The sequence below is a fragment of the Eretmochelys imbricata genome, chromosome 4 (genome assembly GCF_965152235.1).
Source record: "Eretmochelys imbricata isolate rEreImb1 chromosome 4, rEreImb1.hap1, whole genome shotgun sequence".
NCBI lineage: Eukaryota > Metazoa > Chordata > Testudines > Cheloniidae > Eretmochelys > Eretmochelys imbricata.
Genome location: NC_135575.1, coordinates 83,870,816 through 83,929,720, shown reverse-complemented (window position 1 = coordinate 83,929,720; position 58,905 = coordinate 83,870,816). Strand labels below are relative to the sequence as shown.

The following is a 58,905-nucleotide window of genomic DNA, read 5'->3' as shown; positions in this document are numbered from 1 at the left end:
TAATACTTTTCAAGAGTTTTTTACCTACCTCTATAGTAAGTTATGTAATAGATTAACCTAACATAACTGAAAGACAAATATATAGAAATTAACATTGAGATATTCTAGTTCTCATAGTACCATTTCTTAGAGAATTGCTTAATAGCTTCCTTACATAATTTTAAAAAGTGTGAGAGAGAGTTAATTCTCTGAGCAGACAAAGACATTATTCTGATCTGTTGCCCAGGCACAAGCCCTTGCTAGTTTTATTCCAAATTAACTCTTCTGGAATGAGCCTGCTCAGTCTCCAGTGCCAGAATGGGCTTTAACTTTAAACCAAATAAGGCAGCAGCTTGCCAAACTTGGAGGTGACGTTTGATTCTAGCTATTAACATGGAGCTGAGCCACAGATGAATGAATGACAAACGATTCCTTACTTCCAGCAAGCGTTACAGTCCTAACCTAACAGTTTCTATCAAATTTGCTGTCAGAACATAAAAACAAAACCTCTAGATACATTTCAATACAGTAATTAGATAAAGAATGTAATTTCCATTCAGAAAACCTACACCTTGTAGAAACACATCTCCCCTTTAAATCGAAAATATAGAAATACTTTGTGATTTAGTTATTAAATACAAAAAACACATTTAAATGATGCCAGGTTTGAAACACAATCTAACAACAGAAAGGAAACTCCCATGTAACGTGATAACTATATCCTTAACTCATGCTAGAGTGATAAAGGCACAACAGAGATATTGTCAAGGTTAGAAGATTCAAAATTTCAGGCAGTCAATACTATGATAATGGGAGGGATGGATGGATGGATGGATTTGTCGTATTTTTATATCTGTTTGCAAACACAAGGTAGGCTTGGGTTTTCAAAGGAGTCTAAGAATATTAAGTGCTTAAATTCCAATGAACTTCAAGGTGAGTGAGGCATCTAATTCCCTTAGGGACCTTTAAAAATCCCAGCCATATTTTATATGTGCCTCTTTCCCTTCCTTCACCATACACTTCAGTGTTCTTTTTAAAAAGATATTTTAAAAAATCAGAGTCAAAATCTCAGACAACGTGAAAGCCCTACAAAAAAACAGTGTGCCCAGAGAGGCAACATTGGGTTTATTTTAATAATTCAGTTTCCAGCTTCTTAGTTGTTTAGAAAAAAATCACTTAGAAATAAGAAATTTCACAAATTTACAAAAAATGTCATGTCAGCAAAATGTTATTTTTGTATTTAATGTTTCTTTGTTAATTTATGACAGACCTTTAATGCAGGCCTTAAAAAACTCCAAGATGCCTACTCACCACTGCAAAGCGGCAAGCTTTCCATGGCAAGTAAGAGAGGGGTTAAGTCTTCAACTTCTGCAGGATTTTAAGAAAAAGTTCTAGCCCCTATGGTTGCAAAGGTGAGCCAGATATAAACCAATATAGTGCTGTCTTCCTACAGACTGCTCCAGTGAATTCCAGCATTAGAATGAAATTAATAAGAATCTGATCAGTTTCAGTCTTGCTATTCAGAATCTCTGGGCAGCAGGAGCAAGCACTGCAGCTATGCACAAGGGAGGAAGACTGGAAAAATAGAGATTGAGGCCTGGTCTACACTACAGAGTTGGGTCGACATAAGGCAGCTTATGTCGACCTAATTATGTCTGTGTACACACTACAGCCTTGTCCCGCCAATGTAAGTGCTCTCCTACACGGACATAATAATCCATCTCCACCTCCACAAGAGGCATATGTCGGTTTTTTTAGGGTGATGCAGGATAGGTCTATACTCTGGGGCTCAGCAATTTCAGCTACGTGAATAAAGTAGCGGGAGTCGACATAGCTTAGGTCGACCTTTTGCAGTGTCTACACCGCACTGGGTCGACGGGAGAAACCCACCCATTGACTTACCTTATGCTTTTTGTTCTGGAGGAGTACCGGAATCGACAGGAGAGCAATTGATGATTGATTTAGTGGGTCTTCACTAGATCCACTAAATCAACGCCTGATGGATCAATCACCATGCATCAATCCCCCAGTAAGTGGAGATAAGCCCACAGTGTCTGTGTAGACACTGTGTTATTTACATTGGCTGTCTTGTCAATTTCACAGCTGCTGCCAGGAGGCTCCCAGCTCAGGGAGCCGAGAAGCCTCGGCAGCTGGCCCCCACTCCCAGCCAGAACTCAGGTGGGCTACTGCCAGGGAGCTGTGCCGCATCACTTCCCGCAGCTCCCATTGGCCAGGAACGGTGAATCGCGGCCACTGGGAGCTGCAGGCAGTTGTGCAAATGTAAACAAAATGTCTGGTGGCTTGCCAGTGGATTACCCTGATGGGCCACAAATTGCCCACCACTGCACTAGGGCATAACGTTTTGTGAAAGTATGGCCAGAGGCCCATAGTGCTGCTTAAAGATGTCAATGACTGGCACTTCATGAAGTGAGGCTACTGAAGCTGCTTTGGCTCTGGTAGAGTAAGCCCTCACATCTTGAGGAGCTGAAGTATCCACTGACTCATAACAGAGCAGGATACAGCCTGAAATCCATTTAGAAAGTCTGAGAAGAAATTGCTTGTCCCTTCATCCATTCTGCCATGAAACAGTCTTAGCAACCTCCCAAATGATTTTGTTTTCTATAGGTAAAGTGCCAACACCTGGCATACATCCAAGGAATGGAGTCTCCTATCCTCCACAGGATTAGAAGGGCATCTCCCCTGGAATCCTGACCTTCGGACCTTTGAAGCAATATATCTTGTATACTATGATATAGTATTCCTGTCTTCTTGTGATGCAAACAGTTCCCAAAAGGAGATCCCCATTGTCTGAATGTGCTTTTCACCATGGAATCACATGCCTTATATTTGGGATTGATTGAGAAGTGTCTGCTGAGGCTGTCTGCTAATATATTGTGTAGTCTCAGGAGGGGTGCTCTTGACAGAGTAATCTGGTGGCAACTACATCAGTTCCAGAGGTTAGCTGCCTATATGTAAAGACTGTTAGATCTCACTCCCCCTTGCTTGTTGAGGTATACAGCGTTGTCATGTTGCCTGATATCACGTGAATATGATGGGATTGTATGACTGGTAAGAATTGTTTGCAGGCCTCTTGGACAACTCTCAGCTCCAGGATGTTTATGTGCATCTGGGACTTGTGAGGAGTTCATATTCCTTGTGATGTGAATTTGTACAAATGGACGTCCCACCCTAAAAGGGAAACATCTATAATCATGTTTTCTGGGGTGGGGATAAAATGAAGGGAATTCCCACACACAAATGTTCTCTGTTCTCCCACCAAGCTAGAGAGTCCCACACTCCTGGATAGGTGCAGGGGAGAGGGAGCATGACTAACTCATCCATATTGGACAATCATTATCATTAAGCCAAATCCTTAAATCTTTACCCAGTTTTCTCTCTGTCTTTACTCCGGCAAAACTCCCACTGATTTTAGCTGATGTTTTGCCTAATTAAATACAATGGAAAAGTGGAAATTCTATCTAAGTACAAGGACTAAGCCCTTAGCAGCAATAACAGACAAGTGATGTGGAGTCAAGGTTGTCAGTGGAGAACTGGAACAACAGGAACACTTGCAGACTAACTTTGCTAGTATAAGATACTCATGGGGAACTATACCAGCACAATAGGAAAGGAAACATCTAAGAACAGCACCACTGGAAAATCCTGTCTCTCTTTTACAATCAGATACAAAAGAAATGTGAGTCAGGATGAAGCAGAAAGATGGAAAGAAAACATCAGCTGATGCAACAGAACCAACTGGGAGCCAGAGTGAGCTGCACAAACTGAACATACCTGCATAAGAACTAGAGTCCAAGACAATGCCAAAAGAAAGAGAAGTGGTTATCTATTACACTAGTTGCATTTTTGTTTCCAAGTCTATGTATAGGAAATATCTATGACATTGGTAAACATTTTCAAGCCAGCACAAACATTTTATATGTGTACATTGTACAAAACATTATAGCCGAAAACTTCCAATGAAGGGCTAGAAAGACTCTGTGGTCAAGTAAATGACTGTATCACAAGCTGACTGACATGCAAAATGATCATTCAGGAGGGACAAAGCTCAATATTAATATTTCTTGTTAGGTGCGATGTTAATGATGCTGTGGTATGGTTAAAGCAAAGACAGTACAGTAATACAATCACAACATCAAAAGTGAGACCACGTTGCTTTAAGAGAGAAACAGGAAGTTGTAACCTGAAACTTACTGAATGCTGGGCTGGGCGGTATACTGTGAAACAGCAAATAAAGTAAATCTATTTGCCGTAAACTTTACAGAGCATCCAGACTTTGTTTTACCAAAGTTGGTACTCCCCCTGTGGGTGGAGGAGACAAGAGACGGGTGACATCATACAGGAGCAGGGATAAAGTGCTGTTTCTGCAGCTGTGGGATGAAAAAAAACTTCTCAGGCTTATAAAGGATCTGCTGCCCTGTCCAGCAAAGACACTGCTGACAGGACCTTTATTCCTACAGCTCAGCCTTCAGCTCCCTTTACCAAGCTAGGGAAAAAAGAAAAATAATCCAGTAATAGTATCGGTCAGAAAATTGTTGTACAATGCCACAGAACGTCATTCTCCCAGGATCTGCTCCTTGGGGATTCAGACTGACAGGAGGGATAGATTTTAACCAGCCTTTGATCATAACCAGGGTATGTGTTCTTTTCTATTTCCCTTTTATTTATTATTTTTAACATTGTTTTAGTTTTTGCTCTTTGACTTTTCTTGAATGAGGCAATAAACGAGTGAACTAGCTGCAGGTTGCGTTTATTACTGTTGTTCAAATTTAGAGTTGCTGAAAGTTGACAATTTTGAAATGATTTGTGTGTGTATGAATTTTAAAGAGACTGTTTTATCAGGCAAAATTTATTCATTCGACTCCTGCTCATTCCTCCACTGAAATTTGAGTGTCAAGGGGACACTGGCAAGGTAAGAGGACAGTGTGATTTCGCAAAGCGTTCAGATTTTCACTTTCCAGTTTCGGACCCCCAGGGAGCCAGAGACCAGCCTAAGATACTGACCATACTGCAGCTCTCACCAGCCCCAGTAACTGGCCCATGTGATCTTTGGGAGAGAGGGGGACTTGGCAGCTGTTCCTTGTGTCTGGATATTTGTATACTAATCTTCACATCAGCTTGAGTTAAGAAGAGTTTGTAATACAAATCTTTAACCAATTCAAGATCTATGTGTTGTGAGCAAAGGCAGTGGGACCATGTTCCTACAAATGTACAGTTCTGTGTTTTCATTTAGTTTACATCAGTGATTTATTACAAAGTTATTCTATCATGAACAAGCAAGAAAAAAAATCCTATGCATTAACTAGTGGCTTTTAGTGATACTCAATATTAATCTCTTATAGTACTTCACATTTAAAGAGGATTAAGAACACAATCCCTCCTCTTTTTTATGTATTTTAAGATAGTATCCTGAAAACTGGCATTTATTTCAGAGGTTGTCACTTAATGACTGCAACACACAAAAATCTATTTTCCATTCTTAAAGCAATAGCAAAACATATTTCCTGTCCATTAGGTAAACTTAGTTTAAGTACATATTGTTGAATAGGGCTTTATGTGACATACATCAAATACCAGAATCAGTATTCTTTATTTTCTACTGGTTTATAGTACTTGCACATACTGAAAGCATGTTTCATTAGTCTCTTCCACCTCATTAACATAGTTTTGGAAGTACTGCACTGAGACTCAGAATTTAGACAATATCTTAGTGCAGTATTACATAAGTATCAGAACTTGTAAAATAAATACCTTTGATGATGCCATGCAGTAAAAGTACGTCAAACAGGAGTTTATAGAAATGGTAAGCACCAAAATTCTACAGTAAATTACCCTAGTGTAAATCTGAAGTAACTCTGTGTAAGTCAATAGAGTTACTCCACATTTATACCAGCATAACTGTGATCCCATTTTGCCCTTAAAATGTAATGCTCTTAATATATAAACTTATATGCTAAATGTTTGTTGTATGAGACATGAAAACTTTGGAGGGAAAAAAACCCATGTTGAGTAAAAAGAGTGAAAAATGTCTAGATGTATTGGGACTTTCATTGCCTTTTATGGACTTACAAGGGGGAAATAGTTTCCATTATCTCTAATGAAAAATATTTTAGCAGAGTCTGGTTTATATTTTCCCTTTGTTTAGATTATGTGCAATGAGGTTTAAAATTATACTAACAAAAGATAAATTACATTTATTCTAACTTTCTGAGGAATAAATAATTTTGCCATTGACTCATCATCATATCAGACAAAAAGCTGCTGGTTTGTAGCAAGATGTCAATGCTCATTAATCATGTGTTTCAAGTGGAAGAACTGTTGATATTATGCTAGCTGCATGGAAACTTTTTCAAGACACCATAATAGAGGCTCAACTTAAATGTATACCCCAAATTAAAAAACATAGTAAGAGAACCAAAAAAGAGCCACCATGGCTAAACAGCAAAGTAAAATAAGCAGTAAGAGGCAAAAAAGCATCTTTTAAAAAGTGGAAGTTAAATCCTAGTGAGAAAAATAGAAAAGAGCATAAATTCTGGCAAATGAAGTTTAAAAATATAATTAGGAAGGCCAAAAAAGAATTTGAAGAACAGCTAGCCAAAGACTCAAAAAGTAATAGCAAAAGTTGTTTTATGTACATCAGAAGCAGGAAGCCTGCTAAACAACCAGTGGGGCCACTCAAGGACGATAAGGCCATTGTGGAGAAACAAAATGAATTCTTTGCATCAGTCTCCACAGTTGAGGATGTGAGGGAGATTCCCAAACCTGAGCCATTCTTTTTAGGTGACGAATCTGAGGAACTGTCCCAGATTGAGGTGTCATTAGAGGAGGTTTGGAACAAACTGATAAACTAAACAGTAGTAAGTCACCAGGACCAGATTGTATTCAACCAAGAGTTCTGACGGAACTCAAATGTGAAATTGCAGGACTACTAACTGTAGTCTGTAACCTATCATTTAAATCAGGTTCTGTACCAAGTGACTGGAGGATAGCTAATGTGACGCCAATTTTTAAAAAGGGCTCCAGAGGTGACCCTGGCAATTTCAGGCTGGTAAGCCTGACTTCAGTACCGGGAAAACTGGTTGAAACTATAGTAAAGAACAAAATTGTCAGACACATAGATGAAAGTAATTTGTTGGGGAATAGTCAACATGTTTTTTGTAAAGGGAAATCATGCCTCACTCATCTACTAGAATTCTTTGAGGGTGGCAAAAAGCATATGGACAAGGGGGATCCTGTGGATATAGTGTATTTAGATTTTCAGAAAGTCTTTGACAAGGTCTCTTACCAAAAGCTATTAAGCAAAGTAAGAGGTCATGGGATAAGAGGGATGGTCCTCTCATGGATTGGTAATTGGTTAAAAGATAGGAAACAAAGTGTAGGAATGAATGGTCAGTTTTCAGAATGGAGAGAAGTAAATAGTGGTGTCCCAAGAGGTCTGTACTAGGTCCAGTCCAATTCAACATATTCATAAATGATCTGGAAAAACGGGTAAACAGTGAGGTGGCAAAATTTGCAGATGATATAAAACTACTCAAGACAGTAAAGTCCAAGGCTGACTGCGAAGAGCTACAAAAGGATCTCTCAAAACTGGGTGACTGGGCCACAAAATGGCAGATGAAATTCAATGTTGATAAATGCAAAGTAATGCACATTGGAAAACATAATCCCAACTATACATATAAAATGCTGGGGACTAAATTAGCTATTACCAATCAAGAAAGAGATCTCGGAGTCATTGTGGGTAGTTCTCTGAAAACATCTGTCATAAATATAAAGGGAAGGGTAAACCCCTTTGAAATCCCTCCTGGCCAGGGGAAAGCTCCTCTCACCTGTAAAGGGTTAAGAAGCTAAAGGTAACCTCGCTGGCACCTGACCAAAATGACCAATGAGGAGACAAGATACTTTCAAAAGCTGGGAGGAGGGAGAGAAACAAAGGGTCTGTGTATCTGTCTATAGTCTGTCTTTGCCGGGGATAGACCAGGAATGGAGTCTTAGAACTTTTAGTAAGTAATCTAGCTAGGTACGTGTTAGATTATGATTTCTTTAAATGGCTGAGAAAAGAACTGTGCTGAATAGAATAACTATTTCTGTCTGTGTATCTTTTTTGTAACTTAAGGTTTTGCCTAGAGGGGTTCTCTATGTTTTTGAATCTAATTACCCTGTAAGGTATCTACCATCCTGATTTTACGGGGGGATTTCTTTATTTCTATTTACTACTATTTTTATTAAAAGTCTTCTTGTAAGAAAACTGAATGCTTTTTCATTGTTCTCAGATCCAAGGGTTTGGGTCTGTGGTCACCTAGGCAAATTGGTGAGGCTTTTTATCCAACATTTCCCAGGAAAGGGGGGGGGTGCAAGTGTTGGGAGGATTGTTCATTGTTCTTAAGATCCAAGGGTCTGGGTCTGTAGTCACCTAGGCAAATTGGTGAGGCTTTTTACCAAACCTTGTCCAGGAAGTGGGGTGCAAGGTTTTGGGAAGTATTTTGGGGGGAAAGACGCATCCAAACAGCTCTTCCCCAGTAACCAGTATTAATTTGGTGGTGGTAGCAGCCAATCCAAGGACAAAGGGTGGAATATTTTGTACCTTGGGGAAGTTTTGACCTAAGCTGGTAAAGATAAGCTTAGGAGGTTTTTCATGCAGGTCCCCACATATGTACCCTAGAGTTCAGAGTGGGGGAGGAACCTTGACAACATCCATTCAATGTGCAGTGGCAGTCAAAAAAGCTAACAGAATGTTGGGAATCATTAAGAAAGGGATAGATAATAAGACATAAAATATCATATATAAATCCATGCCTCTATATAAATCCATGGTGTGACCACATCTTGGATACTACATGCAGATGTGGTCGCCCCATCTCAAAAAAGATATATTGGAATTGGTAAAGGTTCAGAAAAGGGCAACAAAAATGATTAAGGGTATGGAGCATCTGCCATATGAGGAGAGATTAATAAGACTGGGACTTTTCACCTTGGAAAAAAACCAACTACATTTGATATGATAGAGGCCTATAAAATCATGACTAGTGTGGAGAAAGTAAATAAGGAAGTGTTATTTACTACTTTTCATAACACAAGAACTAGGGGTCACCAAATGAAATTAATAGGTAGCAGGTTTAAAACAAACAAAAGGAAGTATTTTTTCAAGCAATGCACAGTCAACCTGTGGAACTCCTTGCCAGAGGAAATTGTGAAGGCCAAGACTATAACAGGGTTCAAAAAAGAACTAGATAAATTCCATCAATGGCTATTAGCCAGGATAGACAGGGTGGTGTCCGTAGCCGCTGTTTGCCAGAAGCTGGGAATGGATGACAGGGGATAGATCATCTGATGATCATCTGTTCTATTCATTCCCTCTGGGGCACCTGGCATTGGCCACTGTCAGAAGACTGGATACTGAGCTAGATGTACCTTTGGTCTGACCCAGTATGGCCATTCTTATGTGGCTTCACTCTGCTCTTGCTCCTGCTCTTGTGGGAGAGAGGTTTATGTTGAAGGGGGCAATTGAGTATTTGACTACTAAAAACCCATTTTTCTAACCCAGAGGATCACACTTACTGACTTAAGAATTTAAGGTTGGTTCAGAAATGTAGAAGCTCTGTCTCTCCTTTCCTTCCCCAATCCTGATGCATTTTTCAAATGACTGAGCAGAAAAATACCACAGTGAAGAACTGAACCTGTGCTGCTACGAACATTAATTCCACATGCTGTGTACTTGACAGTTATCTCTGACAGAGACTGCTATGTGACAGAGAATAGATTTAATGCTTTGAACTTGTTATACCAGAATGGGGAAATTAATCCATTTAATCTGATATCCTCTCTTTAGCAGCGGCCTTTACCTGACACTTTAGAGGAAGATGAAATCTTCCCAAATGCACTAGTTGTTCGTTACTATAATGTGATGGGAGGGGATTCTTTCTTGAACACAACTGGAAGTCAGCTTTTTTGCTTAGATTCTGAAGCATAATAATAGCCCTTACATTTTTAATCCTAACTAGTGTAACTGCAGATTTTATCCTTATTTATGAGTCTAATCAGTTTGAATCTTATTTAGCTATTGATCTCAATAATATCCTGCAGTTTTGAGTTCCACAGCTTAATTATAAAGTATGTATAAAATATTTCTTGCAATGCATGGAAATGTAGCAGTGCAATACTCATAGAGACAATACAAGAGACAGTTTCATTAGCATTGATACAGTGGTGATGGTACATTCCATGCTTTTAATGGAATCTTTCTTTCTTCAAGAATACAAGATTTTGTTAATCTGTCATTTCCTGGGAAAATGTATTTAAGAAAGTACAATCTCAGTGAGCAATTTTATATGTGATGTAATACTTAAGAACTAAGAGAGAGAGTGCAGTGTTTTTCTGGCCAGTTACAGAATGCTTCCAAACACCATAGAGGCATAAATGTCTTAAGTACTAGGAAGTGCAGTAATCTCCCATAAATACACTGCCTGGCAGTGGAAGCGAGGGATATTTGGAAATGGATAGGCAAAAATTACATATAAATGGTCTGTTCAGAGCACACTAGAGAGACTATTCTGTATCTGAAGGAAGTAATAATTCTGGATCTGATTTCACCTGCCTGATGAGTCATCAGTGCTGGCTGCAATGACAGGAAATGGAATTAAGAAGCCAACGATTCTACACTTCATAATTAATTATTAATAATTATTATTATTATTCCAGTAGTGCCCATAATATGCTAAGGAAGAGAGATTTATCAAAGGACAAAGCAGTGGTCTTAAGGATCAGTTCAAGAGGACGTTCCATGAAAGAGCTGATAAGGGAAACTCTTCAAAGGGGACTAGGAGAGAAGAAGATAAATGAGCAGCCTAGGCTGTGACATAATAAGAGACAAAACCAGGTGCAGGAAAGGCTGAGTTCTGAAGGGCCTTGAAGGTGAGGACAAGAAGCCTGAGCTTTAGGCAGCAGAAAAATGTTCTTGGGGGGAAGGGAGGGGAGTTAAACAGCAAAAGAAATAATTCAATGGTGTAAGAAAGAAATTTCTAAATAAAACATCTGTGTCTGAATTTTTTTAATCTCTATCATGGGTGTGCATGTGCATACACACTTGTGAGAGAAAAAGTGGAATTCCAAATTTGAGAGATGAAATGGTTCTGCCGCCTATCACGTTCTACCGGCAACTTCAAAAGAACTTAATTCCATGAGGATGAATTGTTCCAGTAATGTATTCACTTTGCTATTTGGTAGTGTGTAATATTGTTTTATCGTGCAAGTAAAAAAGTATTCCTGAATTGAAGGCTTAATTGAAATTAAATGGATTTCTAGAAGTCAGTAGTTTTATAGACTGAAATTGTACTGGGAAAGGCAAAAGATATTCCTTTTGATGAAGGTGTGAGTAATATGCACATTGCCCTGGGAAATACTATAGGTGGACAGAAAAATTATGCATCTTTGTAACCTCTCTCTTGCAGGGTTTTTAATTCCATATTTTCCAATCAGTGGTATGAGATTCTCTTTAGGACAAACTTCCAAAATACGAATTTTTAGACTTGTTTAGAGTAGCAGTTCTCCAACTCATCCTCTTGCTTTAATGTTAAGTCTCTCTCCTTAATCTAAACAAAAGCCTCAAAATCTAGATATCAAGCAATAACATCACGTTAGAAAGCAAAAACATCAAGAAAGCAGAACAGTTCATCTACCAGGGCACCACCATACTAGTCAATGGAGACCTCAAGAAGGAAGTGACATCAATAATAGGAAAGACATCCACAGCATTCACCAAACTCAACAAGGTATCAAAATCAAAGATATACAGCACCAGAACAAAACTGAGAATTTTCAACTAAAATAATCTTAGTATTAACATATAGCTGCAAAAGCTGGAGATCTACCAAAAAGTGAGACAGAAAACAAGACAACTTCAAAAATCAGTGTCTATGAAAAATTCCAGACACTGAATGGAAAGACTTCAACACCAACAAAGAGATCTGAAAAATCACCAACCAGCAGCTCATCTCCACCAGAATCAGAAGAAATCTCTAAACATATCTGGGGCATGTACATCACATGCCAACATGCAGACTCCTACACGAAGTTGCCAAGTGGAAACCAATTGGTGTGAGAAAACAATGGCACCTAAGAGAATTTTTAAGGAGAACCCTTTGTAGAGAGGGCAGAACAGCTGTTCTCCATACCATATGAAAGCGGTAGCAAATGACCGGGAGGTATGGAGTAGACTAGTGTCTGCCCTGTGCGCCGACATTGGCATGGGAAGGATGTAACGGAATGTAAAAACAAGTGTCCTAAAGAGGCAGAGGGAAGACCCCTAAAGAAGCCTGGGAATATCTTTGAAAAAAATTGCAGATCATCGGAAGCCCAAAGCCATGTACAAAAGAGATATACTGTCAGAGAAAACAAGGCTGAAGGGCTTTATATTCACTGTTGTTGAGAGGAAGGATCTTCCTTCCCCAATACTCTTACAGACTAGGGCAGTGGTTCTCAAGCAGGGGTATGCAGAGGTCTTCCGGGGGTACATCAACTCATCTAGATACTTGCCTAGTTTTATAACAGGCTACATAAAAAGTCAATATAAACTAAAATTTCATACAGACAATAACTTGTTTATACTGCTCTATATACAATACACTGTTAGTTAAGTACAATATTTATATTTCAATTGATTTATTTTATAATTATATGGTAAAAATGAGAAAGTGAGCAATTGTTCAGTAATAGTGACCCGTGACACTTTTGTATTTTTATGTCTGATTTTGTAAGCAAGTAGTTTTTAAGTGAGGTAAAACTTGGGGGTACACAAGACAAATCAGACTTCTGAAAGGGGTACAGTAGTCTGGAAAGGTTGAGAACCACTGGACTAGGGGATTCAAAAACTGTAGCAAGAGAATTTAATTTTTTAAAAGTTATGTATTTACTTTCCACTTACACTGCCCCAATGGCAACCCCAATACAGTTTATCCTTCACCCCAGGATCTCCCCTGTCCCTTGGCCTTTACATGACACTATTCCATCAATTTAGTGCTACACTAGTAATATCCAACAGCTCGGACAGTGTGAAGTTGAGAGACATGGCCAGGCCACTTCTGAAGAGCTGAAGGGGCAGGGCTAAAGACTCCCAGTCAACAACCCAGATGACACTTGCCCCATCAGCACACACATGGAGCTGCATCAGCAGGTACTTCTGAGCCTCAAGGGGAGGAGATTAATCTGAAGCTTCTCCTTTCCACAAGACCTCCCGAGAACTAATGATCTGATCTGCAGAGAGCAAGAATCCCTGTAGAGCACTGGCTGTTCAGCCAGGTAGGATTCTACCATATCAAGGGGAAAGGAAACACTGGAATCTGCTTAAAAGTGTGCTATTGTGCACGAAATTTAAAACTTTCGGCTAGTAAAAGAGTACAAAGTTTTGTTATGACAGTTTTGTCAGATATTTTGCTCCCCTCATATTTGCAAGAACTTTGGCCCAGATTCTCAAAGGTATAAGGTGCCTAACTCCTACTGATTTGAAAACCTTTCAGAATCTAGGCCTTTGCTCTTGTCCTTTCCACAGATTTAAGAATCTGTGATCACTCTATCACAATCATGCCTCACCCCAAGACAAATGTATTAACAACCTTTATAGACCTATCAGTTTAACTCATTTACAGGGCTGGCTGTAAATAGTGTTAAACCTGAAAACAGCTGATGGTGCATTTTGTAAGGAGACATTTTCAAATGTACTGAATTAGGAGCACTTTCTTTCATTTATTTATTTAAAGCTTAAATTTAAAGCTCTTATTAGAGTGAGAAACTAGAACCACTTTGGTACTTATTCATTTATTTTATTATTATTATTCATACTGTGGAGTGCCCATAGGCCACAACCAAGTTAGACCCCTTTGTATTAGGTGCTGTACAAATATATAATAAATGGATGCTTTTAATGTGGGCAAGTTTAAATGCTGTCTCAAATTTAAATATGCCCCTGAGAAATTACCTAACAGATATTAGGTAGAATGAAGTGTTACCTGATAGAAAGGTGGTTTTCAACTGCATGGTAGGAAAATTTGACAGAGATATTCCATAGAAAACCCTGTGTAAACTTAAAGCTGGAGAAAACAGTGTTCTTGAAAAAAGAAAAGGAGTACTTGTGGCACGTTAGAGACTAACCAATTTATTTGAGCATTAGTCTCTAAGGTGCCACAAGTACTCCTTTTCTTTTTGCAAATACAGACTAACACGGCTGTTACTCTGAAACCTGTCATTATGCAAGTGTTCTTGAAGTATTTCTTACCCCATTTCTTGGACATGGGAGGATGAAGACTGACTAACTCCCTTTTGGTGGTCAGGAGATTTATGGCACAAATATTGCACAACTTTCCCTTACTTTTGCACCTGTTATCTCTGATACTTGGAACTATTGGTTCTCGTAGAAATGCGGTACAGTAGACAGCTTACAACGATGGCTTTCAGTCAATATTTGTGTGTTTACATACAATGAAAATCAGCATTGTTTGCTACACAGGTAGTACTATCTACCAGATTGTAGTACAGATGTAGTTGTGTGCATCTGGTATATTTAACAGATTGGAGAGTCCTGTTTTCTAACACAGGGCTAAATTATGGTAGTTAAGCATGAACCTGTGTCACCCTAACAGAATTTCTAGAAAACACTGTGTCTCAGGTTGGAACAATGTCTCTGTATCTTTGCAGAGAACAGTTGCTTTTAGTCACTAGAGGAATACTTGATTGGCTACCGCAGGTTTTAAAGCATGTTTCCTTTGCCATGAAAGAAACCATGCCAAAATACTATTGGGAATGTTATGAGCTGGGTGAAATCTAGTTCAAACTGATGTATGAACAAGTCCTCCATTTAAGGTAGTTGTAAGAGACAGCCAAGGGACCACACTGAAAACAAAGCCTAATACAGTCTGCCCAGAAACTAGCATCATGTGGGCAGAGGGGTCACATTCAAACATGTGCATGGCAGTGTAAAAACACACAGAAACTGAGAACAAACATGAACTGGGAATGGGGGGAGAAGAGGGAGAAACCCAAGTAGGAGCCTGTAAGCACATGTGATCATGGAAAAAACTAAAGAGATCTTTTGGATCTTGTGTTGACTGAAGAGGCAGTAAGGTAAGAAACTGCTCTTTTTGTTCTTGATTCCTTCTGCATTCACAGTCACAAGACTTTTTACATTATTTGTAAATAAACAAAATTGCATGAAAAAATACCCAACTTTACCAATTTCTACTCCCATCTGGAGCAACCTACTAGACACTGTATTTTTAGCAAGCAGCTCAGGCCAAAAAGGGGTAACACTGGAGTCAGCAGTGGGATCCAGTTTCCAAGTAGAGAGACTGTGAGCTAGAGGTATTCCTGTTGAACCAAAATGCAACAAATAATGCAGGTTCTTGCAGAAATAAAAAATGGCCAGCAGGATTTAAAACAAGATCTCAAATAGGAGCTGGAGACTTCGCAAAAGGAATTAAAGACAAGACCTAAAACAAGATCTAAAACAAGAGCAGGAGGTTTCCCAGAAAGGGCTCAGAGAGAACTTGCAGGTTGAGACGAGTTTGTTGTATGGAGCTGCAACTAAAAAACACTTGGACAGACTGGGAAACCCAGTGGCAACACACCCGGGCTAGAATGGTAAAGCAGACTGATGAAGTGAACAACAATCTGACTAAAGTTTTTCCATGAAGCAGTGGAAACCAAACAGGCTTTGGCCAATTTGGAACTTACTGAGATGAGTTGCAGCGTGGACTTGAGTTGAAAATTCAGGTCCAGAAGGAAATCAAAGGGTCACAGATCATAGTGGAAGGTAGCTGTCTGGATGAGGAACTGAGCCAGCCAGAGGACTAGGGTAATACCAGATATTTACAACAATTTTCTGCCCCATTTGTAACCCACAGAGACTCAGAGGGGACAAGTCAGTTTGTCCCAGCTCAAATAATGAAAAAACTTCCTGGCAGAGGTGATGCATGGAAGGACATGCGGGGTCACGTGACCCCCCAGATTGGCTGGTTGGCTTATACAGAACATGCTCACTTGGACTGAGCATGCTCAGTAACACTGCTGAAGCTGGCTGCCCCACCCCCCCCCAGCAGCAAGCATGGATCATCTCTGCTGGGACGCTCATTTGGCTCAGTTCAACATTACAGCTCAAATGAATGGCTGGGAGGAGGGACAGAAATGGGGGTTACTATCAGCCAACTTGGGTGGCCCAGCTCTGATTGTGCTACAGAATTTACCCACAGGAAAAGAGACTGAGTTAGCCAGACCTGGTACAAGCCCTTGACACGCAGTTTGGAGCTAGCCATCAATCTGATCTGGCCAAGGTAAAGCTAAGAGGCTAGAGCTAGAAGTAGAAGGAAAGAAGAAATCCCACCTCAGCTGGCAGAGAACCTGCAAAGACTTATGTTCCTAGCATTGCCAGATACCATGAAGGCTCTCAACGCTAAACTAGCAATGGACCAATTTATAAATACTCAGTTGGACTTGGATTTGCCAATCAAAATCAGCAAAAGGAATCCAATTTTCCACAGAGCTTGAATCTTTTCTTGTAACAATGTCCAGAAGAGAATGTAGCTGCTAGTGTAGAAGATGGAACCTGATCACCATGAGCCCTGTAAATACACCTCTGTGGTTCCATATGTATGATGAAAGAAGAGATTCTAATCTGGTTCAGGACCTTATTGAATAAGAAGATAAACTGATAAATTTGGTGTGTAAAATAAGGGAAAATGTCAATAATGCAAAAATTAAAGGAAACAGTTCAGTTAAATGTTGGTACTGTGACAAAATTGGCCACAGAAAGGATTGTTATCAATGTAAGACAGCCAAGAGAGACTCTTGTAAGTGTCTAGTGAAAGCCTCTTTCCCAGTTCAGGAAATGAAGGAACACCAACCTGAAGGAGCAAAGGTTAGGGGAGATACAAGGATCAACCCCACAGATTTTGTTTAGATCTTGGCAGTTAAACAACAGTAATGGGCGTATGGCTACTAACACCACAGAAACATTAACCCAGGAACCAATCCCTGTAACAAATCCCATTGCCTACTCTGTCCCCATATCTACTCTAGCAACACCATCAGAGGACCCAACAACATCAGCCACACCATCAGGGGCTCATTCACCTGCACATCTACTAATGTGATATATGCCATCATGTGCCAACAATGCCCCTCTGCCCTGTACATTGGCCAAACTGGACAGTCTCTCGTAAAAGGATAAATGGACACAAATCAGACATCAGGAATGGTAACATACAAAAGCCACTAGAAGAACACTTCAATCTCCCTGGACAGTCAATAACAGATTTAAAAGTAGCCATTCTTCAACAAAAAAAACTTCAAAAATAGATTTCAAAGAGAAACTGCAGAGCTACAATTCGTTTGCAAACTTGACACCATTAATTCAGGCTTGAATAGGGGCTGGGAGTGGCTGGCTCACTACAAAAGCAATATTCCCTCTCTTGGTATTGACACCTCCTCATCAATTATTGGGAGTGGACCACATCCACCCTGACTGAATTGGCCTTGTCAACACTGGTTCTCCACTTGTAAGGTAACTCCCCTCTCTTCATGTGCCAATATATGCATGCCTATATCTGTAATTTTCACTCAATGCATCTGAAGAAGTGGGGTTTTTTGCCCACAAAAGTTTATGCCCAAATAAATCTGTTAATCTTTAAGGTGCCACCGGACTCCTCATTGTTTCTGTGGATACAGATTAACACAGCTACCCCTCTGGTACTTGGCTAATAACTGTGTAATCTATGTCAGGAAAGGTGTCTTACAAATTCAGTCTGTGAAATTCTCTGTAAAGATATGGCCCAGGTGGGATAAATAATTTGTAGGTAATTGGTTTGCAGTGGAAAAATTGTCCTGCCCCTGGGGGCATTATAACAGCTACATGCTTTGGTAGCTTTCCAACAAAGGAAAGATGGAGAGTGGCTGAAATCTGTTTTGAGACCCAGGGTCTCAGGATAATCTTAGCTGCTAAAACTCTTGTGGACCTGAAATAAAACCTGATCCCAGCTCGTTTGCTGAACATTTCTGACAAGCAGCAAATAGCAAAAAAGGGAAAGTGATCAGCATGCTGAAAAAGGCTTTTGTGACTGTTCCAGCTCTTGGCCTATCCATGTTTCAGATCCCCTTTCATATTGGACACAGAGGCTAGTTCTTACAGTTTGACGGACAGAATTTCAGCTTGCCTGCCTGACCACTTCCCTCCTTCTCCCCCCCCCCCACCCCCCCGCCCCATCTGAGAATGTAGCTGTGGAAGTTGAGGCTAGAAAAGTTGTTACAGAGATGGATTCCTCATTCAGATAAAAGGGTCTGCTTCAGCCAACAAGTTCAGCAGAAATGATAGGCATTCCTCAGGGGCTGACTGAAAGGTGATGTGAAACTATCCTGACAGAAAGACACTGTAGAAATGTAAATAGTTAAGCTTGTATCAGTAGTAATATACTAAATTATTTCTTTCTGTTTAGGTTATTGGGTGTCATTATTTTAGGCCTCATTGGGGTGACAGGCAAAGCTGAGGTGAGTGGGAGGTATTATTGTAGGTGAAACCTTATTATGGGCTGAATTAAAATTTCATTCAAACTGATGTATGAATAAGTCCTCCATTAAGATAGTGTAAAAGACAATTAAGGGGCCACAACTAAAATAAAGCCTAAGAGAGTCTGCCCAGAAACTATCACTATGTGGGTGAAGGGTTCAACTGGGTATTGTGACCAGGTGTGTGTAAGGATGTGAAAATACACAGAAACTGAAACCAGACAACAAGGGAGAGAGGAGGAGGGGCAAGAAAACTGATCAGGAATCTGTAAACACAATAGGCATGTCTAGACTGCAGCAGCAAGTCTCAGAACCCGGGGCAACTGACTTGGGCTTGCACTACCGGGCTAAAAATAGGAGTGCGACATTCTTGCTCAGGCTAGAGCCTGGGCTCTGAAACCCAGTGAGGGTGGAGGGTATCAGAGCCCAGGCTCCAGTCTGAGCAGGAACATCTTCGGAGCTATTTTTAGCCTTGCAGCATGAGCCTGAGTTAGTTGATCCAGGCTCTGAGACTCGCTGCCATTGTTGTTTGTGTGTCTGTTTTCAGGGTAGATGTACCCAATGTGATCCTGGAAAAAAACTAGAGAGAGCGCTTTTGGGTCTATTTTTGGCTAACGAGGCTTGGGGGCTGTAACCTGAGAAATGCTCCGTTTGTTCTTGGTTCCTTCTGCATTGAGAGAGACAGGATTTTATACATTCCTTGTAAATTAAAAAGATTGCATGAAAGAAAATACCAGACTCCATCAATTTCTACTTCCAACTGGAACATCCCAAGGGACCCAAACTTTGACTAGCCGCTCGGGCTGATTAGGGCCAACAGGAGGAACAAACTCCTAAGTCTCTTCTCCCATTAAAAGCTGTTTTTTCTCTTACCCAGCAGTTGAGAATGATCTTTTGGTAAGGATAGAAGGGTAGCTCTGCTTCAACCTCAATGACGGTCAATGTCTAAAAGGTACAATCTAGTCCTTAAAGACTGTGAATTAACAAATCTGTTGAGATTAAATGCTGGTGTGGTGTAAAATGGCTTATCTGGTTGGATTTTAAATGTCACCATAATATTTTTCTTGTAAATTAGAGGGCCTGTATAGAAATGTATCGTCAATTTAGAAGTGTGTAAAATCTCATGTTCACAAGCAAGGATGACATCCAGAATTAGTGAGGGAGGTCCTTTTTAGGTCATAATTATAGTTGCCAGCCTTTCCTGTTTGAAAATATGCAAATATTCTGTCTGGATTTATATTTTATTAGTTTAAGAAATATTTAAACCATTTTACACAGAAAAAGTATTGTAAAAAGCAAAGAAAAATTGAACAGCTACATACAAAAAATAAAGGAAAAACAAAGGGGATGCAGAGAAAAATAGATAAAACCTGAAAGAGTTTCTTCATGGAGCTGGATTTTTTAGGAAATGTGTATAAAAAACCCCACATTTTCTTATTTTCTTTTCAAAACTAAGAGGTGACAGCTTAGCTGTAAAGACAACAGGTAGAATTAATTAGGAGAAGTGAAAAATTAGAGACAAAGTGTGCACTCTCAATTTTTTTGCTTGTTTTCAAGAAAGCATAGATATTCCTGATGTAATTTTTGTTTTTAAGATTGGATTACATTATATTTTAGTCTCAAACCTAGTAAAATATTGGAAAATACACAGTATTCAAAAAGTGAAAATTACGATTACTGTTATTTAGAGAGATTCACAGATGTGCTTTAATTTAAAAAAAATAGTAAAAAATAATAGTTTTTTTCTTATATCTTTTAGATTACGCCAGGAAGCAAGGCTTCAGCAGCCAATTTAAGTCCTGGTGATGTCATTCTAGCTATTGATGGCTATGGTACAGAGAACATGACTCATGACGATGCACAGGAGAGAATTAAAGCAGCATCACATCAACTTTGTCTCAAAATTGAGAGGTATTTCATTATATGTATGGATCACAACATCATATTTACTTTCGGAGGAGACATTAAGAAACTGAGGTCTTTTTTCCTCTGATCTGATGACTGTCTAAGTAGACATTACATATTCCATGGATCCTTTCAAAAAGAATAAGGAATGATCACATTGATAGTATTCCATTTCTTAATTAAACAGATTCCAGCATCTAAGGTTCTGTGTATGATATTTCTGAATTCATAAGGGTTTTTACCCTTGCTGTCCATTGACTTAAATGGGTTTTGGATCATGTCTATAAATCCTGCACTGTCAGTATTATTTTTGTAGCACCACTAACGTGTATGGAACTTTATAGACATATGGGAGACCAGAGATCCAATTTGCACAGTGCTGACCATCTCTTTGTCAATGGGAACAGCATCTCACAGGATCAGGCCATTACAATTTAGGGCCCCAATTCTGCAAACACCTATGCACATATTTAACGTTACTAACATGAGTAGTACCATTCACATCAATGGGACTACAGTTGGTAGTAAAGTTAAACACATGCAAAACCAGTTGCAGGATCATGGCTTAAAGCCTCAATTCAGGAAAGCATCTCTACTGAGGGTGGCATTTAAGCATGTGTTTACCTTTAAAGTTTGAAGTCAACATGAACTTAAGTACATATTTATAAGTTAAGTGAATGCGTAAGTGTTTTCCTGAATCAAGGTCTAAATTAAGCAGATAGCATAACAACAAATGACTCATTGCTTTACGCAATGCTTTGGGATCACAAGAGTGCAAGGTGCTTCATAAAATTATGCTTTCTGGGCCTGAATCTGCAGCTGTAGTTCTCAAAAAATTTCTACTAAAATTCTGTGCATGGGGCAGCTGTCAACTCAGTCCCTAATTTACCAGTGTTTTAAATATATGTGCCACAGATGAAAAGTTAACTCAGTCATTAAATTGCCACAGAGATAACTTTTAAAATATGCTGACCATATTACTGCAGTTCTCCTTTTCACGTCAAGGAACATGTTTACTGGAGAGAGCACTGTCTAGTGGCTTACAGCACAGGTTTGGGAGTCAGAGAATCTACATTTTATTTAAGGCTCTCTCACTGACTTGATGTACGTCAGTGTTAGGGCCTGATTTTCAGACTAAGGTATGTGTAATTCAGCATGTAAAAATTCTAAATTTACACACATAATTACTACTATTATGCATGCCAAATGGGACGCAAAGGATCATTTGCAGTTACCCAGTCTGCATACACAACTGTAACAAATCATTCTTAAATTATGCTTTTTACATATGTCAACAGCACTTAACCTAATTTTGAAAAGGCCATAAGTCTCTGCATTTTCCCAATTGAAAAGACTCAAATAGTAATAACTTCACATGGTTGTCTTTCAGGCTTGCTTAATTCATGTTTATGAAATGCTTTGAGAATCTCAGGTGAAAGGTACAGAGGGCCTGCTCCTGATATCACTGAACTCAGCAAAAACAACGAGGAGTCCTTGTGGCACCTTAGAGACTAACAAATGTAATTGGGCATGAGCTTTCGTGGGCTATAACCCACTTCATCGGATTCATGGAATGGAAAATACAGTAAGCAGGTATAAATATACAGCACATGAAAAGATGGGAGTTGCCTTACCAAGTGGGGGGTCACTGCTAAGATGAGAGTTGCCTTACTCACTTGGTAAGGCAACTCCCATCTTTTCATGTGCTATATATTTATACCTGCTTACTGTATTTTCCACTCCATGCATCCGATGAAGTGGGTTTTAGCCCACGAAAGCTTGTGCCCAAATAAATATGTTAGTCTCTACGGTGCCACAAAGACTCCTTGTTGTTTTTGCTGATACAGACTAACACGGCTACCCCTCTGAAACCTGAACTCAAGAAGAGACTATTATAGAGCCATACATAATCTTTAGTACAGTGTATCTTCATGTATAACTTACTATGTATGTTTTCTGACTAGCAAATACACAAAAACATCACATAAGATTCTGTCCATGTCATTATAAGAATTTTATATGTTAAAACATTCAAAAGGATTTTTGAACAAACTTCAGATTTTAAGTTTTCAGTGTATATATCTCATGTATATATGCCATGTTTATGGGAGGGATTTTTTCTCTTATTAACAGGGCAGAAAGTAGATTATGGTCTCCACAAGTTTCAGAAGATGGCAAAGCACATCCCTTTAAAATAAATTTGGAAGCTGATCCACAGGTATGAAGTTTTATAAGTCACCAACACACTTCAATATAGCTTTTCACATTCTAAATTGTCTCATTCATTGTCATTATAATTCTTTATAGCACATTTCCTACACTGTCTACTTAACTTGATATAAATCATAAAATGTATTAAATACATGGACATAATTTTAAATGATTGACATTTTAAATTTCACATTTACATTTAAATAAAACCTAAAATTCTCTTGTGGAAAAATTGCAGAGTGCCTCAAACATTCTCTGAAAACTTTACACTTCACTATAGTTTTATTATGGAAAGAAAATATCTCCTTTGATATTAATGTTGTTTAAATTGCTGTATCTCTTTTTGATATTTTATCCATCATATTTTTAATTTCTTCAAATGGGACTAAAGGTAAAATATCAAAATTATTCAGTTATAATACCATAGTAGTCTTTGTGATGTGACAGTTAGTTGAACAGAGTGGTCCGGTAAGTTTGAGTCTCTTTATTTCAATTAACAATTGTGGCACCACGCAAAGCCACAGAGCCTCAGAAAATTGCAAATTCTGAATTTGTGGAAGACTAAACTATTCAGATGGATTAGTCATAAAATGGAGCATTCTATCTATAGCTAAGAAAGGTAAAATCCTTGTTCCTGCACTTGAACAAGGCAAATGAAATCTGTTTGAATTCTCACCTGCCTAGAACTTACATAGACGTCCTTGTACAGATCTGCATGTGGGAGGGATGGCCAGCTCCACACTGATCAGTCTACAACTAGCCACTTTAACTGCAGCTCTAGAGGTTGTAGGGCAGAGGTGGGCAAACTACGGCCCTTGGGACCCTCCTGCCCGGCCCCTGAGCTCCTGGCCCAGGAGACTAGCCTCCAGCCCCTCCCCTGCTGTTCCCCCTCCCCCGCAGCCTCAGCTCACTGCGCTGCCGGCGCAATGCTCTGGGTGGGGGGGCTGTGAGCTCCTGGGGCAGCGCAGCTGCAGAGCCCGGCCTGACCTGGTGCTCTGAGCTGCGCAGTGCGTGGCTGGCTCCAGCCAGGTGGCTCGGCTGTAGTGCTGCCAGCCATCAGTGCTCCAGGAAGAGTGGTAAGGGGGCAGGGAGCAGGGTGGATTGGATAGAGGGCGGGGAAGTTTGAGAGGGTGGTCAGGGGGCAGGGGTGTGGATAGGCGGCGGGGCGGGGAACAGGGGGGTTGAATGGGGGCAGTCAGGAATGAGAGGAAGGGTTGCATGGGATGGCAGGGGGCAGTCAGGGGCGGGGGGTCCGGGGTCGGTCAGGGGACAGGGAGTGGTGTATGGGGCAGGAGACCCAGGGGGGCCATCAGGGGACAGGGAACAGGGGGGTTGGATGGGGGTCAGGCCACGCCTGGCTGTTTGGGGAGGCACAGCCTCCCCCAACCGGCCATCCATACAATTTTGGAAATCCCATGTGGCCCTCAGGCCAAAAAGTTTGTCCGCCGCTGCTGTAGGGGATAGATTTCAGCATTTGGTTCTTAGTGCTTTGTTCCATTTGCCATATATTCTCTAACCTTAATACATACATATTATAATTTCAATCTTAGCTGGAAAAAGATTATTATTGTGCTGGCAGGACAGCATCAAAACAAATATTTAAATATATTATTCCATGATGGATTACCATGACTCTCTGTTCTACAATACATTTAGGAACAGACTCCATCCCAGTGAATTCCATGAAATAAGTGATTCAATCCTGCTCTGACAGGCTTTTAAACGTGAATATAATCTCAATGTTCCAATTCTACAAATTTTTCCTAAATATTCTATAAACCTTTGTATTAACTAGTACAATGTATTTTAGCAAAAATAGTGTTGTAATTTTAGCAGTATGATACAGGACATCAAGAAACGATACAACTATTTCAAATGCATAGTTTTGTGGGATATCTAGGACATACACAGAAGAAAAGGCTTTTCTAATGTTAGGGTTCCTCCAAATGGAAAAAAGCTGTAGAAAAAAAAATCTGAGTGACAATAAGCCTATACCATTATAATTCTATGCCTAAAGGAGACAATTTTTTAAAAACATATAATGTAGTTGAACCGTTAAGTACTATTTGGCAACAAATTATTGAAAAGCTATCTCCATTACTGTCATCAGAAAAACTGCTTCTGCTATAGCAGTGGTTTTCAACCTGTGGTCCGATGGATCACTATGGCTGCGCGGACTATGTCTAAGGGGTCCACGAAATGTTGTCATTACCATAGAACAGTGGTTTTCAACCTGTGGTCCGTGTACCCCTAGGGGTCCTCAGACTATATCTACTATTTCCAAAGGGGTCTGCACCTCCATTCAAAATTATTAAGGGGTCCAAAAATGAAAAAAGTTTGAAAACCACAGTGCTATACTAAATAGTCAACATTCATTTGCATGTCTACTTCTTCCCTTAAAAGTGAAATAATAAAAGTTTATATATAGTCAGCAACAGATAGGTCCTCAGAGTAGTAGTTGAGCTTGTAAGCAAATATGATGAACCATTTAAGGGAGTATTTATATTTTAAATCAAGTACAATCATTCTAGAGCAGCGGTACGCAACTTGTGGCCGGCAGGTTGCCCACCACTGTTCTAGAGCATCCATCATACTGATCTACTCTACACAAAAATGACATTATTAATTCTATTTCTGAAATAGGTGAAACTTTAAATTAAAGGAGATTTATTTTACTGCATATTTAGACACAACACCTGAAGCCTGCCATATATATTCTGCTACTAAAAGCAATACAGTGGCAAAATTTCTTAATGTTCCTTAGCCTGAGCTGGTGAATTATAGTGCATCTATAATAAATGTTGGTTTAAGTCACATAGGTTAAAGGTTGTTGAAAACTGAGAGAAAGATGGATACAATGCCTGAATTAAATAAAGGCCAAGATTAGTGAAAAAATCCCAAAGCACTGTATTTTCCTTTAAACTCAAACGCCACTACATTAAAAAGCTTGTCCATCCATGAGTTGGTCTGCAAAAGCGGGAAACCGTCACGTTCTATAAAAAGCATTTCCTGTTAAGTCTCTCTTGAACTTATTCCAAAGGTCATAGTTGTGGTAAACACAGGACCTTTTTCAAAATCCAGCCACAGTTTTTGACTCTCTGCCAGACAGAAACCTCTGTTAATATAAAGCTAATGTTTACTACAGTAAGTAAAGTATCATAAACATTAAAAAAATCAAGAATATTAGTGTTTTTAAAAACTGAACATTAAACAATAATATAATAAAGATTCATGCATGCCCCCGAAAAATCTACATGACAATCAATGACTCTGAGAAATGTATTACTTCTGTTTGAGAGTTATAAAATTACAATAACACATTATAAGTGATTCCCTGCTCCAGCATGCTAGCAGAGAGTTAAGTTTAATTTAAATTGCAGCAGGTGCACAGCCATTCTCCAGAAGCTCACAGGAGGCCATATAAAAATTTAAAATAATTCACCTAGTTCCAATTATGGAACTTCAACTAAGAACCTTTAGCATAAGAAAGAAATAGGCTAAGCAGTCTCACGGAGTTTAGAAGATTCATAAGCACTGAATACTGCCCCATCACACACACACGCACCCACACAGTTCAGCCACAACAGAAAGAAACACAGGAGGCAATGGATGTGGTGTAATTAGGCCACAACTTTATTCACCTAAAATATCTGGGAATACCCGGCCATATATTTTACAGTGCAAGTCATCCGCCTTCCCTTAATCATTTTCACATAGTCACTCACCGGACCGCACCACCCAGAGGTGAGTTTGGCTCCCTGCTATACGAGACATAGGAGTCCTGAACACACACCCCCACCCTTCCTCAGCTTCCTAAAGAATGCTTTCTTTTACATCCTATTACAATCAATTTTATCTTATAACCATATCCCTTCCATAATGAGTAACTGCACTGGACATCTGCCACGAGTTCTACTTACTGAGTTATGACTTTATAACCTAACCCCACTGCCTCACCCTGCCCAATCCCAAACTTGCTGTGGAAAAGGTGAAAAAAACATTCCCCACATCAGCCAATCTGGTGGCGAGGGAAAAGCCCCCAAGGAAAAAGGGCTAGTGTGATGCCCATAGTGGATCATGAAGGAACCCAGTCCTTTTTCAGATTCTATGGGTGGGAGGGTTGGTGTTGCCAGTCCAATCAAGGTGAAAGAGGGCTTTATTGAGACTGCACAAGGTATAAACACCAACCCCCCATTTTGATCAGCTGGAAGGCCAATGCCTCCCCCCAACCTCATTCAGCTGTTTCCTGCTTCATCCCACTCTGTGCAGGTAGACATTCCCCCTTCTTCCACCTCTGCTACTAGTTGCAAAGGGAGCCCTTAAAGGGGAACTACCTCGTTTCTTTTAGCCAGCTGGACAAGGACTTACTGCCCACAGTTCTTCCTCCTCCTACCCCAGGAAAAACTGTGGGCAAGGGCTAGCAGTGAAGCCTATGGCAGAAATACTACTTAACAATAGGAAATGCTGCTTGAGAGCCATTCCTGATGGCCAGCTTGGTTGATTCTGATAGCAAATAGCCAGCTTTTTCATTTCTATTGAAATATGATATAATATGATGGATAAATATTGTGAAATAATAGACCATTTTATTAGTATTAGTAACATAGCCGAACATGGGGTTATGTAAGAAAGCAATTTATAACATAAGGATTTCAACTAGTTTAAACAGTCAAAGAAAATAAGTCTGCCTAAAACGGCTAATGCATGTTGCTTTAATAATAAACACCTCTTTTGGTTTGTTCTTTTATGTTCTATTAGCAGTGTGAAACAGTGCTGTAGATCATATATTTTTCTTTCTCCTTTTGCCTTTTTTAACCTCAGCTAAAGTGACCATTTTTCTTATAGTAGTTTTTTTTTAATTATATTTTACTTCTGCCTTACCTTATGGATTTCCTGTCATTTTAAATATGGTGCTCAGTGTGATCTGATTTTTGAATAGCAAAGATGTTATACTTTCCCTACAGGGTTAATTTTATTATTATATAGCTAAGGGTAGAAATCTAAACAAAACCAGAAAAAGAATCCAATAATCACTATAATATAGATGATCAGAATGTATTAGTAATTGCAATCAAGTTTTAAAGCATGATAATTATGCCAAAATATGAGTCCCTGCCCTTCACACACCTTCATTTAACACCAATTTATATCTCCCAACATTGTGCTATGAGTTAAACTAAAGGTCTTTCAGTGTGAGGACACCTCCAAAACATAAACAATAATGTACTTTTTATTAAAGTATACAACATGAATAATAATATATCATTATTAATTAATATGTGGCCCCAGTCCTGAACTCATTCCATGTACACTGTTGATACATGTAAACTGCTTGAGCCACCTTTCCTCTGTTTCTGACATGAACATAGTCATGAAAATGACTTAGCCCTGTACTGATTAGAAGGTCATCTGTTAGCTATAACAACATAATTAAATATTGTAATTCCTTCTTATTCCTGTTTTGACTTTGAATGCTCTTGGATCTTACTAAATTTCTGGTGTAAAGGAACAACTTTCCTAGTTTTAAGTATAATAAACACAAGAGCTGGACTGTTTTGACTCCTGTATGTTTTGTCGTTGACATTTTGTGCACATTATGATTTTCCTAGAAAAGGGAATTTAAGTCTAACTAATTGCAACAATGCAAATATACTTTTGACCATTGTAACATTGTGAAGATGCTATTATGATGTCACATGTCTTCATTTGTCAACAACAATTAAAAATTAGATGAAATGACCATTTTTAGGGTTTTTTAATATTTGCTTATTGTGACCTAAATGTATATGATGGAATTGAATCAATTTCCAATATTGTGAATCAAATACATTACATAAATTAGAAATGATCCTCAACGACAGTAAAAGATGATATCTAATTACTAATATACTGTTACATTGCATCCCCTTCACAATGTACAGCAACACAAAACTGCAAATGAACTTCTCTGTGGTGATTTACCTATGTGCTGTTCTTGTAGTTTTCTTCAGTTCATTATTTCTTAACTTTCTCTTTTAATAGAACTGCTTTTTCCTGTTTGCATCTTCTGGTAGGCACCCTATGTAGCTATGATTTTTCTTTTTTAAGGGCTAATACAAGCTCTCACATTGACCTCTTCCCTAGGAATGAAATCAAGTCTATTTCAGTTAAAAATAATTTCAGGAGCTGTGCCTTCACCAATGCTCCCCTGCCAAATTTTTTGGCTTTACAATCTCATTTCCCTATTTTAAAATGTGTTTCTCTCCCCTATTGCTGTGTAACAAACCCACACAAAAAACAGAGGACAGGGACTAGCTAACAATTAAGGTAAACAATTAAACTGACTATAGACAAAATTCATAAAGCAAACAGTGAAAAAAGAAAAAAATACTTTTAAAGTGTATATGATTACATGCAACCCTTATACCAATTACAAAATTATTGAAATTTTTATGTATATTTGCAAACATACCACTCATTCTATTTGTCTTCACAAGGCAGACAAATAACATTTGAATGTACATGGCTTACACGCGCATGAAAGTTTAATGGATAAACAGAATGTCTGTATAACCTATGTGTTTACTTAATCAAGCCTTTAAGTTCCAGTGGAGAAAGAAAGATGAGATTAATAAATTCCAGTGTTGTCAGTTTTGCTTGTTATTAGCTTCAGTGTGCACTGTAGCTTTGTGTATTTTGTCTGCCTATTACGTACAGGAATTCAAGCCTATTGGTACAGCTCATAACAGAAGGGCCCAGCCTTTTGTTGCAGCAGCAAACATTGATGACAAAAGACAGGTAGTGAGTTCCTCCTATAATTCTCCAATTGGGCTGTATTCATCTGGCAATATTCAAGACGCTCTTCAGGGACAACTGAGGGGTCTAATTCCTAGTTCACCCCAAAAGTAAGTATTGGTGTTTACTTACATTACATGGTCTCTTGTGGAAATACCACTCTCTGTTTTGTTGTCCATTCAAAAGTCCAGCTCTTGTTGTTTTATTTTTCTTTTTTGACACTCTAAACTTCTGTCATATTTTTCAAAACTGGTGATAAATGAAGCAATTTCCTTTTAACATCCAGGAGTGAACATTCAGCTATAAAAGTAGCGATAATGCAGATAGTTAAAAATTCCCCTTCACTGGGTTTGGCTGCGATACGACACACCATCCTTCCCTCTTACACTACCCTGTACTCTTCTGTTTCTGACTATAACAGCAAGTGTGTTTTAATACCACTAGTATGCAACATAAAAGTAGTTGGTTCTTAACAATTTGTAACTTTTGTGTACGCTAATTTTACCCAATAATAAATATTCATCAACTGAGGGAAGTTATTTTAATCCTTTTTTTTTTTTACAGGATACGAACTACTTTGAACACAAGCATAATATTCGTCCCAAACCTTTCATAGTCTCAGGCCGAAGCAGGTTATAAACTCTAACTGTATGATGTGTTGGATGCATGGGTTTTTTAATGCATACTCACAATTCATATGAAAATGTGATATTAATGCACTCAAAATTATTTTATGCGATTAAAGCTTATTTTAAAGCTTTTAAAAAATAAAATGCATGCTTTGCAGAGCTCAGGCTTCCATTTCCTAAAGGAAGAGGGTCCAGATTCTAAGGTCAGTGACACTGGTGAGAGTCTGGAATAACTCCAGTGAAGGTTCTTCAACTCAGTGCACCTAGTCCACATTTACATCAGTGCAATTGAGATCAGAATCTGATCTTGACAAGTTTATGGAGCTGTGAAATTCTCTAGTCCCACTATACGTATGTATCACTTGTAAACTTGCTAATTAAGAATTTTATCCAACCTGTCATATCAGGATCCTCTGAACCATGTAGATTGTAAAGGCCACACTTAATCACTCTACAGCAGGCTGACCTATTCACAATGCAATCTGCAGAGGAACTAAATAAAAGAAAAATCTGAGCACCACAGAGTTGTAAAACTATCAGAAAGGGAAGAGCTTTTGCACATGAGCTCCATTTTTTAAATCTAACCTCTCTCTCTCTCTCATAATTGTGTGTTATAATGCCTGAAACAATATTACTTGATCACAACAGAAGGAAAAGTATCCTTCTAGAATCAAAGGCAGCCTCTATGGCTACATAGGCTAGGAGGCCTCACAGGCTTGAGTGAGCAAATTTCTATGGACACTGCCTTCCAGTACAGGGGTTTTGTTATTACCAGTGGCTTCACAGAATCATAGAATATCAGGGTTGGAAGGGACCTCAGGAGGTCATCTAGTCCAACCCCCTGCTCAAAGCAGGACCAATCCCCAATTAAATCATCCCAGCCAGGGCTTTGTCAAGCCTGACCTTAAAAACTTCTAAGGAAGGAGATTCTACCACCTCCCTAGGTAACGCATTCCAGTGTTTCACCACCCTCCTAGTGAAGAAGTTTTTCCTAATATCCAACCTAAACCTCCCCCACTGCAACTTGAGACCATTACTCCTTGTCCTGTCCTCTTCTACCACTGAGAATAGTCTAGAACCATCCTCTCTGGAATCACCTCTCAGGTAGTTGAAAGCAGCTATCAAATCCCCTCTCATTCTTCTCTTCTGCAGACTAAACAATCCCAGTTTCCTCAGCCTCTCCCCATAAGTCATGTGTTCCAGACCCCTAATCATTTTTGTTGCCCTTCGCTGGACTCTCTCCAATTTATCCATATCCTTCTTGTAGTGTGGGGCCCAAAACTGGACACAGTACTCCAGATGAGGCCTCACCAATGTCGAATAGAGGGGAATGATCATGTCCCTCGATCTGCTCGCTATGCCCCTACTTATACATCCCAAAATGCCACTGGCCTTCTGGGCAACAAGGGCACACTGCTGACTCATATCCAGCTTCTTGTCCACTGTCACCCCTAGGTCCTTTTCTGCAGAACTGCTGCCTAGCCATTCGGTCCCTAGTCTGTAGCTGTGCATTGGGTTCTTCAGTCCTAAGTGCAGGACCCTGCACTTATCCTTATTGAACCTCATCAGATTTCTTTTGGCCCAATCCTCCAATTTGTCTAGGTCCCTCTGTATCCTATCCCTGCCCTCCAGCGTATCAACCACTCCTCCCAGTTTAGTATCATCCGCAAATTTGCTCAGAGTGCAATCCACACCATCCTCCAGATCATTTATGAAGATATTGAACAAAACCGGCCCCAGGACCAACCCCTGGGGCACTCCACTTGCACTCAGTTCTGTACTTTGAAAATAAAGTAAAAAAATATTTGTGTCATAATTCCAGCAACTCAAGTCTGATACAGCAGTCTGAGAAGTCAAAGCAGTTGGCATGAACCTCATTAACATCCTATTCATGATGGCCAGACACAGGCAGATTATCAAATTTTGTGAACTGTCCAGTTAGTGAACCGGTACAATAAAAAAGATTAATGGTGTTGCTCATTTGTTTTGACAAATGAAGTTTAGTTTTAATTATGTATATTCTTAGTTATTATTTCTAGAGCTGTTACACATCTCACAGACACATACAAATGACAAGATCCATACCATGAAAAGTTTAGTGTTTTAGGGATAGGTCATCAGATTATGATCTAGTGCATTGCAAGGCACAGCACATTGTTGCACTGCCCTCTGGGGTGCCCTAGACGGGAGATTTTGGCACAGGGAGTCTCTCTCTCTCTCCCTCAGTCTCCCTACAACTGTTGAGAAGAAGTAAACTGCACTAGGTCTAGATCTGTTGTAGTGTATGCTTCCCAATGTGCCAGCTTAACTGCAGTCTACAGTCCACCCATTCCCTGTCCACTCCACCCCTTCCTACTCACCTGCAGGAAGTGGGGATGCAGTAGCTCTACTCTATGTGGCCTGCTCCTCCCATGCACAAGAACTGCCAGTATAGAGCACAGGCACAGAGGAGTCAGAGTGTACCTTATGCCCCCTTACTTACTTGTGTTGGCACAAAGTACAGGTCACAATCTACGTATGACCCCACTATAGCACACCATTATTAAATCTTTGCAGAGAAGAGGCGTGAAACTGTTTTTTGTGACAATGTTTGGACTTGTAGACCATCACAGTGAGAATTTACAAGGTTCAACTATATTAATATCACCTTTTTCTCATTTAGTTGAATGTTGGGACTGTCTATAAGAGGCCATATATTTTTGTATTTATTCTTATAGTAAGCACTCTCATTCTATATAATCTTGAATATTTAGGATTGTTTCATAATGTATGTTCTGAAAATTCATTTTTTAAATCAAGCAATGCTTTGTAAAAGATACTTGTCATTTTCAGTGAACATATTTAAACAAATGACCATTTTTCAGGATTGCAGATGGGAAATTAGATGCAAAAATTAATCTGATAAGAAAGTGATCAGGCTTTGTGGTCTTCATTAGTTAATATTTGTAAAGTGCTTTTACAATGGAAAGTTCTGTATACTTCAAATTGCAAGTATTATTTATTAGCCTCAGATGAATGGTGCTCTGCAATTGCAAAGTAGTCGCAACAGCAGTGGTTGCCAGTTAGTTTTTTACCCTCTGGACTGAACATATACATTAAGCAAATTCTGCTTATTTGGTACCTAAAGTCACGTGTGCCAAAAGAGAAATTTTAATTTATTATGTTGGAAATTCCTAAAGCAACTGTTGCGGATTACAACCCAAAACAGGTTACATTCATATTATCCTTTATTAAATACAGTAATAACACCATCTCAGTTGTAAATCTCTCTTCAGGATATAAGGCCAACTCCTACAGTCCTCTCTCAATAGGATTTCTGCCAAAATAAGGACCAAGTGCGAACTGTAGGATTTGGCCAATAAATGAAATTTTAGGCACAATTATAGACTTCATGCTGACAAAACTAATTAACAGAGGTATGAAATCTTTACACTAACTTAGCATTGCCTCTCCTTGTTGCTGGTAGCAATAGCTATGCTTCTTTTGGCCTTCTCTCAATGTATTCCATTTTTTTAAACTCATCATTAACAAGTCTTGCACTGCCACAGGATCCAAATCTTCTAACGTGTGACCCTGATTTTTCTAAGCACTGACTTGTGTATCTGTGACTGGTCCCTTCTATGGGCTTTTGGCTGGGGCATGCTGGGACAGCATACTTACTTGGGAACTTGCCTGTCTTTTTTGGAATTAATTTTCCTTTGATGGTAAGGAATGTTTCTCTCTTTAAACTTTCAGAATGTGGTCCTGTACAAATTCCACTTAAGAACTAAAGGGAGCATTAATTTTGGGTTATTGTGGTCCCTCTTCCTCTCCATTGCAGAGTTCTGAAATGTGGCTGTCAGGCAGGCACTGTATTGTATCTCCAAACTGAGAGCAATATAAAATTCTCCCTGATTTATTCAGGAGTCAGCCAGAAAAGAACCTATCAGTACACAAACATGTAGGTCGAAGGAAGCAGATTGAATCACAATCCTTCCCAAGAGTTTGATTACCACATATATGTGACTGTGCCCGTGATAAGGAAGTGGTCTCAGATGACTGTGGAAGGCCTGGGTTATGCATTGTTCCTGGAAAAATTGCCCCCTCGAAAAAGAAACCCTCTGAGTCCAATTAGGGCTGAACAGGGCCTTAAGTGCTATGGGAAGAATGGTAAAACCAGTGACACTGAAAAGAAACATTTTGATGTAATATTCACTACGTTACTCTGCTAATGATTTTCCAGAGGATTTGCCCATATTAATGTCCAGCGGCTTTACAGCTTTTCTAAAACTGGAGTTGTAGCCAACATTCTATTTTCATTCTAAATCAAAAATAAGGTCAAATTCAAAAGTAACAGTGACCAAGTTTCATTTCATATCATTTGAGAATCTATTCTGTTTTTGTGAAGGGCCATTTTACATTCTGCTTGGAATTGTTATAATTTAGAATGGCAAAAGTATGTCCAGTTATTTTTTAACATTTTTAACTTTTTTTGAAATTTTCAACAAAATATATGGAAAAAATATGTAATAAATTTATTGTTGAAATAACTTTAAAGGTGTAATAAATACTTCAGTGTAGTATTAAGGAAAATCTTAAAAGGTCACGTGTTATTTTAAGTTTTCTTTATAGAAAACCCTTTCAAGTGAGAAAATGTAATGTAGCATTTAGGTCACAGACTGGAATGAAGAGTTTGGGTTCTAATTCCTGGCTCTATCATTGACTGTGTGATCTTGGGCAAGTCACTTAACCTCTCAATGCCTCCACTTCCCATTGTGAGGCTGGAATAATGCTTACCTAGTTCAGAGGGGTCTGATGAGGCTTCATTAATCCTCTGAAAAAGGTACAATGTTAAAAGTACAAAGTAATATTATTTTCCAAGTACTCTGAACTTTCAGAAGGTTATATTTACTGTCAGTGACAGGGAAAAATATATCTATAAACCAGGCTTTCACAGATTCAGAGTTTTTAATTGCTTGGTCTTGGGTTTTGTTTGTAGTTGTTGTTGGTGGGGGAGGGGAGGGAATTAAGGAAGTAAAGTTGACTAGATTAAACATACTTTTGCTTTTCTATATTTGATAGATTTCATCTCTTTCTTTACAGTCATGTTAACATCTCTACACTTGTTTATTTTGTCTTTATTTTGGGTATGTGTTGCACACCTTTCTGTAAACTGGCTATTAACACAGTGGAGGCAGTACTCCTTCCGGTATTGATGGTGGCAGTGGACGTAGTACCCCCTCTTCTGTTAGTACTCTCAGTACTATTTGCCCTACTGATTTGAAAGCTGCATCTAAGATGGCCCCTAACATTCCCTTGGAAATGGAACTTCCTGGTGTCAAGATTGTACATGCTCAGTTTAATACACCTCTGCAGATGTACTCAGATGACAATATAATGGAAACACTGCAGGGCCAAGTTTCTACAGCTCTTGGGGAAAATCCCTCAATGAGGTAATCAGAGCCAGCATGTGCACTGAATATATTTGCTAAAGCATTAACATTATCAATTTCCATACTGTTTCTACATTAAATTTTAAAAGGTATCTAAACAGCAACTAAAGATTTTGAAGCTTATATTAAAATACTATTAATTAGGGCTGTCAAGCAATTAAAAAAATTAATTGTGATTAATCATGAGATTAAAAAATTAATCATGATTAATCGCCGTTTTAATCACACCGTTCAGCAATATTAGAATACCATTATTTAAATATTTTTGGGATTTTCTATATTTTCAAATATAGGGTCAGGTCTGGGAGCTACAGGGCTTCAACCCCTCTTGGAGCATGGGGCTTGGGGCTTCACCCACTCTTGGGACTCAGGGCTTCAGTCGCTCTCAGGGTTTGGGGTGCAGGGCTCCAGCCCCCCGCTCCCCTCCACCCAGGAAGCTGCGGGCTGGAGCTGCTCCAGCCCCCCTGCTGCTTGGGAAGCTGCAGGCTGGGGCTGCTCCAGCCCCTGCTCCACCTCCAGAGCTGTAGGCTAGGGCTTCAACCCCACAGTGCCTCCTCCTGAGCTGCGGGCTGGGGCTTCAGCCCCTTCTCCCGCGGGTCGATGCCTCCCACCCCGCTTACAGGTATGCAATTAACACGTTAAAAAAAATGAACACATCAATTTTGCTTTCAGTTAATTGCAGGCATTAATTGCAATTAATAGACAGCTGTACTATTTATGTATTAAAAATCTTTTTCTAATGCAGATTGTTACAGATGTCTGTCAGAACATACAAAAGACAAGTGTTACAGGTCAGACTCATTTTAAAAAGAATCTCTCTATTTGCAGCTGATAAATACAAGCTGATAACTGTAGCTACTCTTTAAAACGGACTCTTGATCCACTCCTGACCAGGGCCTCAATCCTGAAAAGACTTACACACAACAGCTAATTTTAAGCACTAACAAAGTCATACTGAGTTCAATTGGACTATTTAAGTCCTTAAAGCTCAGCACTTGCATAATTCTTTGCAGGACTGGGTCCTATGATACCTAGCCCTATCATCTGAAGAAAGAAAAATTAAAGCAGTCAGTACAAGACATTTTACACTCTGTTGCAGTCCTTCATGCCCAGAAAGTCTTGCAGATATTCTTCAATTTTTTTCACTCTTAACCCCATCCAAGAAAACTCATTCCAGACCACTAACCTTTGGCCAAGAAGGACCAGAATAGACTCCTTCCTGGGTTCATTAGCAAATCTCTGTACACGTCATAAGCACTCCTCCTCCTATTTGAGTGCAGCACTACTACAATGTTCTTTCATGTCTGGGGAATGGTTAGTTAAGAATTTTATACAGAGTAGTAGTATAGTAAAAACTCTTACAGACAACCAGGGAATGACTCCAGAGTGGTAAAAAGCAGACTTCAAAACTAACTTCCAGTCAAGCTTGTAATATTTCATATGGAAAACAATTAATTGTGTCTCTTTTCCAAGGTACAGCAGCTTTCTCATTAATAATTTGTCATTTACATTGCTTTCTCCTTCATTTTACACTCTAACAACTTACCTTCTTTTTACTGTGTTTTACTAACAGTATTTTAAGTTAAATCGTTTACAATATATGTAGTATCCACATTTAAACTATTACAAATATTTTCAATCCGAAGGCTCAATCACAGACTTGAATGGGAGTTCAGGTCATTCCGCACATTGCAGGATTGGGCCTTTACTAACTATAAAAATCATACTTATCCAAAAGCATATACACCAAGTTCATGATGATCTGATGGAAACAAAATTCCATTCTATAAGAGCTTTGTGGAGTAACAGTGTTGCCCTACTGCAGTGATGAGCAACCTGCAGCCCGCCAGAGTAATCCACTGGCAGGCCACAAGACAGTGTTTATATTGACCTTCCGCAGGCATGGCCATGGTTCGCCATTCCTGACCAATGGGAGTTGCAGGAAGCGGCGCGGGCTGCAGGTTGCCCACCACTGCCCTACTGCCTGGTTATCCATCATCAATAAATTTTTTTAAAAAGCAAACTTGCTTTCTCCCCCTATGAAATCCTGGATTAAGTCTAAGGATTCAGGTTTAATAGTTGGCAAAGGCATCCCCAGTTTGGGAACTGACCCTGCACAGAGCCCTGAAATGTCTCAACTGTTGGGGGTTACTTTTCCCTATGCGTGAACTTGGAAAAGGTATCTTAAAGTCTAGTGTCTGGTAAGTAATTTTTGTGTGTGGCAAGTAATTCTACAACCATTACTTATGATTTTTCTTGGGAACATGTTAAAAATAGGTAAATCTGGGTAAAAAGTTAAAAATCAACCATTAGTAGGAATAAAAAAAATGCTGATTTTTTTTAAACTTAAATGAAAAGTTTTTCCTGTTACTTGCTGCAGTCTTTGTTCTCCAAAGTAAATTTAATAACAATGCATATGTCTTATCTACAGAATTTTCACCAAGAGTAAAAAGTACTATGCTGAGGAGGAAAGATATTTAGTTTACTATTTTAAAAATAGCTCAGAGAAATCTGGTTGGGGAATCACAGAAATATAGGGCTGGAAAGGACCTCAAGAGGGCATCTACTCCACCCCCCCCCCCATCCTGAGGAAGGCCAAGTACACCTAGATCATCCCTGACAGATGTTTATTTAACCTGTTCTTAAAAACTACGACACAGATTCTACAACCTCTGTTGGTAACCTACTTTTAGTCAAAGTTTGTCCTAATATCTAACCTAAATCTTCCTTGTTATAGATTAAGCCCATCAGTGGACATGAAGGTCAATTTATCACAGTCCTCTTTATACCAGCCCTTAACATACTGGAAGACTGTTAACAGGTCCCCCCCTCAGTCTTCTTTTCTCAAGACTAAACATGCCCAGTTATTTTTAACTTTCCTCAAGTCAGGTTTTCTAAACTTTTTATAATTTTTGTTACTCTCCTCTGGATTCTATCCAATTTGTCCACATCTTTCTTCAAGTGTGGCACCCAAAACTAGACACAATACTCCAGTTGAGGCCTCACCAGTGCCAAGCAGAGTAGAATAATTACCTCCTGTGTCTTACATATGACACTCATCTTAATACACTTCAGAATGATACTTGACGTTTTTGCAACTGCATTCCATTATTGATTCATATTCAATCTGTGAGCCCCAGATCCTTTCCTGCAGTACTGCTGCCTAGCCAGTTATTCCCCATTTTGTGTTTGTACATATGATTTTGCCTTTGCCTTTATTGAATTCCAGCTTGTTGATTTCAGATCAACTCTCCAACTTGTCAAGGGCATTTTGAATTCTAATCCCGTCCTTCAAAGTGTTTGCAACCCCGCTCAGCTTGGTGTCATCCATAAATTTCATAAGCATACTCTCATTATCAAACATTAACTAGTACCAGACCTGGGACAGACCTCTCCAGGCCCCCACTGAGTATGACCTCCCAGCTTGACTGCAAATTAGGATTATAGACATTCATGGCATCCAACATACAAACATAGAACAAAAGATTTTTGACCAGTCACTGCGTCTACTTCTAATCCATTTCATATTCTAAACCTTACTCTCAAACTCCAGACAGATAGACAGACACAAAATCCAATCCAACCCCCTTGCAAGCAATGGGAGTTTTACCATAAGATTGAGAGTAGGAGCAAGCTCATAATGAGAGACTTAAAATTAACATTTATCTCTGTATAAATACAGTAATATGCTTCATTAAAGTATATGATACTGCTTCTACTTAGTTCCCCAATACTCAAAAAGTTGAAACCCCTTTGTCTTCAGCCTAATTCTTCACAATGCATCCACAGTGTCTGTTCTTCACCATACCTGCATATCTTGTTAGTAATAATTCTTAATATAAGACAGCTAATATGAAATATTAGGGATAAAATCCTGTCCCTACTAAAGTCAGTGGGAATTTTGCCATTGACTTTAATGGAGTCTGATTTTCTCCCTGTGTGTTTATTTTGTTAAGGCAGCCACTACAAAAAGTAAGCAACAGACCAATTTTATTTAATTTAAAAAAACAACAACAGATTTTCCATTTAATAAAGCTTGGCTTTTAAACATTTGCCACTGGAACATTTGTTTCATTGTCTTTTCCTATGAATGTAAGTTAAGTAAATCACAATGACTATTATCTTAACAATTAATATATTAACTAGTGATTGGCTGATGATGCCCTGCAGAAAGATTGGGTTGTTCAGATTTCTGCAAACCTTTCTTAATAGTGTGAGTGATATCATGTTTTAATACTACACTTGAAGCTATTTGACCTGAAAATGGTATTCTGAAAATTAGGTCAAAGAGCAACTGGTGACTTGGCTGCAGCTGTTTTGAGGGTAAAGACAAGTAAGGGCCCATTTCTAATGCAGCTATAGCCAGAAAAGTTACTGTAAAAATAACTTCCCGGGGTGTCATATTTATTCTCTAGCTAGACTTCTACATCTAATTTTTTAAATTTATAAATCAAGAGATGACTTTTCTAACTGCCAGTCCCATAAACTCAACCTAGGATCTGAAAATCAAGCTAAGTTCTGACTTTTCAGCATCAGCAGTAATAAAGATTTTGCATTCTAAATGTAGCTGAGGCATGAGCCAGAACAGAATAGTAAATAATAAATATTATGAATAATAATAATAATTAGCACTTATATGAAATCCAGGTTACTCTCCCCTGATTGTATTTGCTCTACTGGGCTAAAAGTACTAAAACTGGATTTATCAGTAAAGTGCAGAAATCGGACTCAAAGACACAGTCTTTGGATATGTTGATTAATCAGAAGGTGCCCTTTTAAAAGTCACTTTTCTGAGCTTGAATTAAACTTTGATATTTATTTGTAAAATGAGAACTTTGCTTATGAGAATACTGTGCAGCAATAACAGGAATATGTATTTAAATTAAGAAAGATATCATATCAGAACTTCACCACTGTACAAAGCATGCCAATCTAGTCAGGGGGGAAAGGTCTATTCAATGATTCTGTAAACTGATTTTTATCATAACTTTGTTTATTGAATCATACTCATGTCCAGTAGCTCTACTGCTTTAAAGTTATATTGGTTAACTCTCTTTACCTGCTCATCCCTTGTTCATGTTGCAGTGAACCAGTACCAACCTCTGTACCTCAATCTGATGTGTACAGGATGCTGCATGACAATCCGGAAGGGCCCAGTCAACCACGTCAATCTGGCTCATTTAAGGTGCTCCAGGATTTAGTCTCCGAGGATTCTGGTTAGCAGCAATTTACTGTATATATCTGTTCACAGCACTCTTTATTTTTTACATGTGTTGAAAGGGGAAAACCTGAAAAGAAGATATACAAGGATTAGAGCTATAAAATTCAATTTCACATTTTGCTACTTTACCCCTTTTATTAAATATTTAACATGTGCTATGACAATTAACTAGTCTTAAGACTTCCATTTATCAACCACATTTTTCAGAATCTCTTGTCAGGTTTTTTAAGACTGATAATGTGCAAAAATGTTTTGACTGAATGATAAAAATGTTGCATGAGAAAAGTTTTGGGGTGAGATAAAAATACCACTGAAACAGGAAAAGAAAATTGTCCATCTCTTTCTAAACCAGGAAAAGAAGTGGGAAGAATTTTAAACTCTTTCCTCAATTAAGTTTCTTCTCTCACACACACTTCTAAATAAAAAACAAAATGATGCTAGAAAATTGGTTGAAGAGAATACTGTTTGCACTTGCATTCTCCCATAATTATACTCTATCAAAAATACTATAATTGATGAATTTTTAACAATAAAGCAGATAAGAACAGAGCATTATGAAATTCTGACAGTTTTATTATACCTGTACTAAATATAAAAAGCAGAATTTAAACAAAATTAATCTAAAATTAACAGTTTACAAGAAAAGACGTATAATGTCATAATAGATTTTTGTTTAAATTTTGATATGACTTTTTATTCATATTGTGTTATCAATCTTTCAGAATGAATCTGAAGGTTAACTCTATAAACAACAAGTAAGGCTGCGAGTCTTTCATGGGCCCCGGGCCGCCCCCCAGCCCAAAGCAGTGGCAGCAGGGCCCCGGACCACCCAGAGTGGAGGTGGAGATCACGGATTCCGTGACTTTCCAGGACCTCCATGACTTCCCCAGCTGCAGCGGCTGACCCCAGGGCCACCCGAGCAGCTGGTCTGGGCCCAGGGTCCCCAGGCAACTGGTCCTGGGCGCTGTCCTGGAGCAGTGGCCCAGGAACAGCAGCGGTGCCCCAGGCCGCCCCGGCCTAGAACCGCGGCAGCAGGGCCACGGGCTACCCTGTGTCCAGAGTCGCAGCAGCAGGGCCACGGACGCCCCCTGCCCGGAGCAGTGGCAGCGGGGCACCAGGTCACTCCCTGCCCAGAGCGGCGGCAGCGGGGCCTTGGGCTGCCCCTCCCCCCAGGTAAGATTTAGTTAGGGGTATTTTTAGTAAAAGTCACTATTGCCCATGACCTGTCCATGACTTTTACTAAAAATACCCGTGACTAAATCATAGCCTTAATGACAAGTAATCTTTTCATTAGCTGACTTTAATGCAGAACAACACTCAGGGCCAATCCTACTCCCACTGAAGTTAATAGCAATATTCCCACTAACTTTAATGATGCAAGATTTGGCCCCTCAAAATTAAAAAAAGGTTATTGTAAAGGTCCCTGTATAGAGAAACTCTATCTTTACTTAATGAAAGGAAAAGCTTATAAATAAGATCCTACTTAACTTGCGATATTTCAGAAATTGCAGATTCTGCAATATTAGGCTTCCATCACAATTTTGACAGTAGGGGGCCGCCGCTTTCAGCGCCTGATGGCTGACAACGGAAAATCGCAGAAAAATAATAATGGACTTTATTACCACAAATAATAAGGTCCATTATTACTTTTCCACAGTTTTTCATGGCTTGTCTGGAACTCAGCTGCAATTTTTTGACAATCATCCTGCAATTCAAGCAGGGCCTTCCTTATAAATCAGTATAAAGTCGATACCCTCAAGCAAGCATTTAGTTATAGCCAGATGCTTCTGTGTTATACTGTAAATAAATGAGAACATTCTGTTTCTCAGGTGGACGTCCCGTTGGTACAAGGAGTGTGAGGGCACCGGTAACAAATATGCCTTCAGGTGCAGGAAGTGTACAAAAAGTGCCATTGTGTGACAAATGTGGGAATGGCATTGTGTAAGTTGTTTTTTCTTAATTTTCATAAAGTTATAGCTATAGCATAAATCTTCAAAAGGGATTACAAAATACAGGCGGATTTTCTACGGAATTTTCTGTTTGTAATTTTAGAGAAATCAAAAAAATTGCAGGTGCATTGAAAAGCTTAAAAAAAATAAACCATCCAAAATCATTAACATAATGTCTTACACATTTTCAGGACATTCAGCTCACTTTTCAAATATAACTTATTTTTCACTTGCAGAGGCCTGAGTTCAAGCTTCTTGGTACCTCTTGCCACACTCAATCATTAACACAGATACTGAAAAGAGCAGCTGCATAGCCTGTACTGTTTCAGGCTGGGATTCTCAAAGCTGCGTAATGGAGTAAGGTACCCAACTCCCAATTCAATGGTGTCAATAATTTCAAACAGGGATACAGAGAATCCTGAACTCATGTCTTGGAGGCTAAGTCAGAGGAATTGTTTTCTAAACCTTTTTTCACTCCCTTGCTGCTGGGGTACCTTATACTGTATGTGATAGTTGAAAGGGGCAGGTTTCAGAGTAGTAGCCGTGTTAGTCTGTATCCGCAAAAAGAAAAGGAGTACTTGTGGCACCTTAGAGACTAACAAATTTATTTGAGCATAAGCTTTCGTGAGCTACAGCTCACTTCATCGGATGATGAAAGAGGCAGTGGTCTTTGAAGTACTGATCTTCCAGTGGAGTACTGAGACTTGCAGATGGCATTTTATATTTACACAGGAAAAGGTCTGCTCAGAATCAACTTCCAGCTTTAGAATATTTTCCTAGCACTTGGAAGAACATGACATAACTCCGCGGGCATTACCAACAAGCCCCCTACAGTAGAGAAACAGTATTTATTTTATATGTCATGTTGCCATGCATTTCTGTTTTATTCTAAATTTATTCTCCTCTAGTAATTTAGTTTTCTCTTCTTTATTTTCATAAACAGTGGTACAGTGGTGAAGGCACGTGACAAGTACCGGCACCCAGAATGCTTTGTGTGCTCTGACTGCAATATCAACCTCAAACAAAAGGGCTACTTCTTTGTGGAGGGACAATTATACTGTGAAACTCATGCGCGAGCCCGCATGAGGCCACCAGACGGATATGAAGCAGTTACCATTTATCCAAAGTGCTAGTCCTATGCTAACACACACACATGCATGCACACAAAAAGACATTAACAACTTAGAGCAGCAATACAACTGACTGAACTTACTGCCTTAATCCAAAGTAGCAGTTTTTAAACATTTTCTTTTGGAGTGGGAGTGATGCAGAAGCCTCATTAGCCAGCAATAGCATATATAACACTAACATTTTGCAAAGTAATTATCTTTGACTATGCCAGTGTAATTTAATGAAGTATAAGGCAGTAAAGTTTTGTATGACATATTGTACTGGATAAAAATAACTTTAAACAGTTGAGTGCTTGTATAGCAAATACAGTACATAGAATTGTGAAATCAATATATTTTTGTTTAGAATTTGTTTCAACATAAACTAAATTTTTGCACAAATATAGTAACGATTAGTTTGATTCCGAGATGGCTTGAGCACCAGCAACTTCTATAACTCAATCCCTCAAAGGTCAGTCCACTAAAAAATCAGGAATTTTACACCTATACTACCAAACTGCAGTTATCCATGTCTGCGTCAGCCATAAAATCATTCAACTATCATTACCCTATGCCACAAAAACAAGCTTTGCTTTCCTTACTTTGATATTTGAGAGTCTATTTATTTACACCTACTGGTGCAACAACTGTAATAAAACACTGATATTAATTTTATATAAATAGAACAGCAAGCACAGTGAAGCTTGCTTATAGTGGAGTAGAATGAATGTCCCATATTATTTCAGTGAACGGCTGAGTGCAAACTACAATGAGAGTGTGACTTGCTTCACTTACCATGAAATTCTGATGGAGACATGAAAAGGCAAACACACACACAAATAGCAGAAATGAGCAGGTATGTTCATAATGAAATTAGATTTGGTAACTTTAAACTTTGGCAGCATTTATAATTACTGAGAATTAAAATATGCCACGGAAAGATCCTACACTAAGTACTTGGTGAATGCCAAAGAAAATGCTCACAGCTGAGCATTTTCTGAAATTCACTAAGGACCAAATTTTCAAACAGGCATATGTCTAAATATGTATGCACTTTTGCTCATGCCAGATTTAGTTACGCCTATCTTCCAATGTGCATGGCAAATCTGTATCTTGTGTGCATTTATAGGTATATGTAGGTACACAACTCTGCACATGTGCATCTGAAGAACTATGTGCCTCCAATAGGTATGTGTACAAGTCCATGCACACTTAGGTGCACACCTATATGAAAAACTGAGCCTTAGTGTTTACAGTAAGTATCAAAACCATAGTAAATTGCTTATGACTGTATTTAAATACAACTTATGCTGTAAGAAATTAAAAACTTTCATATCAAGCATACAAACATAGCAAAGACATGAAAAACTGAGTACAGAAAACCCCTAAATATTTTTCCCATTCTACCATAAGATCTCAAAACATGCAGAACACTGAATCAAAATAATATAGTGTGCATGTTTTAAACACATACTAAAACTCCAATAAAGTTGCATCTTGAAATCTGAAACCTAATGCCTGTGTATTTCAACAATTCTCAAGGTTCCTTAATGTACTGCACCTCTACCCCGATACAATGCTGTCCTCGGGAGCCAAAAAATCTTACCGCGTTATAGGTGAAACCGCATTATATCGAACTTGCTTTGACCCACTGGAGCGCGCAGCCCCGCCCTCCCAGAGTGCTGCTTTACCGCGTTATATCCGAATTTGTGTTATATCGGGTCGCGTTATATCGGGGTGGAGGTGTATTTCAAAATTTAAATATGTTTATAAAATTTGTCCATGTCACCACATATTAAATATAACAAGAGTCTGTATATACAAACTATGCACAATATGCCTTTTTAAATAAAGATGCATCCTTAATTAATTTTAAAACACCAAAAATAGTGCTTCCAAAGCACCAGGAAGACTATATGTATTATTACTTATTTCCATTAATGAAATTCTGTAAAGTAAATTTAAATTTTCTTTTGAAAGCTAGAATGCAAGGAATACGTATCATTCTGAGAAGCTTTAATGTAATCTATGTTTTAAAATCATTGTTTGTAATGTTCATTTCTTTATTAATAAAAATTGAAAGTAGAAATAAATCTATATAATCAAGATTTTGTATTTTGCCTTTCTGGTATGAAATGAAAGAAAGTGTGTGTAACGGGTTCCCCCAGGGTGCCACCTGGTATCACTGAGCTCTGTAACCCACCACCCGGGGCTCCCTCTCACACTGTGCTGCTGTGACAAGTTGCAAAGCCCTCCAAGCTTCCACTTTCACCAGCACTCATACAGGTAGGGACACACCCCTCTGCAGTCACATGCAGACTCTCGAACCACCATCCTCTCAGTTTAGACCCCAGAGCAGTACCATCCTGCCCTGGTCAAATCTGGCCAGTACATGGGTTTAACACCCGGTCCGCCTCTCCCTCAAAGTGAAAAGGACCATGCACACTTGTGGTAACCAAGCTGAGATTTTCCCTGGACACCTTAGTCAAACACACACTGGTTTGGATTAAATCACAAAATAAATTTATTAACTACAAAACGATAGATTTTAAGTGATAATAAGTGACAGCAAACAGATCAAAGCAGATTACCTACTAAATCAGGGATTGGCAACTTTTGGCACGTGGCCAGTCAGGGAAATCCGCTGGCAGGCTGGGACAGTTTGTTTACCTGCAGCGTCCACAGGTTCAGCCGATCGCAGCTCCAGCTGGCCACAGTTCACTGTTCCAGGCCAATGGGGGCTGCAGGAAGCGGCAGTCAGCATATCCCTCAGCCCACGCCACTTCCTGCAGCCCGCATTGGCCTGGAATGGTGAACTGCGGCCAGTGGGAGCTGTGATCAGCCAAACCTGCAGTTGCTGCAGGTAAACAAACCATCCCAGCCCACCAGTGGATTTCCCTGATGGGCCGTGTGCCAAAGGTTGCCGATCCCTGTAGTAAATAAACAATATCACAAACTGAGCTTAATATTACTAGATAGGTAGGATAAGAATTATCACTCAGGGTGAGAATTTGCTATACAGGCTGACAGAATCTTAAGGCACAACCTGCCTTGGCTTTGCAGCTTGGGTTTCCCAGGTTTTCATACACAGGCTAGAAATTCTGTTTACCTGGGCCCGTCACTTCCCCCCTGTTCAGTCTTTATTCCTCAGGTGTTTCCAGGTGTGTTAATGTAGGGGGAGTGGGGTACCCACATGATGTCATTTTCCCCCTTTTATATCTTCTTCCCACTTGCTGAAAAGCTCTTTTGCTGTGACCTGGGTCAAACAGTTCCCATTGTGTAGTGCTATCTCTGAGAGGTTTCTACTGTACACAGTTCCTGGGGTAATCCTTGTGTTTGTGTGCATTTCCTCAATAAGCCATTAACACTGTTTGGCCTTTTTCCTGTTGTACCTGAAAGGCTGCTTGTAGGTGTTTTCAACCTCATAACATATCTCAGTAACAAATACATACCCAAACTTCATAAATTCACATTTGGCGATAGCACATACAATCCAATGAGATATTAATGTCTAGCAGATGAAGACTTTTAGAATACCACCTCACAAGGCATACTTTGCACAAAATATATCCTAATTACATGACAGTGGTGAATATTGGGGTACCAGGGTGCCACAGCATGCACGTCCAGTAACTAGGAAATATCAGAAGCATGGCATATGCAGCCGTACAGCAGAGTACATTTACAATTTGTTGAGGCATTGGTGGAGATTAAAGTCCCTAGGATTTTATTTGGGGTGCCTGAATATTAGGAAAATCTTTTTAATGATAGTTAAGGCCTGGAAGAGGTTACCTAATGAAGTTGTGAAATCCCTGGAATTGGAGGTTTTTAATAACATGTTAGACAAACACCTGTCAGAAATGGTTTAAGTATAAAAATTTTATTAAAGCTAATGTTAAAAAAAGTATATAATACATAGGTTCAGAAAAAGAATGTCTGTACATCTGGATATAGTGCTTCGATTATCCACAAATACAGAGTTTGTTTTTAAAAGTCATGATACATAGAGCACATAATCAGCAATAACCCAAATTTAGGTGAATAGATTTAACAATATAGTTTAGATATTAGAAACCAAATACTCGGGTACATCACTCATGAAAAGTTGTACAGAGATTTGGTTGTGGAAAGTTAGACAAACACCTGTCAGAAATGGCCTAGGTATAGTAAACCCTGCCTCGGTATTGGGGGACGGATTAGATGATCTTTTGACATCTCCTCCGCTCTACACTTCTATGATTGATTCTATTTTTCTGTGTAATCTGGGGAAAGATTAGCTTTCTAAATCTTCAGGTTTGTACTCTGAGAAAAGAAAGCAAAAAATTTTCATTGCAGCCAAAAATCCTCCATCTTTGCGAGGAGAGAGAAAAGTGGGAACGTGAGGGTGCATTTCAAAGCAAGTCAGCAACTCACTTCTCCTTATCTGCCCAGACATACTTGAGTGTCAAATTGGAAAAACTAACAAGTAAGTACATATGAAGGTTGTCAAGTTGAAAGAAAGTTGAAGCACATGAGTTCATGCCAAACCATTTTGGGGGAGTTCGGTGGCATTGCATCATGACATGATGCTATTTTGAGAGAAGGTCTGAGTCTGCAAGTGACATAAACAAATCTGGCAGGTGATCTTATCTAATTGTGAGTATCACCACTCAACGTCAAAGACTTAACAGCAATGTAAACTAGAGGAAACAGGTATGGGAAAGGTTTGAAAGAAGGGTTTCCACTCCAGACTGAATTAAACACCCTAAATTACAAGATAGCAGGGAGGGGAAAAAATTGGAGTTCTGTCCTGCAGTCTCTGCCGAACTCCAGTCTGAGGGAACTAAATATAGATATATTTAAAATTTAAGTGGCACTCTCCAGAGCAATCCAAAGGCTACATTCTTTTTTCTCTATGGTGTCAATGGTTCCTGACATATTTCCCTTACGTCTCACTCAAAAGTGAGAACCTTTATCCACTAGCTTAAGAATGTTGTAGCCAGTAATCATGATACCTTAATGCTACCAACTATGCACAAATGCTTTTTTTTAAAGCTAAGAGCCCTGTAGAGCCATAAGTATTTATTTTTGGATGGAGAGTAAGATGCTAAGTATAGATGTTTGTTATCTGGACTCTTCAGATGTCGATCAACAGATGTAAAAAGTATTCCCCAGCTATGTTACTTTTGCATAAACAGCAAAGCTATTTTGAGGCATATGAACACTTAAAATAAAGCTGCACCTTTCACAATGTACAAACTGCAGATAGTATCTGAAATAAAAGATATGACATGGCTTTGACACTGATTGTCCAAAGACATGTCCCAGTCAGCTGTTTAGGTTTCTTTCAATGATGTTAAAGGGACACCACTTATCTGAAATCTAAAACATTTTAATATAATCTGTTAAAAGACACTACACCTTCTTTCCAGTTTCCTGTTAAATGTTTAACTTTACATTCACATTTTTCTACTTTAATTTTTTTTTCTTTCCCTTGGTAATCTGTGAAAAACAAACAAACAGGATGAGGGTGATGTGAAAAGTGAAAATGACTATACACGAACTTTTGTCATATCCTTTTTGTTATATATACACACCTTCCCCCACCCTGTGTCTGTCTTGCCTTTTAAACAGTTTCTTACAGGTCTCTGGTCTGCTTTCAAAATTCTTTTTCTGTTAAAAAATGTTTAGTCAAGAGACTGAATTAACCTTTCTTAAGAATCTTGTAAGCAACCCAGCTGCCTACAAGAAACTGATATTAAATAGAGCAGAGTAGGTTCCGGAGAAGTTGGTTGAGTCAGCAGAAATCAAAGGCAAAAAATAATGAAAAAATGTATAATTGTCAACTCTTGTATGCCAACACAGTCAAGCCACAAAGAAGTTTCTATATTATGACAGAGGGCCATATTGTGGCCTAGCATTCGTGGCTGTGCAGCAGAGTAATGCAACATAAAGCAACCCATTACACTCCTGTCTGGTGTGCCCACACTCTGGGTAGTAGCCACAGGAAAGAGCCATTATTCCCTCAACTGTCCATGAGGGAAGAAACTGGCAGAGCCTTGGCTTCATTGCATCAACATGCTGGCCACCGTAGTTGCAACAGCACTCCAGGGGAGTATGATTCATGAAGATCTGGCACAGTGTACTTCCCACTTGGAGCAAGAGGAAACCCTGGAGTTAGACTCACAATCCGCCTTCCAGCCTGCTCCAAGGGCACTGCAACCCTCTCTTCTTTGTTTCAAGCCCAGGGCAAAGCTATAATTCAACCCAAATTGTACTGTATATATATTTCAAGTCCTTTTGACTTTAGGACACTTAAAATAATTAATTACATCTTTTTCAGATTGGCCTCTGGTTTTCAGATATATTTTTAATACAAATGTAAAGGTCTCCTTTTCTTTTTCCTTTTTCTGATACTTCATAATTTTTTTAAAAGTAAACTAAAGTAAACCACAGGAATTTAGTTTTGCATACAGTCAGAAGGAAAATATACACCACTGTACTTCATTAGGAAAATGACGTCCAGCAAAAATCAGATGATTGTTTCTGTGGATGTGAGTTTCCTACAAGATATACAAATGAAATACTGGACAGCAAACATGTAGAGATGGGGTAGCAACAGAGAATGTTTCAGTTTCCATAAAGAACCGTCTTTGCACGTGTATGTGTGTGGGAAGGTGAGAGGAAGATTTAGTTAGTCTGAATATCCTTGAAATCTTTGTAAAACAGAACCACACAGGAAACTACTAAATGATGTATACTTCCCTTGAAATAGGCTTAGTCTCCTTTATTTTTGTCTTAGCTAATAATATCAGAGAGCCCAAGAGCAACTCTAGACCATACCTTGGGAGAGGTTCCCATGCAGGTAACCTCTACAGGGTAGAAGCAATTTAACATGCACCTCTTTTCAGGGAAAGAAAGCAGATCCTGAGTGGGAGGTCATAAGACAGTGAAATTACATCTTTCTTTCTCCAGAGGTACGTGGTCAGAGAACGACATGTGAAACATGTTTGTGTGTGCCAGAAGTTTGTACTAGCACTTGATACTTGTGAGGTCAGGTCTTACTAGTTGAGAGCTTAATAAAGAGACTGAGCCTCGCTTGAGCTATTTGACATCACAACCTCCTGCAGGGATTATCGCACAGAGGTAGCTTAAGGATAACAAGAGCCCCAGGGAGGTACCAATTTGCATTGATTTACAGCCATTCAAACCTGTGCGGTGAATACTCTTTCAGCACACAAGCTTCCACTGTGTGTGGAAATCCTTAGCAGCAGAGAGACTTAGTTCTAGTCCTTCATTTGAGGTCTTTGGTGTCAACAAACACCATGAATTTTTTTTTTTAAATCACACCAGCAGTTGAAAAATGTGTACCTGCAATTGTAACAAAATAACTCCAATGATTAAATGGTTACTCACCTTGTAACTGTTCTTCTTCGAAATGTGTTGCTTATATCCATTCCATTAGGTGTGTGCGCATGCTGCATGCACAGTTGTCTAAGTTTTTCCCCTAGCACAGAGGTGGGCAAACTATGGGCCGTGGGCCACATCCGTCCCGTGGGACTGTCCTGCCCGGCCCCTGAGCTCCCTGCCAGAGAGGCTCGACCCCAGCCCCTCCCCTGCTGTTCCCTCTCCCCCACAGGCGTGCCGCCGTGCAGGCAGCACGGCTTGCACCCGTCCACCTCTCAGGCTTTCCAATAAGCCTGTTCTGCCACTCTGAGCATCATGGTAAGGGGGTGGGGGGACAGGAGGTCCCGGGGGGCAGTCAGAGGACAGGGGGTGGTCGGATGGGGTGGAGGTTCGGGGAGGGAGTGGGTCAGGAGACAGGGAGCAGGGGGTGGGGTCCTTGGGGGGGCAGTGAGGGACGGGGCTCCCGGGGGGGTGGGGGTGGTCAGGGGACAAGAAGTCTTGATGGGTTGGGGGTTCCGGAGGGCCTGTCAGGGGGCAGGGGTGTGGATAGGGGTCGGGGCAGTCAGGGGACAGGGAGCAGGGGGTGGGGTCCCGGGGCGTGGTTAGGGGCGGGCAGGTCCTGGGAGGGGGCAGTCAGGGGACAAGGAGCGGGGGGGTTGAGGATTCTGAGGGGGTCAGTCAGGGGGCGGGAAGTGAGGGGGGAGAGGCCAGGCTGTTTGGGGAGGCCCTCCATACCATTTCGCAATCCCGATGTGGCCCTCAGGCCAAAAAGTTTGCACACCCCTGCCCTAGCAGCACCTGCCAGGTTGGCTGTGGAGCCCCCTGGAGTGGCGCCTCCATGGCAGTGAATATAGGTCCCTGCTGATCCACCGCCTGTTCAGTTCCTTCTTGCCAGTTACTCTGACAGAGGGGAAGGCAGGAGAGTTTGGAATAGATATGAGCAACACATCTCGAAGAACAGTTACGAGAAGGTGAGTAACCGTTTTTCTTTTTTGAGTGCTTGCTCATATCGAGTCCAATTAGATGACTCCCAAGCCTTACGTAGGCGGTGGGGTTGGAGTTAATGGAATCACTGATTGGAGCGCCTCTCTGCCAAATGCTGCATACTCTCTGGCGTACTGGGTAATCACGTAATGAAACGTGAAAGTGTGAACCGAGGACCACGTCACCTTGCAGATCTCCTGGATCAGGATCTCTGCCGAGGAGGCCTGTGCTCTTGTGGAATGTGCCATTAGTTCAGGAGCCAGCACTTTTGCCAAATCATAGCATGCCTGGATACAGGACATGATCCATGATGAAATCCTCTGCGATGAGTCTGGGAGGCCTTTCATCTGGTCTACGACTGCCATGAAAAACTGATTCAATTTACGGAACGGCTTTCTGCATTCAATGTAAAAGGCTAGCGCTCATTGAACATCTAGGAAGTGGAGCCTTTGTTCTCAACTATCCATGTGAGGCTTAGGGTAAAAGACTGGTAGAAAAATGTACTGGTTGGAGTGGAATTCGGACACAATCTTTGGGAGAAAGGCTGGGTGCAGTCTAAGTTGCATGTTGTCTTTACAGAAAATGGTGTAGGGAGGGTCAGAGGCTAGAGCTTTAAGCTCGAACACTCTCTTGCTGAGGTGATTGTGACTAGGAAGGCCACCTTCCATGACAGGTAGTGCAGCGAACAAGTCACCAAGGGTTCAGATGGGGGCCCATTAGTCTGGAAAGGACCAGGTTGAGATTCCACACCAGGACTGGTTTCTTAACCTGCGGGTATAGCCTGTCCAGGCCTTTCAGGAAACGACTGACCATTGGGTTAGTGAAGACAGCACGGCTGGCCGCTCCCAGGTGCAAGGAAGAAATGGCTGCCAGATGTACCTTGAGAGATGATACCAAGAGGCCTTGCAGTTTTAAGTGCAGTAGGTAGTCCAGAATAACCAATGAGTAACCGGTATGGGTGCCTATCACAGAGGAGCGTGACCCTGAGAACACTAGATTACAACTCTCTTCCGCTTGGCCAGGTAAATCACCCTGGTGGAGGGTTACCTGCTACCAAGTAGGACCTCTTTAACCTGCTCGAAGCACATGAGCTCCATCGGGTTTAGCCATGAAGCAGGCTGGATAACCTAGTGAGAAGGGCTTTAAACTAGGTTCACCGAGGGAAGGAGACCAAAGCCCTGAAGTAAATGGAGAAGTGGGATACCAGGAGGAAGCACAAGCAGGAGAGTGCAAGAGGGGAGGACTCCTGCCTCATGCTGAGAAAACAGGACAATCAGCGAGTTATCTTAAATGCCTATACACGAATGCAAGAAGCCTGGGAAACAAGCAGGGAGAACTGGAAGTCCTGGCACAGACAAGAAATTATGATGTGATTGGAATAACAGACTTAGTGGGATAACTCACATAATAGAGTACTGTCATGGATGGATAAAAAACTATTCAGGAGGGACAGGCAGGGAAAAAAAGGTGGGGGAGTTGCTTTGCATGTAAGGGAGCAGTATGACTGCTCAGAGATCCAGTATGAAACTGCAGAGAAATCTTAGAGTCTCTGGATTAAGTTAGAAGGGTGAGTAACAAGGGTGATGTCGTAGTGGGAGTCTGCTATAGACCACCAGACCAGGGGGATGACGTGTACAACGCTTTTTTCAGGCAAATAACAGAAGTTACTAGATCACAGGCCCTGGTTCTCATGGGGAACTTCAATCACTCCAATATCTGCTGGGAGAGCAATACAGCAGTGCACAAACAATCCAGGAAGATTTTGGAAAGTGTAGGGGACAATGTCCTGGTGCAAGTGCTGGAGGAACCAAGCAGGGGCAGAGCTCTTCTTGACCTGCTGCTCACAAACAGGGAAGAATTAGTAGGGGAAGCAAAAGTGGATGGGAACCTGGGAGGCAGCGACCATGAGATGGTCGAGTTCAGGATCTTGACACAAGGAAGAAAGGAGAGCAGCAGAATACAGACCCTGGACTTCAGAAAAGCAGACTTTGACTCCCTCAGGGAACTGATGGGCAGGATCCCCTGGGAGAATAACATTAGGGGGAAAGGAGTCCAGGAGAGCTGGCTGTATTTTAAAGAATCCTTATTGAGGTTGCAGGGACAAACCATCCCGATGTGTAGAATGAATAGTAAATATGGCAGGTGACCAGCTTGAAATCCTTGCTGATTTTAAACACAAAAAAGAAGCTTACGGGAAGTGGAAGCTTAGACAAATGATCAGGGAGGAGTATAAAAATATTGCTCAGCCATGCAGGAGTGAAATCAGGAAGGCTAAATCACACCTGGAGTTGCAGCTAGCAAGAGATGTTAAGAGTAACAAGAAGGGTTTCTACAGGTATGTTAGCGACAAGAAGGTCAGGGAAAGCGTGGGCCCCTTACTGAATTTGGGAGGCAACCTAGTGATAGAGGATGTGGAAAAAGCCAATGTACTCAATGCTTTTTTTGCCTCTATCTTCATGAACAAGGTCAGCTCCCAGACTACTGCACTGGGAAGCACAATATGGGGAGGAGATGACCGGCCCTGGTTCAGGACTATTTAGAAAAGCTGGACCAGCACAAATCCATGGGGCCAGATGCACTGCATCCAAGGGTGCTAAAGGAGTTGGCGGATGTGATTGCAGAGCCATTGGCCATTATCTTTGAAAACTCATGGCGATCGGGGAGGTCTGGGATGACTGGAAAAAGGCTAATGTAGTGCCCATCTTTAAAAAAGGGAAGGAGGACGATCTGGGGAACTACAGGCCAGTCAGCCTCAACTCAGTCCCTGGAAAAATCATGGAGCAGGTCCTCAAGGAATCAATTTTGAAGCACTTTGAGGAGAGGAAAGTGATCAGGAACAGTCAGCATGGATTCACCAAGGGCAAGTCATGCCTGACCAACCTAATTTCCTTCTATGAAGAGATAACTGGCTCTGTGGATGCGGGGGAAAGCAGTGGACGTGGGGGAAAGCAGTGGACGTGTTATTCCTTGACTTTAGCAAAGCTTTTGATATGGTCTCCCACAGTATCCTTGCCAGCAAGTTAAAGAAGTATGGGCTGGACGAATGGATTATAAGGTGGATGGAAAGCTGGCTAGATCATCGGATAGTGATCAATGGCTCCATGTCTAGTTGGCAGCCGGTATCAAGAGGAGTGCCCCAAGGGTCGGTCCTGGGGCCGGTTTTGTTCAATATCTTCATTAACGATCTGGAGGATGGTGTGAATTGCACCCTCAGCAAGTTTGCAGATGACACTAAACTGAGAGGAGTGGTAGATATGCTGGAGGGTAGGGATAGGATACAGAGGGACCTAGACAAATTAGAGGATTGGGCCAAAAGAAATCAGATGAGGTTCCACAAGGACAAGTGCAGAGTCCTGCACTTAGGATGGAAGAATCCCATGCACTGACTAGGGACCGAGTGGCTCGGCAGCAGTTCTGCAGGAAAGGACCTGGGGTTACAGAGGACGAGAAGCTGAATATGAGTCAACAGTGTGGCCTTGTTGCCAAGAAGGCTAAAAGCATTTTGGGCTGTGTAAGTAAGAGCATTGCCAGCAGATGGAGGGAAGTGATTATTCCCCTCTATTCGGCATTGGTGAGGCCTCATCTGGAGTACTATGTCTAGTTTTGGGCCCCACACTACAAGACGGATATGGAAAAATTGGAAAGAGTCCAGCAGAGGGCAACAGAAATGATTAGGGGGCTGGAGTACATGAGTTATGAGGAGACGCTGAGGGAACTGGGATTATTTAGTCTGCAGAAGAGAAGACTGAGGGGAGATTTGATAGCTGCTTTCAACTAGCTGAAAGGGGGTTCCAAAGAGGATGGATCTAGACTGTTCTCAGTGGTAGCAGATGACAGAACGAGGAGTAATGGTCTCAAGTTGCAGTGGGGGAGGTTTAGGTTGGATGTTAGGAAAAACTTTTTCACTAGGAGGGTGGTGAAGCACTGGAATGGGTTACCTAGGGAAGTGGTGGAATCTCCTTCCTTAGAGGTTTTTAAGGTCAGGCTTGACAAAGCCCTGGCTGGGGTGATTTAGTTGGGGATTAGATCCTGCTTTGAGCAGGGGGTTGGACTAGATGGCCTCCTGAGGTCCCTTCCAACCCTGATATTCTATGATTCTATGAAGCTTCCAAGTGGTGAGGTGAAGGGAATCGAGGTTGGGGTGATTAAGCTGACCGTGGTCTTAAGTGATCAGGTCCGGGACTAGGGGCAACGAGATTGGAGCTTTCATTGACAGCTCCAGGAGCGTGGTATATCAGTGCTGGTGAGGCCAAGCCAGTGCTACCAATATGACCGCCGCCTTGTCCCTGAGGATTTTTAGCAGAACCTTGTGGATGAGTGAAATCAGTGGGAATGCTAATAACAGGTGGTCTGTCCAAGGTAGGAGAAACGGATCAGCGAGAGAGCCCAGGCTGTGCTTCTGGGAGGAACAGAATTGGTGGCATTTTCTGCTGCTCTTTGTGGCAAACAGGACAATTTGAAGGACTCCCCACCTTTGGAAAATGTTGTGCACAACGTCCAGGCAGATAGACCACTCATGATTGTGGAAGGATCTGCTGTCCACCATCTCATTCTGAGAGCCTGGGAGGTAAGATGACTCCAGGTGAATGGAGTGGGCTATGCAGAAGTACCACAGCTGGAGGGCTTCCCGACGTATGGATTAAGTTAGAAGGGTGAGTAACAAGGCTGATGTCGTAGTGGGAGCCTGCTATAGACCACTACACCAGGGGGATGACGTGTACCACAGCTTGAGGGCTTCCCGACGTATGGGAGAGGAACCAGCCCCACCCTATTTATGTAAAACATCGCAGTTGTGTTGTCCATCATGACCCTCATGCACTTCCCTTGCAATTGGGTCCACAAGGCTTGACATGCCAGCTGGACCGCACTCAACCCCTTGACACTGATGTGAAGTGAAAGCTCATGCTGTGACCAGAGACCTGGGTCTGGTGTTCTCCCAGGTATGCGCCCCATCCCAACGCTAACGCATCTGTCACCAGGGACAGAGAGGGCTGAGGTTTGTTGAAGGGGACTCCCTAGCATACCTCCTGTGGATTGAGCCACTATTGGAGAGACTAGAGAACTGGTACCAGGAGGGTGACCTCTTTGTCCAGACTGTCGCACCCCAGATGGTAGGCTGACACCAGCCAAGCTTGGAGAGGCCTGAGCCTCAGCATCGCGTGCTGTACCACATACGTATAAGCTGCCATGAGGCCAAGGAGCCTCAAGCAACCCCTTGCTGTGGTAGCAGGGTACCACCTGAGGCTTTGTATGATGTCTGTCATTGAGCAAAAGTGAGCCTCCAGTAGGGATGCCCTGGCCTGGCCCGAGTCCAACACTGCTCTGATAAACTCTATCCTGTGTGTCGGGGATAGGGTCGATTTGTGCTCATTGAGCAGAAGACCCAACCTGTCGAAGGTGGATATTACAAAGCTGACTTGTCGCTCCACCTGGTCCCTAGAACGTCCCCTGAGTAGCCAGTCCTCGAAGTATGGGTAAACCTGCACCTGCCTCTGGCGTAGGAAGGCGGATAGGACTGATATGTCCTTGGTGAACACTCATGGGGCTGTTGAGAGGCCAAAGGGGAGGACCGTCCATAAATTGGTAATTGTTGTGGTTGACCATAAACCTGAGGAAACGTCTGTGGGCAGGAAGTATGGAGATGTGGAAGTACGCATCCTTGAGGTCGAGGCTGCTGTACCAGTCTCCCAGATCCAGAGAGGGAATAATTGCACGTAGGGAGACCATGCGGAACCTCAACTTCTTCATGAAGTTGTTGAGGCCTCGCAGGTCTAGGATAGGTCTGAGATCTCCCCTTGGCTTTGGTGATTAGGAAATAACGGGAGTAGAATCCCTTGCCCCTTAGATCCTGAGGAACCTCCTCCACTGCTCCCACGGCAAGGAGCATCTGGATCTCCTGCATGAGAAGATCCTCGTGAGAAGGGTCCCTGAAGAGGGATGGGGGAAGTGGGATGGGAGGGAAGGGAAGAGCAGAATTGGAGAGAATATCTCACTTCTATCATGCAAAGAATTTCTATCGTGCGAAGGACTTCTATCATGCGAAGGACCCAGCGGTCTGATGTTATCTGCACAGTAAAAGTGGGACAGACAGTTCGGAAAACAGGGATGAGGATCCGGTATGTCAGCTGGTGCATCGTCCTCGGGCGCATCTTCAAAAGGCCTGCTTAGAGTCCGACGATGGTGTTGTCGAGCCCTGGCCCTGCCTAGGCAGAGGATGGGGAAGCTTGTGTCTGAAATTCCTGCCCCGCTTCCTGGAGAAGTCCTGCCTGGGCCAGGGAGGATAGAAGCACGGCTAGAGCTGAGGCTTAAAATATTTGTGCTGGATGGCTGGTCTATACATGCCCAGCGATTTCATAGTTGCCTGAGAATCATTTAAGCTGTGAAGCCTGGAGTCTGTTTGCTCTGCAAAGAGGCCCATGCCATCAAAAGGCAGGTCCTGAATAGTTTGTTGGACTTCGGGGGGAAGGCCGGATGGCTGCAGCCAAAAGCTCCTTCTCATGGCTGTGACCAAGGACAAGGTATGCGCAGCCAAGTCCGCAGCGTCCAGTGAGACCTGTAAAGAGGTCCATTCCACTGCCTTGCCCTCGTCCACTATTGCCGCAAACTCTGCTCCTTAAATTTCATCATGAAGTCCCATGAGTTAAAATTGTATCTGCTGAGGGTTGCCTGTTGGTTAGCAATCCTCAGCTGGAGTCCCCCAGTCGAGTAGACCTTGCGGACGAAGAGGTCCATCTTTTTGGAGTCTTTCAACTTGGGAGTCGGGCC

At 40.7% G+C, this 58,905-nt stretch overlaps 1 protein-coding gene across 1 annotated transcript; it reads left to right on the top strand.

Annotated features, from left to right (window-relative positions):
* Nucleotides 1-4,539: 4,539 nt before the first annotated feature.
* PDLIM3 (PDZ and LIM domain 3) lies at nucleotides 4,540-43,794 on the top strand. The gene is made up of 7 exons (XM_077814541.1): nucleotides 4,540-4,632; nucleotides 20,300-20,451; nucleotides 22,579-22,663; nucleotides 29,353-29,540; nucleotides 40,577-40,707; nucleotides 42,542-42,653; nucleotides 43,605-43,794. Exons 1-7 carry the CDS (start codon nucleotides 4,540-4,542, stop codon nucleotides 43,792-43,794), a joined length of 951 nt encoding a protein of 316 aa, XP_077670667.1.
* Nucleotides 43,795-58,905: the final 15,111 nt, after the last annotated feature.

What these genes read in the sequence shown, in the direction of transcription:
- PDLIM3 (XM_077814541.1), top strand. Translation starts at nt 4,540, where the DNA reads ATGCCACAGAACGTCATTCTCCCAGGATCTGCTCCTTGGGGATTCAGA. An exon ending in ATTTGGAAGCTGATCCACAG is followed by an intron (nt 22,664 to 29,352) that starts GTATGAAGTTTT and finishes TATTACGTACAG; the next exon opens with GAATTCAAGCCTATTGGTAC. An exon ending in TTTAGTCTCCGAGGATTCTG is followed by an intron (nt 40,708 to 42,541) that starts GTTAGCAGCAAT and finishes TCTGTTTCTCAG; the next exon opens with GTGGACGTCCCGTTGGTACA.